The sequence below is a fragment of the Lepisosteus platostomus genome, chromosome 27 (assembly GCF_059453375.1).
Source record: "Lepisosteus platostomus isolate fLepPlt1 chromosome 27, fLepPlt1.hap1, whole genome shotgun sequence".
In the NCBI taxonomy this organism is placed as follows: Eukaryota; Metazoa; Chordata; class Actinopteri; order Semionotiformes; family Lepisosteidae; genus Lepisosteus; species Lepisosteus platostomus.
This window is the reverse complement of record NC_142637.1, coordinates 9,900,724-9,967,492: the sequence shown is the minus strand read 5'-3', so window position 1 is coordinate 9,967,492 and position 66,769 is coordinate 9,900,724. Positions and strand designations below refer to the sequence as shown.

At 50.5% G+C, this 66,769-nt stretch overlaps 5 protein-coding genes across 12 annotated transcripts in view; 3 read left to right on the top strand and 2 right to left on the bottom strand.

Moving 5' to 3' along the window:
- The window catches only part of ubxn6 (UBX domain protein 6), a 6,676-nt gene extending 1,471 nt beyond the window's left edge, over positions 1–5,205 (top strand). Inside the window, exons 4-11 of one of the 2 annotated variants that reach the window (XM_088622435.1) lie at positions 1–27; positions 158–255; positions 635–710; positions 806–890; positions 972–1,191; positions 1,299–1,429; positions 1,846–1,991; positions 2,260–5,205. The exon at positions 1–27 is cut by the window's left edge and continues 102 nt beyond it. In XM_088622435.1, the coding sequence (XP_088478561.1) occupies positions 1–27; positions 158–255; positions 635–710; positions 806–890; positions 972–1,191; positions 1,299–1,429; positions 1,846–1,991; positions 2,260–2,385 (909 nt within the window). In that variant the 3' untranslated portion in view covers positions 2,386–5,205. The remainder of the gene's footprint in view (positions 28–157; positions 256–634; positions 711–805; positions 891–971; positions 1,192–1,298; positions 1,430–1,845; positions 1,992–2,259) is intronic. The other variant, XM_088622436.1, reaches the window with a different exon arrangement.
- A 933-nt stretch (positions 5,206–6,138) lies between these two features.
- On the bottom strand, positions 6,139–16,385 carry chaf1a (chromatin assembly factor 1, subunit A (p150)). Of its 2 annotated transcripts, none has more exons than XM_088622429.1 (16): positions 16,044–16,385; positions 14,522–14,572; positions 13,635–14,353; positions 13,164–13,211; positions 12,698–12,918; positions 12,511–12,571; positions 12,250–12,318; positions 11,753–11,973; positions 11,459–11,627; positions 9,794–9,874; positions 8,931–9,029; positions 8,509–8,764; positions 8,275–8,419; positions 7,877–8,198; positions 7,494–7,581; positions 6,139–6,423 (listed from the first exon to the last, which is right to left on the bottom strand). In XM_088622429.1, exons 1-16 carry the CDS (start codon positions 16,102–16,104, stop codon positions 6,326–6,328), a joined length of 2,709 nt encoding a protein of 902 aa, XP_088478555.1. In that variant the 5' UTR covers positions 16,105–16,385; the 3' UTR covers positions 6,139–6,325. The 2 variants fall into 2 exon arrangements, with proteins under 2 accessions (XP_088478555.1, XP_088478554.1); XM_088622428.1 differs by having other exon boundaries at positions 13,164–13,220; positions 16,044–16,384.
- A 2,518-nt stretch (positions 16,386–18,903) lies between these two features.
- Positions 18,904–33,602, top strand: sh3gl1b (SH3-domain GRB2-like 1b). 2 transcript variants are annotated; one of them, XM_088621866.1, is made up of 10 exons: positions 18,904–19,136; positions 26,270–26,338; positions 26,496–26,568; positions 26,718–26,861; positions 26,980–27,113; positions 27,203–27,361; positions 27,773–27,876; positions 28,055–28,194; positions 28,546–28,593; positions 30,413–33,602. In XM_088621866.1, exons 1-10 carry the CDS (start codon positions 19,092–19,094, stop codon positions 30,604–30,606), a joined length of 1,110 nt encoding a protein of 369 aa, XP_088477992.1. In that variant the 5' UTR covers positions 18,904–19,091; the 3' UTR covers positions 30,607–33,602. The 2 variants fall into 2 exon arrangements, with proteins under 2 accessions (XP_088477992.1, XP_088477994.1); XM_088621868.1 differs by lacking the exon at positions 28,546–28,593 and having other exon boundaries at positions 18,907–19,136.
- Positions 33,603–33,776: 174 nt separating this feature from the next.
- Positions 33,777–39,756, bottom strand: mpnd (MPN domain containing). 2 transcript variants are annotated; one of them, XM_088621855.1, is made up of 13 exons: positions 39,046–39,734; positions 37,734–37,936; positions 37,249–37,470; positions 37,066–37,162; positions 36,903–36,984; positions 36,709–36,805; positions 36,302–36,374; positions 36,128–36,204; positions 35,852–36,020; positions 35,691–35,761; positions 35,505–35,594; positions 35,240–35,332; positions 33,777–34,612 (listed from the first exon to the last, which is right to left on the bottom strand). In XM_088621855.1, the coding sequence occupies exons 1-13, from the start codon at positions 39,047–39,049 to the stop codon at positions 34,526–34,528; spliced, it is 1,365 nt and encodes a 454-aa protein (XP_088477981.1). In that variant the 5' UTR covers positions 39,050–39,734; the 3' UTR covers positions 33,777–34,525. The 2 variants fall into 2 exon arrangements, 1 of the variants encoding a protein (XP_088477981.1); XR_015930784.1 differs by lacking the exon at positions 33,777–34,612 and having other exon boundaries at positions 35,505–35,616; positions 39,046–39,756.
- Positions 39,757–41,155: 1,399 nt separating this feature from the next.
- Positions 41,156–60,329, top strand: stap2a (signal transducing adaptor family member 2a). 4 transcript variants are annotated; one of them, XM_088621856.1, is made up of 14 exons: positions 41,159–41,613; positions 49,107–49,178; positions 49,765–49,884; positions 50,004–50,060; positions 51,435–51,574; positions 56,102–56,233; positions 56,356–56,428; positions 56,562–56,664; positions 57,571–57,666; positions 58,147–58,239; positions 58,837–58,914; positions 59,078–59,149; positions 59,319–59,447; positions 59,661–60,329. In XM_088621856.1, exons 1-14 carry the CDS (start codon positions 41,509–41,511, stop codon positions 59,714–59,716), a joined length of 1,326 nt encoding a protein of 441 aa, XP_088477982.1. In that variant the 5' UTR covers positions 41,159–41,508; the 3' UTR covers positions 59,717–60,329. The 4 variants fall into 4 exon arrangements, with proteins under 4 accessions (XP_088477986.1, XP_088477985.1, XP_088477984.1 ...); XM_088621858.1 differs by lacking the exon at positions 57,571–57,666 and having other exon boundaries at positions 41,158–41,613; XM_088621859.1 differs by lacking the exons at positions 58,837–58,914; positions 59,078–59,149 and having other exon boundaries at positions 41,157–41,613.
- The last annotated feature ends 6,440 nt before the right edge of the window (positions 60,330–66,769 follow it).

Here is a 66,769-nt window from a genome sequence, read left to right as displayed (position 1 = left end):
GCGCACATCAAAGAAGCTATACTGATGGTATGCCACCTTCCCATGCTGCTAATGCAATGACAGCCTGTCACAGTGATACACACCCAACAACTAAGTGATACAATAAACACAAAATAATTATTTTTCTCGTTGTTGCACCTCTCCTCTTGTCTCTCAGCGGTTTGCAGAGGACCCCCTGGAGGCCTCCGTCATGATGATCCACACGTTCAACAAGGACAGGGAGAGACTGAAGGCCGGGATCGACATCATCAGCAAGTGAGAGGGGGCGTGGCTGTAGTGGGCAGAACTCTGGGCTTCAGGTCCGAGGACTGCGGGTTCATACCCCAAGTGGGAGAACTGCTGTTGTGCCAGTAAGCAAGGCACTTACCTCAGATTGGTCCAGTAAATGCCCTGCTGTACGAGAGAGTCTCCAGGTTGTCAATGGCAATTTCTACTCAGCCAACTTAGTTGCCAAAATAAAGGATCAAAACACACCAGAGGTGAGAGGAAGGCTGTATATGAGCAAGAGGTTGAAGGAGGAAGAGAAGGGGGGCATGGGAAAGCGCAAGAAAGGACTATCTAGCAAGAACTGAGAGGAAGGCCTGGGAAGCATTGTACCTGTTGCTCCAGTTTTAACCAGGTCTCTCCTGTTCAGATACATTGACAACATCTGTAACAACCCCTCAGAGGAGAAATACCGCAAGATCAAACTGCAGAATAAGGTCTTCCAGGTGAGGTGGCAATCTGGGGTTCAGGGGTCACCTGTCTCACATACGTCTTGTCTGAGCTAATCGGTCCCCATCTCTTTCCCCCTCACTCTCTCCAGGAGAAGGTGAAGTGTATCGAGGGGTCCCGGGAGTTTCTCCAGGCTGTGGGGTTCAAGAGCCAGGTTTTGGCAGTCGATGGGCAAGGTGACCTGTGTGAGAGGAGTGGGGCTGAGTGCCTGTGCCGGCGTGCGGCGATGTACTCATCTCTTTCCCCTCCTCTCTCAGATAGCAGCGAGGAGTTCCTGGTGCTGCCAGAGGAGGCGCTTGCCCAGCTGGAGGAGCTGAGAGCAAGCCGGGCACGGCTGCAGGCGGGGGAACCAGTCAGAGCAAAGCTCGACCGCCAGCTCCAGGTCTACCGGCCCTCCCCCCATGCCACACGCTTCGAACTGCCCCCCGACTTCTACAACCTCACCGCGGAGGAGCTGAAGAGGGAACAGCAGCTCAGGTACATGGAGGGGGCGAGTAAACCCGCTCAGTCTGTCAGGAGAGGCACTGTCTCTCAGTGCAGCCATCTCTACCACTGTGTGCTGTGATGGCGCATCTATCCACCAGGAGCGAGACGGTGGAGAGGAACGCTCAGCTGCGCACCAAGGTGATGAGGGAGCGGGACGAGCAGCGTGAAAGGAAGAAGTACAACTACGCCCTGTTGAGAGTCAGGCTACCCGACGGTAACCTGCTGCAAGGTGGGGCTTCTATCACTGTCTTATTGGACCTGTTGCCTGTCATGTTTTTAACCCAGTAATACTAACTTTATTATTAACAAGTGCAGCCTTATAAGTAGATTCTGCATCTGTACTTGACATTTTTTTTTACCTCGGAGCTTGGTTAAAATTGGTAAGTCCTGCTATGGAGGTGTATGCTAGTCACATTCGCACAGGTGAAGCAACTCCCATCAGAAGTCATTCTTGTATTCTTATCAGTCTCGAGTTACTTGTGACATCCAATTAAATTCATTTTTCACAACAAGGTTGCCCCAAGGCGCTTAAAAATGCAAGTAACCATACACTTTGTGAATACAGAACGGAAGACCAGAAGACAACGGAATATTGTGAACATTAGCCATGTTCATTAAGTGCTGTTAACGTGTTGCGTCCCACAGGCACATTCTATGCACGGGACAAGGTGCCAGCACTGTACGAGTTTGTGCGAGGGGCGCTGGTCAATGACTGGCAGCCCTTTGAGCTGATTGCCCCAGGGGGGCAGAAACTGAAGGAAGAGGAGCTTGCCTTGAATGAGTGCAATCTGGTGAGACATTACACCTGCCCTTCCCCATACCGTCATTCCAATCTAGCACAATCCATCACGACAGGACAGCAAGTCCTCTAAAACACAACCTATGATGCACTCAGTTCTGTTTCCTCTGATCTCTCTGTAGTTTAGTGTTCAGTTAAAGTGCCCACACCTAGATGGTCTCTAAGTGTTATTTTCCCTTTTTTCCCTTATCTGCATATCCAATCTGTTGCTAATGCTTCCCATCTCTCATCCATCTTTTTCTTTCCACTGCTCTCTCTAGGCTCCAGCTGCACTGCTGACTTTCTCCTGGGATGCTGCTGTCCTGGCTGATATCCAGGCATCTGGCACACAGACTCACAGCATCCTGAAGCCAGAGCTGTTGGAAAACATCAAGACCCTCACTTGAGCTGGTTCTGCACTGCTACCTTCTCCCTCCATCTTCTCTCTCTCTCTTCCCAGCCCTTCTCCACCCTCGCCATCTTCCTGCCATTACCTGCCGTCCCCAGTCCTGCCCCTGCTCTCCCAGTTAAAGGCTGCAGAGTCTCACCAGACAATAAACGGGAAGGGTCAAGGAAAAAGAGCAAAAATACAAGTGTTTGTTTCCGAACAGCGTCTTGAATGTTACACACGCTGGATGCCAGCGATGGTTTTGAAGACACTAATTGTATGGAGGACCTCTCCCATGCCTGTGGAGGGTTGATACTCCTGTGAGAGACTCTAATTCCACTTCACCAGGACTGGAAGACAATGACTGACCCAGCCCAGAGACCCCTTGTGCTGGAGAGCCACCATCCACCAGGGAGGAAGAGTCCACCTGAAATCAAGTTTCTTTCACTCCCAGCCACTTCAGGTTGGGTACCAGTTTGAGGCGGGAGAAACCGATGGTAAATACTTTACAAGACTCTTGTTTGCATCTCAGCTAAGAATAAGTCTTACTCAAACTATAAATCTGTGTTTTAAGGATGTACAGTAGAACTTGTTGGAATGTGGCTCTCCAGAAACTGGTCTGCAGTCACAAGTTAGTCTCTTTAAAAATAAGTATTGCAGAGTATTTAGAGAATGAGAAAGATACAATTGAAGGTATATTTCTGTATTTGACATTTTTATTGTTCTGTTTTGTGCAGAGCTTGGCTATGCTGTATTCTTGTGCAACACTGACAGCCCCACTGCTGCTCCTTAGACAAGAGTTTTTCAGATTTGCACTGGCATGGGAAGGTGTTTTTGATAAAGATCAGTAGACCCTTCTAGTAAAAGTTTTCTAAGGATGCCTCCCAGACTGGGGCTGCACAGCTCTGCACGCAGGGAACAGTGGAGACCCACTTGGCTTTACTGCTCCAGGTAGCTACTGTCAGTGTGGGTGTGCTCGGTCGTGCTGTAAGGCACGGGAGGCCTCCGTTTGAACAGTCCCGGAACAGTGCTCTCGGGAGTGAAAAATAAGTAGGCAGTCTAGAAAGTGGAAAGCATAGATCTCATGACATTAGGAGCATTATAAACTTCATATGGACCAAGATAAGAGTTTAAGACATGAAAGTGTTGATTTTCTAAAACCAGATACCAGATGGAGAGACTTATTTCTTCTTCTAGATGCCCACTGAGGTGTAGCAGCTCCTCAGGCTGTTTTCCATTATTCTCCTTCTGAAACACTACTTGGCACTCTGCTTATCAAATGCACCCCAACACCAATGCTCCTTACCTGTTGAGAGCAGTCAGTGTCCCAAGAAGAGCAGACTGCCAAGGACAGGAGACTGTAACCAGACTGATTTACTGTGCTAAGTGTAGAAGCCTATGACGTAACAAAACTGAAGTGTCTTTTGAGTTCAGACTTTCCTTCTAAATAGCATTTCCCAACCCCTCTATTACTGTGATGAAACCTTCATTTGACAACTTCAAATGAGAAGATTTTATAAATGTAGCAGGAATTTTCATAGCTCTCAGACAGAGGAACATTTACTTCCTCCAAAAGTCCAGGGCTTTTTTTAGCCCAACATCAGACAACTTGAGCCTGGTGCTTGAATGTGTTGCTGAATCAGTAAAAAGAACTGCAAGAACAATATCTTTAATAACCAGAGAATAGAACATGTACTACACTGCCATTTCATAATACATAGCCCATTTCTTCTGTTCTAATTATTGATGTTTAGTAATTGTTCACTCTGAGAACGGCTGTACTCAGTTGTACTGTACACAGATAAACAATTTTATATCACTGAAAAGTCACAATACCAGATTTACACAAATATTCTTCTACACTTTTAAAACCCCATCATGTCTCAAAGTGATCTGTTGTTTACAAGTGGAAGGTGTGGTGCAGCTCTGCCGGTTCTCAGCCATGATTCTCCTAGTGACAAGTTCAGACATCGCAACTGCCCTGTCCAGAGCTGGACTGTAAACCACATCCAGAATCTCACCAGGAGAGAACTGTGCGCTTCAAACGCCAAACTTGGATGAAAAGACACCAGAGGGCTATAAACATGGATTCACAAAGTTTGTGTATTTTTAAGGTTTAGATAAAACAGTTTTAATATAAAATTTTGTTAGAAGGTAAACAACCAAATCACCTCATTTTTGTACTCTCGAGTTTGAAGACATTTCAGGAATTGAGCAGAGCTATAGTCAGTCCTGAGTGCAGGCAGGAGCAGCCTTCCTCCTCGCACACAGCGAGACGCCAGCTCTCCAGGCTCACAGACAGCCTGCACCGAATCGCCTCTCAATGCTTCTGCTGGCCGGCTCCCCAGCATCAAGCCAGTTTTCACCCTGGCTGAACTTAACACTGAACCAAAAACTGCTTAATCATTTTTTACTTTGTTTTCAGGAAATAATACAGCTGAAGAAGGTAGCTACTAAACTTCACAAATCTGAGATTTAAAAAGTACAAATGAGGCCAATTGGTACAGCTCCAAAAAAGAGTTCATACATAGAAATCCAGAGAAGAGGGTAACCCTGCACTAGATACTACTGTTGCAAAAGTTTATAGTTCCATAGGCTGGAGGAAGTTAACACCTTTAAACACCTTTTTGGGGGGTTAAAGGGATTATTAGGCATGTTTTCCTAACTGTGCAGGTTGCTTATTAAAGGAGAGATGTAAACATTTTAAATAACAGATTAATTAGATGTAAAACAGCTTTGTCTCAGTATACTATGTAAAGCTCGGCACGTGTCTGGTTAGAAACTTTTAAGTCCTTTTGCATTTTCTGAGCATCTTAAGTAATAAAGTGTGCAAATATCATTCCTGGTGTCTGCTCTCAAAACTCGAACTGATCCGTAGTCAAAATGGGCAGTCTAGAGATTTCCACTAATTCTCAGTATCACTATAATCCAGCCCACACTGTATAGATAACTGTGTTGTTCACGTTTATGGTTCAGGATTTTGAGTACAAGCCCCCTCAATAATACCACTAGAGACTGATCGCTTCCAGTCCACTGCACTGCAGTACTGTGTTACACCCAGTTACTTCATTCCACTGCTGGTGAGCAGGAAATATCTAGCTGTGGCAGTGCAGCCATATCTCAGCACAGCAGGAGTGTGAAGCCAATAGGTTTTGTATTGTGTCCAGCAGTCTTATTTTTAACCATGACAACTTTTTAATAGGATCCAGATAGAGGCTTTTGTTGCCATCCCCCGTCTCTGTGTGAGAAAGTGCTTTAGTCAGCTCCTTAATTACACAACTACCAGCAAAACCAGCTTAATGCACACTGTTTTGTAATAGTCAAACTATAACAAACAAGAGAGGTGTTCCATTTTCCTAGCCTCCTACAAACCTTAGGAGTACAGTTCTTCACCCTGACCTAAATCAAAATCAAAAACCACCCTTTCACAAACTGCAGAATCATGAATTACTGTCTGCAAACAGCATGGGCTGGTGTTTGTTTTTAAATAATGCTTTATTAAAGACTTTATCTACACTTGGAAATTGCCCAATCAACTGGGACCTCTGGTCAGGAGATTAAAAAAAATATATTTTTCCTGTTCACCTTCAAACATTAATAAAATCTAGGGGAAAAACAATTTTCACTGATGCCCCTTCTTCACTTAGCAGCCTGAAAAACAAATCAGTCTCTGGAGTAAGGGGACATCCTGCGTTGTGAATGAAGAGGCAGAAGGAGGGGTGGGACTGTAACTACAGGACCAGGGAGACAAGGTGTATGAAAGTGCGATACATTTCATTTCTTAGTTATTTTTTAATAAAGAAAACCAGTTCAAGTATTCTTGGGAAACAAATAGAACACATATATGTGTACATTGACGAAGACATTAAAAGAATCAATAAAAAAAGCCAACAATGTACTACACCAGTGATCATGGTGGAGTGTCAGCTTAGCAGTGACCTCCCCTGACAGAAGGTAGGTCAGGCACTGGAGGGGGTAGCAGCAGCTGCAGGGAGGTCAGAGGTCGTGACCTCCATGTGTTCCGTACTCTCCTGCTGAGCACCATCTCCTACTGAACCTGCAGGAGGTGACAAGGGCAGTTACCTTCCCGAACAATCCTACCAGACCCCCCCAGACAGGTTCTTCTGTGTCTCAGCAGAATATTGATCATTCTCATATTAAAAAAATTTAAGGCAGTTCATTTGGACTAAGTACTGATAAGGGGTTGAATGCTACAACTGGGGTGATGTGATCAATCATGTAATCCCAACTGGGGAGATGGAGTACCAGAGAGAACTGTACCAGGACCACTGCTCTTCCTTACTGATATCAGTGATTTACATTCTAGTACAGTTAAGAAACTAGTCAAGTTTGCAGATCATGCCAAAGAAAAGTCAGCAAAAATAGAAGCTGTAAAAAATTCAAAAAGACTTAGAATTCAAGACTGGGCAAACACCTGGCAGCTGTTTGATTTAGGCAAATACAGAATTTAATACAGGCAGCAAAATCTGTAAACACAAAATTATAAACACTGAGCCTGAATAGGCTGTTTTTCAAAAAGACCTAGATGCAGATTTATGTGAAGTAGGAAAATTGGTTTAAATAATTGACATGCTAGAAGAACTGAAGCTTTTTAGTTGTAAAAAGATGACTATGAGGGGGGATCTGATTCAAGTATTCAGAATCCTTCAAGGTATATTGCATGCAAAGTCAATCCAGTAGCCTTCTTGCGTTTTAAAAGTGAAACGCAAACCAGGTCACAGGTGAAAAACAGAGGGAACCATTTAAAACAGAACAGGAGCCACTTTGTTGTTACCCAAAGGGTTGTGAATGAGGAACAGGCTAACCTTAACACGATCAAGGAGCTATCCTGGCTCTTTTTAATAAAAACAGCTGGAAGAGATTGGCAGATCAATTGCTACTATATTAACTACAAAATGGAATAGACGGGACCTCATCACACTTGTAAATATTGCTATGTTTTCATTATTAAATTAACGCTGTAGATTAAATCATTTTAAAAAGTTCAAACTTCATCTGTACACGACTGATTCAACGAATGGGTTCATTTTTGACATCTCGCCTGGTAGGAGAAGGAAGTGCGTGAGTGCTCTGCCCAGCGCGCTGTGATCGATCACCCCTGCGCACCTGTGTGAGCCTCCACGATAACACAGTCCGCATCATCCTCGTCTTCCTCCGTGTCGGCCTGGAACCCATCCGTCTCCATCGCCTCCCCCTGAGGGAGAAGCAGGTGATCATGCAGGCTAGACCTTACTGAAACTGGCTTCAAGAGTGCAGACTAAACATCTGAACAGCAGCTACTCAGCACAACAAGATCAGCAGTATGTGGTGTGCATCTTGCAAGCTGTATAGTTTATAAATACTACAAAGAACTATAAAACTATATAGCCTATATATATTTACACACTATACATTACAAAGCCCAACAAGGAGGTTATTAGGAGTAAGTTATTAACTCCAGGCACTGCAGTAGGGGCCTGGATCAACAATGTCAAGACTACGAGACCCACCTGCTCTGCGTCTCCACACCTCTTCATGAACCTGGTGATGGACATGCTGCCGGCACTTTTCCGCTTGGCGGAGGAGGACATGAGCGGGGGTGCAGTGGGCATTGGGGTCGGGGGGGAGACGCTGGAATTGCTGGGGGTCCCATTGCTCTCCTCTCGGGCACTGTGTGGCCCCTGGGTGAGGTAGCTCCACTGACAGGGCACTGGCAGGCCCTCCTGACCGAAGCGCTGTAGCACTTCCTGATGGACGTACCAGCAGCAGCGGCGCCAGGCCGGTCGCTTCTCATATACTGCATTCTCTGAAATAATCCGCTTCAGACGGTACCTGGGGGGGAGAAGCGAGCTAAGCCAGGCAGAGAACAGGAACGATAAAAAAAACTCCCCATGGGTAGGGTGTCTACCTGGTGGGCACGCTGCCATCATCGCCCGGCTCCGGACTGGTGGCCTGCGGCGGGGGTCTGCGCCGGCAGCACTCCTGAAACTCCATGATGATGACTTTACTGCCGTGCGTGTTCCCGTGCAGCAGGGGCAGGAGCTGGGAGAGGACTGGAAAGAGGGAGAGGGCAGCGGTCAGCAGGGAGCAGGGCGAGGGCGCTCGGACTTATGGCTGCGACGCTGCACCAGAAGGCGCTCACTCTGCTCGTCCCGCCGCTCCCGAGCGCTGCTCTCGGGGCTGCCTGCCTCGTCGCCAGGCGGCACGTCCAGCAGGCAGACAGCATGCAGTCGCAGCATCCTGTTCTCCGGCCTGTCGGGCTCCCCCTGCGCCTCCCACACGCACCCCAGCACCACCGGCTCCAGCACGTGGAATTTCTTCCCCTTAGACATGAGCTCATCCCACTCCCGGGCCTTCAGCCGCTGCCGCACCTTCTGGTTCTCCGGATCCGCTTGCTCCTGGAGGACGGAAGTCAGGAAAGAGCAGCGGACATGAGGAAGGGAGAGTGGAGAATAAGAGGCAGAGGGGATAAGGAACAACCAACAGCCCTCAGATCTGGGCTTAACTATCTGGGCTGAGTGGCACCAGTTCAGTCTGCAGAACACTGGAATGAGCTGCCCGTACCTCCTCCTCAGATGCTCCCTCCCCCTCGGACAGGTAACCATGGGGGACGAAGAATCCATCGTCATCGTCGTCTTCGTCACCACCCTCCTCTTCCTCATCCTGCCAGAACAACAAACCATGAGTTTCACTCATCAGAGTCCCCGGACAAGTGCTGTGCTGGTCAGCATCCCTGTGACCCATTCATTAGGATAAGAGATTTACAAAGGTAATGGCTATAAAGGGGAACTGCAGTGCCCGTTTCTCAGACCACTTATTAAATTGCGTTAACAATCAATTCATTGATGGGGTAGAAAAATTAACATATTTCAAATTAAGCACAATATCGTGAACTTTGTGAAAGTACTGTAAGACACCATGTTGTCGCAACCCCTGGTCTTGCGTTATCATGAATTGCTATGTGATGCCGCCACTCCTGCTCACTACTGAATAAGTACAGGTTGTGCAGCAGAGGAAGTTTTGTCTGGTTCTGAATCGCAGAATATGGCACTGCGGACACCTGGAAATCTAGTTTATTTTGTGATGTAAATTGGAGGTTTTACTGTGCACATTTTACATTTATTGTGGTTTGAAATACAATGCCTCAATGCCAATTTTTTCTATCCCCAAAATATAAAAACAGCATTACAGTTTTCCTTCAAAGAAAATAGGAATAGGGGTTCATCAATAGGGGTTGAGATTGTGCAGTACAGGATAAAAGAACGAAATAAATGCACCACAGTAACAGAGCACCCCTGGCTGACAGCTGTACAGACTGCAGGCCAACAGCCAGGGGGTGCTGGAAGCATCCAGGGATGCCATTTTGCAGGTAATATTTTGAGCATAAAGAAAAGCAGTTAAACACTCTAGCCCCTCCCGATACTGACCCCCTCACTGTGGGACAGACTCTCGCCTGGCTCCTCCTCCTCCCACTCCTCATCACTGTCTACATCGTAGTCCAACAGCTCCTGGAGACCAAGACACAGAGGAAAACACCAGATTAAAATACATCACCGAAGTCATGACCACCTGAACCAGAGCTGTGGAACAAGAAGCACCAGAAGAAATATTTCTAACAGACATGCCAGGAGGCCACCAGTCCTGCAAGGCACTCCTCACCAGTCATGTGTTACACAGTCACTGGATCCTGCAGGGCTCTAGAAACTGAGGTCAAAGCTCTGAACACACTCACCAGCACTGCTGCTGGACCAAAGACAGGAGCTCATAAAACTGCAGAGAGCAACACTTTCTTATGCAATAAGGAAAACCAACACCATGCTGACAGGAAATTGTACAAGAAAGCTCTAGACCTGATCCGGTAAAAACACCAATTATGACTAACAAGCTCCTGTCACACTATTTGATATTTTAGTTATATTTCACTACATTACAATCTTTTTACAAGCCATTAAACAATATTAAACAAACATGGACTCCCAGAGTTTGTTTAAATAGAAGCCCATATACCCAACACTTTTACCATCAATGCAAATGCCTAAATATACACTTACTGTAAGAAGCAGCTTTTTTTAGTACACTCGTACCTCTTTTTACAAACGAACTTATGATATGATTCTACAAAGCACGTGAAATGTTACCCACGTTTGGAATAAATTCCGAAAAATACGAAGAAGCAATACAAAGCAAATTTGTGGTTTAGACTGTCACGGACCCTAAAGGTGTGAGGAAAGAAAATTCAAGTGTGTGTGTGATTACACAAAAACAAATGAAGTGGTTACTGTATAGTAAAGTACTTTGGTAGGATTAATTATTTCTAACTATGTAAGCAGTGTTTTTTCAATAGTAAAATAAAACAAAAATATAAATGTTATTACATTTTCTTTTCTCATCTTTGTCAAATTTTCACAATACAAAAGGGTTTTACGTTTGTAAAAAGGGGTATAGGTGCAGAGATGCCCCTTCTTAACCTGGAGTTACCTGACAACTTAACAACACAGCTTACAGTCACGATCTGACCCATTCAACACTTCAAAAATTAAACATTTCTGCCCTTTCACAAAAACTGAAAGTTGGCCCAGAATGCAGTATCACATGTGAAAGAACTTCTCCAACACATCATGCGCATCAGAACCTCTTACCCCGGTGTCAAAGCCTGGCAGATTCTGAGGTACGACATTCATCCTTTCCTGCCCAGGTGTTTTCCTACATGATGAGCTCTGCAGTGAGACGATCTGCTCGGCACACCCGCACCAAAGACCAGTACACCTGCACCACGTACCCACAATGCGTCAAGAGCTCCTTACAACCCCACACAGGCACTGCGACCTGAATGCACCCCAGTTCTCATTCCCTTCGGTTTACAAGAATCACAAAAATGACTGAGAGAGAATCTTCATCGCCGTTATAAACCACCACGCAGGGAAACAGATCAGACTCCCAGTACACTGCAGTCTGGTCCTCTCCCAGTTTCCCCAGCAGCAGCTCTGAGGAATTCACCTGGAGCAGTCTGCGATGTGGAGGGACTCTAACCCATTTCAGCACCACACAACACGAAGAATGGAATTGCCCGGCGGTGGCGAGGGCTGCCTGACCTTGTCCTGCTGCAGGGGGCAGCGAGGGGAAATGAGCCGGCTCCTCTTGCTCCAGGTGCCCCAGTATGCCGGCCGGTAGTTCTCGTGGAATTGCAGCAGCTTCATGCGGCTCCACTGCCGCCGGTCGGGCACGCCGTCCGGCTTGGGAACCTCCACCACCAGCACACAGCTGGCGCCGGGAAAGCAAACGGCACTGGTCAGTCCCTCCCCTGGCATTCACACGAGCGCAGGCCTCAGTCTCGATCTGCTTCAGCCCCACGTTCAACCCCACCCCGCCGCCCCTCCCTCTCCCACCTGTTCACATCCTCTGTGGGCCTGGGCCAGGTCGGGCCACTCCTGCGGTGCTTGCAGCTCAGCCAGTGCCTCCGGCAATCCAGACTGTGGTCCGGCTCAGCCAGGTACCGGTCCAGCTGCTCCAGAGCCTCCTCTTCACACTGAACCCGACTCAGTGGCGCCAGAACCATGTTCTCCTTGATCTCAAAGGGCGCAAACTTCCCACAAGCAGCAGCCAGAGTCTAGGGGAGAGGGACAGGACGGGCAGATCAGAGGCCTGAGCAGCTGCAGGGCTCTTGCATAGGAGGTGTAATGAACTGGAAAAGCAAACAGCTAATATTTTCACCTCCAAGCTATGGAAGTGCTTTATGAAACAGTGTAAAGATGAGCTACCTATGTGAAAAGCACCTTTCAGTACTCCAGCTTTTGCCATTTTTTATTACCCAAACTGAACAATGTCTTCAGATGCAGGTCCTGACAGGTGCTTTATGAATAAAAGCAATCATCTGCACTCCTACCTTTGGCACCTGCAGGGTCTTGGGTTTCTGTAGGAACCGGGTGATCTCCGCTTTCTCTGCTTTGATCCGCTGAAAAGGGGGGGGGAGAACAAAATGACTGCTTGGCCAAAGCAGTTGACTGGGGGGGACCAGCACCACCCCACCAATGAGGATAGGGGTAAATGAGCCCCTGCTCTCCCTGTGGGCCAGACAACAGCCAAACATGCAGAAAGATATAGGGAGAAACGTGCATGACGAGCGGGGGAGTGAAATAACACTCACATCCTTCTCTTCTTTCAACCGTTTCTCCTCCTCTTTTTTCCTTTTCTCTTCCAGTTTGGCTCTTGAAAAAAAAAAAAAGCCAGAAGAAGGTTAAGAGGCTCCCCGGCCCTGAGCAGACGACGGTACAGTCTTGGCATTCGGCGCCGAGACGGTTTGCCGAGCCGGACCGGGGCCGAGAGACACTCACTCCAGCTTCACCTTCCGCTGCTCCTCCTTCGCCCGCAGCTTCTCCGCCTTCTCCTTCTCTTCCTTCTCCTTCTTCTCCCGCTTGTCCCGCTCCTTCTCCTCCCTGCGCCTGCGCGCCTCCTCCTTGGCCCGCTCCCGCGCGGCCCGGGCCTCGCTGCGCTGCCGCTCCCTCTCGGCACGCTGCTCCTCGCGCTGGCGCCGCCGCTGCTCCTGCTCCTCGCCCTGCGGAGAGGCAGGCCGTCAGGGGGCAGGCCGTGCCAGGCAAGCGCACTGCTCCGGGGGCACCGACCTTTCAGCCCCGAGCTCACTCGTACTGGACCGATTCAAGTTGAAACATTCGTTCATGAGAAACGGAGCCCTTGTACCAACTCCCCTGTGTTCCTTCACCCCCAGAATGTCCCCGCTGGAAGGGAACCCTGAAGTGTGTAACACGTCTGGACCCTGTGTTCCCATTTCGAGCCCATTACCTTGAGGGAGCGCCTCTTCACCTTCTTGTCTTCTGTGGCCTGGGGGGTCTTTGGTCCCTTGGCAGAGAGATGGGAGAGGTGAAGGGAAACAGTTCTCACAGACAGTTCTAAACCTCCCGCCACACAATCTGAAGAACCCTTTTCACGTTCAAGAGCCAAAAACCAAAACCATTAGCCCATTTTCACACCAGGATCTGGCACAAATTCTCATACAAAGAACAATGTGACAGACCAGCTTTTGTGTTAAATATAAAAGAGTGGAACAGCCTGGTTTTGCAAGAATTAAATTTTCATCCAATTTTCTGTCAGGTCCTACATAATGCCCAAAGCTAAAATAATCCTCAGAGCTACAAGCGCATCTGTCACACGTCTGCGATGTCCTAATTAACTGGGCTGCCTTTCGAACTCCCACACTGGAGACCTGCTCCTATCCCCACGGGCCCTGCCAGTCCCCCCCTCTCGTGTACTCACAGTGCTGCCCGGGGCTTCTGCACGAAGCGGCGTGCCGCCCTTAGCCGGCTCGGGGGAGCTCTCCACGGCGGACAGCGAGCTGGAAGATGAGGGAGAGAGGAGCGACTCGTTCTCAGGGCCAGAAACGCTCTCCTCCTCCCCCTCCACCTCGGCCTCTGCCTCAAAGGCCTGAGGGTGCTCGCTGTGGTCAGGGTGCTGTGTGCAGGCTGGCTGGGAGCTGGGTGAGGCACCTTTATCAACACCAACCTCCTCTTCCTCCTCCTCAACCTTTTTCTCCACTTCTGCAACTGAGTCAATTGCCCCACCCCCTGTCTGACTGTCCAAGGGGCCTGTCTCCATAGAGGCAGTGGTGCTGTGGGGCTCAGGCATGCTAGTCGGGGTGATGGAGCCCCCCGCAGGGGCAGTGTCCTGGGCCAGGGCAGGGGAGGGGGCAGTGTCTGGGGCAGGAGCAGAGTTCGAGTCCTCTGTGAGGTCGATGGTGACGCAGGGCTCAGGGGGAGCAGTCACCCTCCTCGCCCGGCTCATGAAGCCATCCAGGGGCCCCCGGCCGTTGACCAGGGGGGCACTGCGGGGAGGAACAGGCAGCGGGCTGCGGTCCTGCTCATTCTCGGTGTCCGAGGCGCTGCCCTCTGGGCTGGGGGGGGCAGGGGGTCCTCGTGTCCGTTTGGGCTCTCCATTCTGCTTGGGCACAGGGTTTAGGCGTTTGAAGGGCAGACGAGCTGGACAGACAAGGAGAGCAGAGTCAGGCTTTCTCAGTGACAGAGAGCTCATCAAGCACCACCAGCCTGGGATAAAGAGAGGGGCTCTGATGATCCCTGCCCCCGAGACTTGACGCACTTGATAAACAGCCTGCCCCACCAGGGTGGGAGACAAGGAGACAGACTCACCCTGGACCAGCTTCTTCGCTGCAGAGCTCGACTTGGTCTTGCCCTCCATACCTGCAGACACACAGCACAGTCAGGAAAACGCCAAGAGAGTTCACTTCCTGTCTCTCCCAGCCTGCAGCGTTCGTTTCTGGGCACCCCAAGGACACCCCTGAGGGCCCCTAGGAGCACCTGTAAACCATTAAATCCCACTAGCCTGTCACAGTGCCTGGCTGGAGATGAGGGAGCAGGAGTACAAAGGGCAGCATGAAAAGAAACACTTGCAGACGGAGAGAGATAAATTACAGAGCTCTGGAATACCTCCCAGGCAGACCAAGAGACTCTAAGAAAGAGCAAGACCCTGAACAGCACCCTTCCCCACTGAACCCGGGAGGCAGACTGGATAGCTTTATCGGCTTTACATCTGCCCAGCCGGCTCTCTGCTAGATTAAAAGACGGGTGGAAAGAAATGGGACATCTACAATAGTTTCCGAACTGGCGTTTAATGAATGGGAAAGCCGGTCACACAGGTGAAGCGCACGACCAAGTCATCGACAGCACAATCCGCATCAAGAGATTCGGGCCCGTTTCCCGACCCGGGGGGACACGACAGAAAACATCCGGCTTCTGCAACGCTCTTCACTGCAGGTCTGCGGGCTTTTACTGCTCTGCAAGACCCACCGCCGCCCGCGATACACAACGGCCCCGCTGCCCCCGACAGCGTGCTGTTTGAGAAAGTGGGCGCAGGAAATCGTTCAGTTCAGAGAAAGCGTGTACTCTCCCGCCTTTCAGCAGAGCCGGAGCCCCCGGAGTGCCGAGCCGCTGGGCCTACACGCCTCCCGCAGTCGGGGAGCACGGAGATCGGGGGTGAATGAGCCCAAACAGTGCCGATTGACGGTCCTCCCCGCCGATCTGGCCGGCTCCGGGTATGATGCAGCCGGCCGGCCCGATCGCCTCCACACCTCGACTTCTCCTGTCGGGGCCGCAGCCCGCTCTTCGATATCCGGGTCCTGCTGGCGGGGTCTGTTACAGCACTTCCCCACCGCAAATACCCTTCTCTCCGGCGCCCTGCAACCCCACTGCCACTGGACAGCAATCACAGCTCCAGATAGATCACTTTTAAAAACAAAACAGCCCTCAAACGGATCTGACAACACAGCCTGTGTGGGTCTATATCTGCCAGGCAGGGCTTAAGAAGTGCTTTTAATGCTCGTTTCGGGCTTTATTTTCTTTGTTTCTTCACAGCGAGTCGAGCGGTCCGCACTCCCAGCGGAGACACGGACACCCCGGCTCCCGCTGCCACGCCGGCGACCCCCGTGACCAGCGCTGGGAAAGTCCGGCTGCAGCCCGACCGAGTCAGCCCCGAGTTACAGAACCGGCGCGGGAGCCCCCGACACACTCCGTGCTTTTTAAACCGGTACCGCGTTTCTGACGGCAGGGCCGCGAAAATCCCCTCATTCTAAACTGGACCCCGACAACCCCCAACCCAGCCAGCCAGAAGAACCCCCAGGGACTCTCACAGGCCCGCGGTCCGCCCCGGGCTCACCTCTCCTCCTCGGGGTTTGCGCTAACGGCCCCTCCGAGGACAGCTCTTCCGCCGCCAGCATCGCTCCGCGACACTCGCCCGGGAGCGCAACACAACACCCCGCCGGACCGAGTGGACCAGCTCGACAGATTCTGCCCGCTCCCCCTCACAGACTGAGGTTTCGTGCTTGCGGCTAAGAGTTCTTATTCAACTTCAAAATCTTCTTTCCAAAACTTTAAACTATTTTTAATTAAGCCGCTGCCCTCCCGAGCTCCCTCTCTGTCTCCCACTCTCAGAAGGCGCTAGGAGCTCGGAATTGGCGGGAGTCTCGCACTGACCCCAACAGCTTCAGCTGATTGGCCAGATGTCGGAAACTACCCAAGAGGGGGGCGGGGACTAGCCTATGATATCCTGAAGGCTATCCCCCCACGAATACGCCCCTTCAGGGAGCTCTCGATGCTCATTGGCAAGTACTCGGTTAGTCACGTCACTCTTAACTATAGTTCTGATATGTGATTGGTTCAAGGGACACTGGCACAGGTGCGTGACTGGCTCTGCGGAACTGTCGCTCAGAGAAGAGTAGTCGGCAGGAAAGGAGGTGATTTGCCAGGTGGTTAGAAAGCTACAGGAGGCTGGCCGCTGATTCGTGCGCGGACCTGTCAGGTTAAAATGAGGTGTTGCTAGGCAACCAGAGCGGGTGCAGAATCTAGAGACAACGTTCACAGCTGGTATTGCAATCCTAACGGATAACACAAGCACACAGACATATTCAAGAAATAAACATAGGATTGTTATAAAAAAAAAATCAGAATCCATGAAACTGAAGGTTGGCTCCGCTGAAGTCTTCTGTGCTTAGCGTGGCTCTGCGGTTCCGCAGCCTTCCAGGAGGGGGAGACACAGCACCACACAAAATAACACAAAACAACAACACAATCTGCTTCCCCAGGACAAAACGTTTTTCTCTTTAACCTCTCTCTCATACAAATAAAAGGAAATATAAACTTCCACTACATGACAATGTCTCTTTTTTGCGATATACACATATAATAATGACCAGGAATGTGTTTTTCTCTACTGGAATCTGAAAAAAAGACATCAGAAGATCAGAGAGATATATAGAAAATAATATTGCAATGGGGTCTAAACCAATATATATATTTTTTAAATACAACAGCAAAAGAACAATTAAGGAGATTACAACACGAGAAACGTTTGGAAAATGGCTGATGGGAGAAATAAATAATAATAATAATAATAATAATAATAATAATAATAATAATTGCTTACACTTATATAGCGCTTTTCTGGACACTCCACTCAAAGCGCTTTTCAGGTAATGGGGACTCCCCTCCACCATCACCAATGTGCAGCCCCACCTGGATATAAAAATAAAGATCATATCTTAGGATAGTACACAGAGAGTTCTCTGTACAGGGAGTACAGATAAGGGGTACATGTTCTGATTGGGGTGCTGGAATTAGCAAAGTACCCCTAATTTAACAGAATAAAAGGTTTTCTCAAGGTTAATGAATTTGAGGTTTCCGATATTCCAGTGAGTATTCCATGATTCTTCACAGTCTGAACTCTAGGTCCGGCCTGGAGCTCCTGGGCACAGAATCGGCCCACTGTAGTCGTCTCTAAGATGCTGGCTGGTGGCAGCCCAGATGCATTCTGGGATGAGAAGTACAATGGCTTCACTCAGCACAGATCAAAGGTCAATACTGTTGTACTGCCCAGAGCCAGCTGCTGCGGTCTGGAGACTCAGCGTCTCTGCAGTGGTGCTGTTGAACCTGCTGGTCTGCCAATCCTACATGCTGTGATGAGATGTTTCACCCCCATCTCAGTTACTGTGATATGGACATGTCCAGGTGATGTTGCAGATTATCACGGAGTGACGCGCTCAGTGCCGGCAATCCCATCCTCCTTCCCAATTCCTGATGGCACCTCAGTTCTCAACCTTACTAAACGAGCACTGGAGCTTCTGTTCACCATCCAGTGTTGATCATGGTGTCCAGTCTCACTGGTCCTGTCTGTGTCTGTGACAGTGTCCACTCTCACTGGTCCTGTCTGTGTCTCACCCAGTCCTGTCTGTGTCTGTGCTGGTGTCCAGTCTCACTGGTTCTGTCTGTGTCTCACCCAGTCCTGTCTGTGTCTATGCTGGTGTCCAGTCTCACTGGTCCTGTCTGTGTCTCACTGGTCCTGTCTGTGTCTGTGCTGTGTCCAGTTTTACTGGTCCTATCTGTGTCTGTGCTGTGTCCAGTTTCACTGGTCCTGTCTGTGTTTATGCTGGTGTCCAGTCTCACTGGTCCTGTTTGGATCTCACTGGTCCTGTCTGTGTCTCACCCAGTCCTGTCCATGTCTATGCTGGCGTCCAGTCTCACTGGTCCTCTCTTGTTGCCACTGTTTGTTTTCCTGTAAACTTAATATAATTTAATCTTCTATTTTTTTCCTGTTATTTTCCTTAACCTCAGGAAATACCTGGTAGTTCCCCAGAAAACAAGGTAAAGTTTTCATCTCCAATCTGGAAATACAGAGTGTGAAAACCTTTTTTACATTGAAAATCTGGGAAATGAATTTTTTTTACAGTTTTTAAATCTAAAGATTTATTTGTCTAGTCAGGCTTTTAATTAGTGTTTGCCTCTTCTCCTTTTTTCACTTTTTTATCACTGTCTTTATCTCTGTTCAATGTTACTTTGATGTTTTACGCTGCAAACAGCCCAAACACTGTGGGTGTACATGGGCACTAAAATTAACGCTTGTAAAATTCTCTCCCATACCGAAACTGCGCGTTCCTGCTGCCTGCCTGGACCTGACTTCCTGGGCAGCAGGTGGCGCTGTGCGAACACAGAGGAGGTCGCCCCCCCCCACCGCCCCTCGAGGCTGCCCTGGAATGTCCGTCGGTCTGCGGCTGAACAGGAAGTCTCCGCGGTTGCCATGTAACTTCCTGCAGGGTCCTGGGAGTCCAAGAGACTGCAGGGCCGGGTGGGTTCCGCGCAGAGAGCGAAGGCTGGGTTATAACCGAGAGAACCGGGGCTCCGCCTTGCAGAGAGGAGCGATTCCGAGTCCAAGATGTCTGTGGCGGGGCTGAAGAAGCAGTTTTATAAAGCCAGCCAGGTCAGTGCACAATTTGCTGTTTTCGTTTTATTGCTATCTTGGTTGCTTAGTCTTTCTGTTAGTTGGCTTCGAGTTGTTGTTTTACACGTCAGCGCGTGTCATGACGGTTTTGGGGTGACTCTTGTCGTGTCGTTACTGCCGGTTGTGTAACTCTTGTGTAGCGATAGTGTGTTGAAGCAGGTCCTTGGACGTCCAGAGAGTCGATTGACTCTGACTCGTCAACACGTTTCTGTCTGTGAGTATAACTGCGCCTCTGTCCGCACGCTTGCTTTTGGGATTTTGAGAGGCTAATTAAAATAGGAATAGTTATATAATATCTTAGGGAAATATGTGTAGTTTGAAGGACAGTTTGTAGCAACACGATTCTTAAAGTAATTGTTATTTTTTTTCCTGGGACTGTAGCCCCTAGTGTGTTCTACTGCACTGGGACTGTCCTACTGGACTGGGACTGTAGCTCCTATTGTGACATGGCTGTCCTACTGTACTAAGACTGTAGCCCCTAGTGTGTTCTACTGGACTGGGACTGTCCTACTGGACTGGGACTGTAGCTCCTATTGTGACATGGCTGTCCTACTGTACTGAGACTGTAGCCCCTAGTGTGTTCTACTGGACTGGGACTGTCCTACTGGACTGGGACTGTAGCTCCTATTGTGACATGGCTGTCCTACTGTACTGAGACTGTAGCCCCTAGTGTAACAGGATTGGTCAACTGCACTGGTATTGTAGCCCCTATTGTAGTGGGACTGTTCTACTGGACTGGGACTGTTGCCTGTATTACAACAGGACTGTCTTGCTGGACTGGGACTGTAGCCCCTAGTGTAATAGGATTGCTCTACTGGACTGGGACTAGCTTCTATTTGTAATAGGACTGTCCTATTGGACTGGGACTGTAGCCCCTAGTGTAACAGGATTGGTCTACTGCACTGGAACTGTAGCTCCTATTGTAACAGACTTCTGCTGGACTGGGACTGGTCTACTGCATTGGGACTGTAGCCCCTAGTGTAACAGGACTGTTGTGCTGGACTGGGACTGTATCCCCTATTGTGACAGGACTGTCCTGCTGCACTGGGACTGTAGTGCCTAAGGTGACAGGACTGTCCTGCTGCACTGGGACTGTAGCGCCTATTGTAACAGACTTCTGCTGGACTGGGACTGGTCTACTGCATTGGGACTGTAGCCCCTAGTGTAACAGGACTGTTGTGCTGGACTGGGACTGTATCCCCTATTGTGACAGGACTGTCCTGCTGCACTGGGACAGTAGCGCCTAAGGTGACAGGACTGTCCTGCTGCACTGGGACTGTAGCGCCTAAGGTGACAGGACTGTCCTGCTGCACTGGGACTGTAGCGCCTATTGTGACAGGACTGTCCTACTGCACTGGGACTGTATCCCCTATTTTGACAGGACTGTCCTACTGCACTGGAACTGTATCCCCTATTGTGACAGGACTGTCTAACTGGACTGGGACTGTCCTACTGCACTGGGACTGTAGCTCCTATTGTAACAGACTGTTCTACTGGACTGGGACTGTAGCCCCTAGTGTAACAGGACTGGTCTACTGCACTGGAACTGTAGCCTCTATTGTAACAGGACTGTCTTACTGGACTGGCACTGTCCCACTGCACTGAGACTGTAGCTCCTATTGTGACAAAACTGGTCTACTGGACTGGGACTAGCTCCTATTTGTAATAGGACTGTCCTATTGGACTGGGACTGTAGCTCCTATTGTAACAGGACTGGTCTACTGGACTGGTACTGTAGCGCCTAATTATACTGAATTTCATTCTCCCACAGTCCCACAGTCCTTGTCAGGTTATCGTTTTGTTCTGACCTACCTGGAGAACTGCTCTTAGCATTCATCTGAAAGTAGATCTCGTGAACAGTTTCTAGTAATTCTGTACCTGTGGTGTCATTTGCACAAGTGTTTAGAAAGGTTAATGATGCATGTTGTTATTTTGTCTAGTGTGTATGTGCTGTTGGGGCCTTGATGGTGTTAAGTTACCCTACGCTAGTGCATCATTGACATTTCTTATTATAAATATTATGCATTAAATATTCCCCATCAGAAGAAGCTGAACTTTGGTTATATATTTAATTTGAGTTACTGATGCGTGGAAGATTGTGATTCCTAGGAATTAATTGGCAGAGCACACTTGGGAATTCTTATTTACAGGGTAAGGTTAAGGTCTGATAATGTCCACATTCCTGCTTCAGACCTGTTATTCCGCAATACGGGCTTATAAAGAAGAGTGAACCACATCTTCCATAAGGAAGCTTTAAATTAATTGTACAGTCACATCGTACAGATGTTTTCAGTATATCCAAGTGTGTTCCAGGAGGCAGAGACTGTCAACAGAGAGAGAATCAGACTGTGGTTCAAATGGCTCAGATTCAGTCTGTTGTCTGACTGTGGTAGTCATTGTGATTGCCCATCTGATATTATGTGCTGTGTGACCCAATAAGAAATTAATAATTGTTTTTCCTCCCTTTTTTCATGGAAGCAATATTTTGTCTAAAGTAATTTAAGGTTGTTTTGAGTTCTAAATAAATGCAGAGAAGAGTCTTCTTGTTTAAAGCGAGTAATTTTAACAGGCTGCAGTCTTAATATGTAATTTATTTATTTTAGGGATCACTGTCATTTTAGTGATTTCTATTCTTGCAGTAAATGGAAGATGTAGCCCAGGCCCTCCCATGATGTGAATTGGCTGTGTTCCTCTGGGTGCATTTTGTTGAGCTTTTTGCACCAGTTTGTTGAGAAGAAAATGCCGAGACATGTCCTTTCCAGAAGAGAGGGAGGAGACTGGGGCTGTGGTAGCCGAGAGGGGAAAGTGATTGCTGTGTTCCTCTGTGTCTGTGGGTTCCTAATGTCAGATTCATGGCAATATGTCTTCATGTTGTCATGCCAGTAAATCATTTCAAATAAAACTTGTGTGGAGAGTAGAGTAGAGAAGCAGAGAGTGAGTGGACACTGCAAGCCCACTCTGCTTAACAGGGACAGCGTGCCCTCCTCTCTCTGTCCCCCTGTCATCCTGTTTCTCTTGCCTCTCTCCCCTCCTCTCTCCCAGTTTTGCTGATTTCAGCTCTCCTGACTTCCTGTCGGAGTAGCCAGTCAGGACGAGGCTAAGATTCCTCGTGAGCAGAGAGAGTGGGAGTGAGGAATCGTTTGAAGTGGCTTGTTGAAAATACAGGCAGTAGGACAAGTGAGAGAGGCAGAGAGCTTGTTGTTCTTCGTGACTCTTTCTGTGATCCGTCTTCTGGCTCCTCCTGTTCCTGTGATCAGCGGCAGCAGAGACCCACGGACAAGCAGGTTAACAGTTACTGCAGGAGCGTAGGCGGCTTTGGGGTGGCTGTGCAAGACAGGAAACTGACACGACCTCTTTCTGGAAGGGACCTGAGCCCATATCTCTGCTCTCTTTTCTCCCTCCCTGTCTCCTATCTTCCTCCTCCTTATCTGTGTGCTGATGCATTACAATACTGCCAAAGCACAACAAAGAGACGATCATCTGCAATGGCAACAGATTATTAATAACCGCAATGCAGAAAGCAGGAAAAAGGAACAAATATATAAAACAACAGGACACTGAGAAAAAACAGCTCTGTCTACTGATCTTCCACAATGAGAAAATCAGACTGCCAATAGTTGGCAAGTATCACATAACCAACACAATACAGCAAATATTTCCATATTAAAAATATTTTTTGAAAAATAGAACACACACAATGTAACATCACAATTCTTAGCATGGCAGTCAAGATCAGGGGACACTTAAAAGGTAATTAGAACAACATTGAATAATTAACTTAAGTTACTGCATGTTATGAATTATTATTTTTTCAAAGTGAACTCACAACTCACTGTCTAAAATCTGTATGCTTTATTTTTCTTAATGTACATTGCTCAGTAGAGGATTTGTTTTATTCTCGGTATACTTGTCTGCATCTCTCACTGGCCCTCACTCAGTACTCATCTCTCTCTGTCCCTTGGCCACTCACAGCATAACCCCTAACTCTTGTGCGCAGACAGACAGGGTCACTGTGAGCAGCCCCTCAGGCTGGACACGCAGATGGACAGACAGGGTCACTGTGAGCAGCCCCCAGGCTGGACACACAGATGGACAGACAGGGTCACTGTGAGCAGCCCCCAGGCTGGACACACAGATGGACAGACAGGGTCACTGTGAGCAGCCCCTCAGGCTGGACACACAGATGGACAGACAGGGTCACTGTGAGCAGCCCCTCAGGCTGGACACACAGATGGACAGACAGGGTCACTGTGAGCAGCCCCTCAGGCTGGACACGCAGATGGACAGACAGGGTCACTGTGAGCAGCCCCTCAGGCTGGACACGCAGATGGACAGACAGGGTCACTGTGAGCAGCCCCTCAGGCTGGACACGCAGATGGACAGACAGGGTCACTGTGAGCAGCCCCTCAGGCTGGACAGACAGACGGACAGACAGGGTCACTGTGCACAGCCCCTCAGGCTGGACAGACAGACAGATGGACAGAGAGGGTCACTGTGCGCAGCCCCTCTGGCTGGACAGACAGAAGGATGGACAGACAGGGTCACTGTGAGCAGCCCCCCTGGCTGGACAGACAGACAGACGGATGGACAGACAGGGTCACTGTGAGCAGCCCCTCTGGCTGGACAGACAGACGGATGGACAGACAGGGTCACTGTGAGGAGCCCCTTGGGCTGGACAGACAGACGGATGGACAGACAGGGTCACTGTGAGGAGCCCCTTGGGCTGGACAGACAGACAGACGGATGGACAGACAGGGTCACTGTGAGGAGCCCCTTGGGCTGGACAGACAGACGGATGGACAGACAGGGTCACTGTGAGGAGCCCGTCAGGCTGGACAGTGCAGTGTCCAGTGCTTACCGTTAGACAATGACACTGGGGCTGTGCCCCCCCCCCCCAGCACCCTCAGTCTCCCACCCTTTCTCTTTTATTAAGTCTCCCTCCCACAGGCTTATCACACACCTCCTCGCCCTTCACACCGAGCTCTTTCCTAATCAGCTGCTTTTTATTGGCAATACAAGTCATATAGGTCTTGCGCAACACATGCTTCGTTTATCTGTCTTTCTGACGTGCTTGCTCCCTCGTTTCTGTCGCTCTTGCTCTTCTTCCTCTGTCCGTCCACCGTGCAGCGCCAGCAGCAGGCTGGGAGACCCATGCCAGTGTGTGAGTGGGGTGGCACAGTGTGTGCCCCACACTGCCAGAGCCACCAGCCTGGGAGAGTCAGATACCGATAGCCGCACAGGGAAGGGACAGACTGACTCACAGATAGCTGGGTGTGAGATCATGTGTGCCTGCGTAGTTAGGAACTGAGTGACAAAAGGAGAAATAGAGAGGGTGGCACGCCTCTACTCAGAGACAAAGCCCTGGTGCAAGTGAGTGACGTCATTGGTGTTTTATAGAAGTGTGAGGGTAGAGTTCAATTAATTATACAGTATACCGCAGGGTGCTGTAGTTGTTTGTGTGTGTGAATTGGATTTCACTGAATACAAGAATCCAGGAACATAATAAGAATTAAAAACAGGGTGGCCTTTCGGCCTGTCTCGCTTGTCCAGCCTTTAGGGGCTGATTGATCCCAGAATCTCATCCAGCCAGTTGTTGAATAAAGCTCGTTCCATACTCCTGTGTCCCTTTTTCCAATGAAGCGCCTCCTGAGCTCGGTTCTAATGCGCCTCTCTGTACTTGGCTGATAATTTTGTCCAAGTGTTTAACATTTGTACCCACGTATCCAGCTGAGCATTTTACTGGAGCACCCTGAGGGTACCACAGCTGTGCTGAACAGCAACAAGTCCAGTGATCCTTGTGCAGAGAGACTGCGACAGGCAGTGAGGCGTCTGCAGTCTCTACAGCATGTATATCTGTGTAGGCAGATGGAGTGAGAGAGTGCCGAGAGGGTGGAGGGAAGGACAGAGTTAACTTGTTTGCCATGTGTGCAATGCAGGAGTTGACAGATCATAAAACATTTTTTCCACTGGAGCAGAACTGGCCAGCTGTGCATGCATGAGTGTGTCTGTGCGTGTGCCTTACTGCGCTCGGCCTGTTAGGTTCTGCGATTCTGTGATATTGGCTCTGTGGGACACACACACCCCTTGCGAGCGACGCCAGGCAGAGCAGCGAAGGAGTGTCTGATTTTCCACTCTTCGCCTGGCGTGCCGTGCTGGGTCAGGCCTGCAGTGGAAACTCAAGGAAACCAGCCAGATCTCATTGCTCAGCTGTGTGTCCCCTCCAGCTCTGAGCCCTCAGTAGGCTGGATTGGCTGCATCACACAGATGAAGTGGGAAAGCAGAATGTGCTGCACTACTATAGTGTAGAAAGTGACTTATAATCAGGGAAGAAAAGACCTGGAGTAGACAGGCTGCTCTGACATTCAAACACTTTGCTGTTTTCTGTTTCTGCCACTCAACCCATTACAGTGGAACTTCAGCCCCAATATCTCAGACCAGTTATTAAATCTCTGGATCAAAATAGATTCATTGACAGTATAGAAAAAATGTACAGATTTCAAATTAAGCACAAAAATCCTGAACTTTGTGAAAGTACTGTAAGTTGCCATGTCGTCGCAAACCTCTGATCTTGCGTTCCCACGAGTTGACGTGATGCAGCCCTTCCTGCTCACTAGTCACTGTAATAACTAATTTAACAGGTTGTGCAGCAGATATTTCACTGCAGAAAGTTTCCAACGTGATCTGCATGATGAGCTAACTAGTACTGTAGGTTCCATCGGCAAAATGGTCTCAAAATCAAGAGCAACATCTCTATTGAATTAAAAGAGATGGACTCACAAGCCTGCTTGTTTACAATGTGATAGAGCAGCTTCACGTCACTGGGAGAACATGGCACTGCACATACCTGGACATTTAGTCTATTTTGTGATGTACACAGTAACTTGTAAAACCCCCAGTTTACATTTACTATTATTGTAGTTTGAAATGCACTGATTCTTTCATAGCCTGAAATATAAAAATAGTGTAACTGTTTGCCTTTAAGTCACATGACAAAATTCACAGTATTAAATAGAAATAATGGTACATATCTTTCTGGATGATGTCCCTGAAACAATTTAAACCTGAAGGTCTCCTGTTGTGCTCTCACGCTGTAGTCCTCCCTCTCCCTGTAGATGGTGAGTGAGAAGGTGGGGGGCGCAGAGGGAACCAAGCTGGATGAAGACTTCAAGGATCTGGAGAGGGTAAGACCCGCATGTCCATGTGTGACCGTGTCTCTGTGCTGTGTGTAGTTTTGCCAGTGTACTTCTTAACAATTTATAGATAGGTGAGCGTTTGTGTGTCTATGTGGATCTCCTTTTCTTTTTGTGTGGTGACCTCTGCCCTGTATGTGTCCTTCAGAAAGTAGATGTGACCAGCAAGGCTGTGACGGAGGTCATTTCCAAAACCTCGGAGTACCTGCAGCCCAATCCGGGTGAGGGAGATGGGGAAGAAGGGCGGAGAGGGAGGGGAGGTTCACTGCCCGAGTCTTCTGGGTTGTTTACACCCAGCTAAAGATCTGCCTGGTTCGGCACCTTTGTGTCATTAACCCCCTCTCTCTGCCATCTGCCCCCCCTGCCTCAGCATCCCGCGCGAAGCTGTCGATGCTGAACACGGTGTCGAAGATCCGTGGCCAGGTGAAGAGCCCAGGATACCCACAGGCAGAGGGGCTGCTGGGAGAGTGCATGGTGAAGTATGGCCGCGAGCTGGGAGAGGACACAAACTTCGGTGAGGGGAGGGGAAAGGGGGGTGTGGGGGGGTGCCAACTCTTGTGGCAACGAGAAGCAACATGATAGAGAGGTGAAAGAGGTCTGACCTTGCCTGCTGTTCCCCATCCAAACTCCAGGTGGCGCTCTGCTGGACGCAGGAGAATCCATGAAGCGGTTGGCAGAGGTGAAAGACTCTTTGGACATCGATGTCAAGCAGAACTTCATCGACCCCCTGCAGGGGCTATGTGACAAAGACCTGCGAGAGATCCAGGTAACAGCACTCGGCAGGCGTTTCCTCAGCATGAGGGGCGCGTAGAATGGTCCTTGCTCTTACGCACCCTGTCCGGCTCCCACCCTCAGCACCACCTGAAGAAGCTGGAGGGCCGGCGGCTCGACTACGACTACAAGAAGAAGCGCCAGGGGAAGATCCCCGATGAGGAGGTGCGGCAGGCGCTCGACAAATTCCACGAGTCCAAGGAGGTGGCGGAGACCAGCATGTACAACCTGCTGGAGACCGACGTGAGTGGCTGGCAGGCTGTGGGAGTCTCGGGGTGCACGCTGGGAGTCTCGGGGGGTGGGTGCTGTGGGGGTGTGTGCCTGAGAGTGTGGGAGTCTCGGGGTGCACACTGTGAGTCTGAGAGTGTGGGAGTCTCAGGGGGGGCGCGCTGTGTGTGGGAGTCTCAGGGGGCGCATTGTGGGGGTGTGTGCCTGAGAGTGTGGGAGTCTCTGCCAGAAAGACAGGTATTCTTGGGGCGTCTTTGGCTGTTCTGGGGTTCCTTGGGTGGTCCTGGGTCATGGATGGTTTTGGGAAGTCTTGGGGAAATTGGTAGGCTTTTGGGGGAATATTGGAGAATCTAATTTTCACCCAATCCGAGTGCAAATGTTCTCTGAACGGTGTGTGTATTTATCTCCCTGCCTATGTCTGCACAGATCGAGCAGGTGAGCCAGCTGTCTGCGCTGGTGGAGGCACAGCTGCAGTATCACCGGCAGGCGGTGCAGATCCTGGAGGAGCTGTCCGAGAAGCTGAGGACCAGGTGAGCGAGCCCTGAGCACGAGCTCCTGCCGGCTCGAATCAGCACGGCAGCGTCTGTTTCAGCATGGCGTTGCTGTTCGCTGTTTCGGGTGTCACTGTAAACGGAGTTATTGAATCGTTGTATCACCGAGTTGGTGCTGCATGTGTGTTAACCCTGTGTTCTCCCGGGTGCTCTGCAGTATGAGCGAGGCATCCTCTCGCCCACGCAGGGAGTACACCCCCAAGCCCAAGCCCTCCCTGGATTATGGAGACGCCGATCAGTCCAACGGAGGCTTCTACACCCCCGCTGCAGCTGCAGCACCAGCGGCCCGCTCCTCGGGTGAGATACGGCCGGGCACGGGAACTAGCTTGCTGATGTTCGCCATTATTTTCAGACAGTTCATTTTTTTTATTCACTGGAAGACTGATTTAACCTGTACAGTTTTCATTGTTTTTACTTCTGTATATTTGGTTTTCCAGTCCCTGGGCAACTGCTAGTGTTGAAGAAGATCTGTAGTGAATTAGTATTAGCACTGCGCTTCAGGCGGAGAGAAGAGCTGGGTGTGTGTTAAGGAGCTGATCTGTTTACCAGTTTACACTGGCCAGTTGTTAATCGATTCACGAGGAAGCAGGGGTGAGGCCTTGAGCCCTTGTGACACTGTGCTGTGTTCTTTCCCTGTGATGTCATCAGCATCGTCGTTCCACCCGCGCAGAATGTCTTCCCGATCCTACAGCGCCTGTGAGTCTGAGAGAAGGGTGATCTGGGCGAGGTGTGTGTGTGGAAGTGTGTGCTGGCTTGCAGTATAAAGAGACCACTGAAGTACTGCTGTTGAACACAAAGCATAAAACAGAGCAGACACAAACTCGGCAGTCTCTGCTATCACGTTTCGATAACAGGCCCTGACGCAGACTGAAGCAGAAGGCGGCTCTTTATACCACAGAGCGTGGGAGTGTTCTGTGTGCTTGTGCCTTCCTCCCTCAATACCAAGCTGTTTGAGGTGATGCTAGCATATTTGTTCTTGCAAATATTCAGACTGTAAGAAAGATAGCCCCAATAAAATAAAAAACGATTAGATATTGGGTTTTTTAGATTTTTCTGAGAATATTTCAGAAACATTTTTTTTTTTTTTGCTGTCTTTGAAAGCTGCACAGAGCTGCACTTAAGGAACTAAACACCCCAAACAGTGGGAGCTGGCCTGGCCAAGCCCGCCTGCCTGTGTGTGTGTGTGCCCAGGGCTGTGTGAGGTGGGCCTGCTGTGTGGTGTCCTAACCCCATGCTCCAGCAGGCACCCAGACTGCAGTGGGTAGTGCAGTCCTGGGCAAACTGCTCCGGTCACTCCAGCTCTCTAACACCCTGGCTGCCCTGCGCTGTCGGGACTTTGGGGGACGGGCAGTTCCACAGCTCACAGCCTGGCACCAGGACTTCCCTGGCCCAGTTGTGCCCCTCTCTCTGCCCCCTTTCCCCCACAGTGTGATGGCAGTGTGCTCTACACTTGTACCCTGCTCCAGTCTGCAGCGCTGGGGTGACACTCAGCCTGAGTGGGCTTGCAGTGTGGCACCTGATCGTGCCTGACTGGGCCGTGCTGAAGGCAGCAGTACACACCACTAGCCTGCTGCAGACCGCAGGGGAGTACAGCAGGACACCTTATGCCCTTGACGACTGACTTCTGACCTTGCTGCTTTACTGGATTGTGGTGCATCACTAACACTGGGCCGGGTCTAACATCGCTCGGAAGCAGGCCAGACCAGGGTATCCCTGACATTTCCCTCTGCTCCTGGGGCTGGTGGAGGTCTAAACACAGCACACCCGCTGTGCAGTAATCACAGAGCAGGCATTGTGAGCGCCAGCACCAGTGGGCTTTCTCAGCCTGTCCTGATGTGCCCATTGGTGAGGGCGACAGCACAGGCAGTGCTGACCTGTCACATGGCCAGGAGTTTCTGGGGCTCTTGCTCATTGCCCCCTGCCTATTGGGGAGGCATAGGGGCCCCAGTGCTCCATTTGAGAAATCATGTGTTTAAGGGGAATCAGCAAACATTTGGCTTCTCACAAGATCTCCAGTTAAGTTTACTTTATTTTGGTTAATTTAAAGGACTTTTCAAAAACAATTCCAAGTGGAGGAAAGGTGCTGGCAAGTCTGCAGGCTGTGTAACACGCCTTTGCCTCTGACAGCAGCAGCAGCAGAAGAACAGGGAGACTGTGCCAGATCTCTCGTTTCACCTCAGTACCTATACTGGCTCTCTGGGCCTGCCTTCACACCCAGCAGGAGCTTCTGCTGCCTGCACTATAGCTGACTAGTGTTCAGAGAAAGAGGCGGATGGAAAAAAGAGATTTATAGACTGAGCTCGACTGTGCTGTTCCTGCTCTGTGGATAAACGGATATTCAGACAAACAGGTATATGCAGGGTATTCATATTCTGTGCTCGATGGCATTTGGAAGGCTAAAATTAAACGGTAAATGAGTAAGCAAGCCCTGGCCAGGAGTGCATGTAGAGTGTCGGCCTGTCTCCTGGTCTGGCTGTGAGTCTGTGAATCTGACCGAGCCCGTTTCTCCCCCCAGCCATGGACCAGCCCTGTTGCAAGGCGCTATATGACTTTGAGCCCGAGAACGATGGCGAGCTGGGATTCCGTGAGGGCGACATCATCACCCTGACCAATCAGATCGATGAGAACTGGTATGAGGGAATGCTGCACGGCCAGTCAGGATTCTTCCCCCTCAACTATGTGGAAGTGCTGGTGCCCCTGCCGCACTAGGGGGTGTGGTGGTGGATGGGGTGGGAAGGGGTATTTGGGAGGGACGGGGGGCAGAGAAGGGCATCTGTAATGGAGCTTATATAGTGTTACTGTTTCAGTGCCTCTCTCTTCATTAAAATTGTCATCCCTGCACTGAGGCACAGAGGGGGAGAGAGAGTGGTGCAGAAGGGGGGAAGTATTGAAACATTCCTGCAGTAAATAGAGTCAGTCATACAGCTGTCCTGCAGCAGGGGTGTGTGTTGGGGGGCTCTATACACTTTAACTCTCAGTGCTGTATCAGGTCCTGAGATCTGGGGAAAATGGCGTTCTCTGTAATGCTGTGAGTTTTTAGTCCCACCTGCTGGTTGTGTTGGTGCAGCTGTGACAGCCCTTATTTAGAGGTGTGGCAGAGCTGTGATGGAGAGGGACAGAAATAATCAATCTCATTGATATCACCACACAGCTTCAGGTCCCACTCAGCAGTGCAGTTAACACTGTTCCAACAGGTTTAACCTCCCTGAGTTGCATATCTTCTCTACAGTGCTGTGTTCAGGTGAGATGTTGCCAGTGTTCATATGTCAGTGTACAAAGTTGCACAGTGCCCCCTGGTGGCAGTAGAGAAGTGCAGCAGTATTCATGCAGTTGGACAGCAGGAGTAGCTGACAGTACAGTCTGCAGATCAGTACAATAAAGGGCAGATTCTTATTTATATCCATTTGCTCTATAGAAGACATTATATTGATCTGAAAATCACTACTTGTTCATAAAGAAGGGAGAATGAATTGGGAATGATAATAGGGTTGAGCTATAAGCAAAGACCGTCCCCTCCCATGAGGGTAAGATCGGGGCTGTTTCATCAGCTAGAAGGCAGGCAGCCTCTTGTCTCTGTACAACACTAAACACAAATACGACTGAAAGAAAAACACTACACTCTGAAAGACGGTCCACTCCGGTGTTCTAGGAGAAGGGGACGGCAGGAGAGGGCGGAGGTCGGAAGATTGTAAGGGAAGGGTAGAGCAGGCATCTGAAGGAGCCAGAGCATCTGCTGCATCTTATTATAGTTTTTCAGTAAAACACCTCTGTGCCTAATCAGTGCAGACTGGCTACCCCTTAGCCAGTGGCTGAAGGTGTACATGAAGCCTGAGGGAGGGAGGCTCCTGGGAGTCAGAGGGGAGACCCCCCACTGGCAGCTGGCTCATGCAAGGACCTACTGTCTTCACCTCACTCTGCCATTGAGTCTGCCTCTGCCGCCAGACTCCGCTCTGCCATTGAGCCTGCCTCTGGCGCCAGGCACCGCTCAACCAGAAACTGCTAGCCTGTTTGTGGTCTAATAGATAGTTCAGTGCACAATTAATTATGTAAGCAATGTCCCTGGAGGAGTTTAGTTCTGTCTGACTGATAGAAAAGGAAAAAGTACAAACCTAATCATAACTACATGAACATTAACTACATTTCCTGAGCTGACGACTTTAATGCCACAGCAAAGCGCTGTGTGTCCTGTCACTGGTGTCTGTCGCTGTCTCTCCCTGTCTGTCTCGTGTTGGGGACACTGCTGGCGGTGCCCAATGTCTCGAGGGGAGGGGACTCGACTCCACAAGGGAGCTGCAGAGGGTCCCAGCTGTAGGTGTCAGGTCACCCATCCAGGGGACAGCTGCCTCCCCCAGCAGCTCTCCAGGAACAGAGTCCAGCCCCTCTCTACTAACTGGACTTGATAGGACTGGGACAGACTGGACTTTTGTATTCGGTCACTTTGGACTGTACTTGACTAGACTGTTCAAATCCCAAGGAGAGGAGTAGTAAAATCATTTTGTAATTTTTTTATTAAAATTTTGTTAAAGCTCTGCTTGCATTTTGTGTTCATTGGTGGCATTGCAACAGAAACTCTTGAGTCTAGTGAACAAGGCAGAAGGTCAAGGTTTCAAAATCCTCAAAAGCTGTATCTTGGCCTGTCAAAGGAGTGTGTTAATAGCAGGCAGGGCAAGGGTGGAAGACTGTGATGTTCATCTGTGACCAGACTCCCACACGCTGGCCCTCTTCAGATCCATGTTGGTTTACTTTAGTTTTGAAGTCACTATCTGGAATGTGAGGGACTCTTGAATTCACGTGTTTTGGTAAATGAGAAGTATATAGGCTGTGTCCTTTAAAGCTGTCTGTGTTTGAGAGCAAGAATCTATCCTAGCCCACTGGGCTTTCATTGTCATAATGTTCTCACTTTTAAATGTATTAAACTTTTAAAATGATCTGGTTGTAGTATTCTAATATTGTTTACGTAATCTTTATGTATTAAAAGTACATAGTGTTCGGCAGTGATTTTATTTCCTAGTCAATGGCTTGTGGTGCTCAGTGGATATACGATGACAGGCTGAATGCATTCTTACTTCACTGAGTGCAGACTGGTGAGAGTACAGGGTCTGTCTATAAAAAGAACACTAAGAGACACAGGGGTGTTTGCAGCCTCGGCCTGCCTGACTCAGCTGTAGCCCACATTCCAGCATGCCACCTGACACGGTGCCAGTCCAGCGGTCCTGCTCGGCTGCAGTGCTCGGGAGTGCCCGGGGCTCTGTGGCAGCGAGAGTGGCTCAAGTGAGCTTAGTTAAACCTCCATTCAGCAACACAAGGCACAGAGGCCTGGCTGTGGCCCTGCTGGTCTCCGTGCAGAGACACTACGATTGTCACACTACATTGAAAAACAAAAAGGGGCCGTTTCTCTGTTTAATCCTATCTGAGAGTCTATCTTTTGATATTAAGAAATTAAAGCATTATTCTGTTATGTTATTAAGCAACCTTGTAGTAAAAACTATCTTTTTATACAAACTAATCTTGCATGTAGGTCCTCCATTATGGAATTACACCTTAGAGTGGAAAAACTGCTTAATTACTTTTTGGCTATGCTCTGAATTAATTTACAATTTAAACTAGTATTTTTCCTGTTCAGTATCATACTTTTGTACTAGTGTAAAGTTTAGTATATCTTTATTCTTTTTTTCAAACTTTCAATAAACGAGATATCTGCAGAACTGTGCTCAGTGTTTGTTTTCTTCCACTGTGATTCTCCATGGTGATGCTCCAGATTCCCGGAATCCAGGTCTGTGCCCTGAGAGCCATACGGAAGCTGTCAGGCTAGAGCTGGACACAGCAGCAATGGTGCCCCTGTTAACCCACAGGAAAAATACTTCTCGAAACAGCAGAGATTGAAATTCCAGTGTCTGTATTCATATATTCAGCAGGTAAATCACATTTGAACCACTCCATTACATCAAGAGACTCATCTAACAGAACAGAGAACTATCCTGGTGAACAAACTGTGCAAGCTTTTGGTATGTTGTGATTACATAACTCAGATGAGTTCATACCGCTGACACCAACTGGACCAGCGGCCCCCAGTCCAACTGGCTGCTGTGCAGTGGAACAAGGAGGGCATCCTTGACCAGGCCAGTTTACTTTTTTCATAACAGAGTGCTTGTCTGTCTTTCCTGTCCCCACAGAGTCTTAAATTATTAATATCCAAGTTTATTTTAATACAATTCATGGTGAAACAGCCTGTTTTGTTAGTGCAAGAAACTGATTTGGATGCTGTTGTGCAGTGAAAAGCCGACACCCACACACAGATAAAAGAAGGAAGCCCACTGTTCGTGAGAGCTCAGCAGATTTCACTGTGGGCTGCAGGCAGTTTAAGCTCAGCTCGTAATACAGCACTGTCACTCTGTGTACTAGTGCACTTGACTCAGTCTCTTGGGGGGCCGCAGTCCAAAATATTTTCTAGGTCATTCTAAATAATCAACAGCAGGCCTGGGAAAAATGTGGTTAGTCCCAGGTCTGTGTGTCCTGAGGGAGGTGCCGGAGGGACAGTGTGGGCGCTGCCTGACTGCAGAGGCCCCAGCAAAGAGGCTCCAGTAACTTCAGGATTCCAGTGCAGAGCAACACCCCTCTTCGCCCTGGCTCAGTGCGAGTTGCTCAGGTGGTTGTAGACATGCTCCAGGATCTGACTGTAGGCCTGGTCTTTGGGAGCGTGACCACTGAGCGAGCCCTGCAACACGGAGACACCACAGGAGAAAGACAGTTAGGAGACAGATGGGGTCATCCATGAGCTTGAACGTTTCCAGCACAACTGCAGGCAGTGAGTATAAACAGATGCTTGTGTCATTCAGCAAGTGAGAGAGTGTGTGAGCAATGTTCCTTCTAATTTTTCCTTCTAAAGTTGTGCACATTTTTTTCCCCAGTGACAAAAACCTGTGTGCACTAATTTGAGTGTATGTAAAATTGTAAACCTGCAATTATTTTTTGTTATTATTAATCATTCTCATAGAAGCATAGAGATCCAAAAGACCGGGACAGCGATTCAACAAACCCAGTCATAGAGACTGAGTGTCAAGCGAGCATGAGCAGGGAGGTACGAGACTATGAGAGCAGAGATATAGATTATCGAGTAGCAATAATAGTGCACACAGCCAAGTTGGGCCTCTTGCAACCAGTCTCGTGGTCAATTTAGCATTTTTCAATTGATGACCGTGTTAATTTTATTTTTTTGCGGGGGAATTTAAATTTTTGTGTGCAGTTCAATTTACTATGTGCGCTGATTTCATAACCTGTGTGCATGCACACACCTTAGAGAGAACATTGTGTGTGAGAGAAGAGACAGACTGTGTGTCCAGACCTTTATCTTGTCCAGGATGGTCGTCTCCGGACTCCACAGCTGAGTGAACTGCACCAGGTCAGGGGCCCCACGATAAAACTCCACCAGCAGCATCTGCAGCCAGTCAAGCACACGCAGAGTGAGAATCAAGACATGGGGAGAGAGCTGCACAGCCAGAGCAACACCAAACGGAGCGAACCGGAATGGACAATCACACCACTGATGAAAATCTCCAGACAAAAAGGCAGAGAGGGAGGGAGACTGGGACGTGCAGTGTTGCTAGTACCATCTCATTGAGGACATCACTGGTCAGGAAGTTGTCTTGGACATATGTCACCTCCACCGCCACTGGGATTCCATAGTCATTCGGGCGTTGCTAGGAGACAGAGGAGGACATGCTGGACTGTTGTTAGCAGACAAAGGGTAGGAGAGGCATTCCACTGAACTTACTCTTCAAGCAGAATGAGCTCACCTCTGGGGGAGGAACCACCCAGAACGGGGTAATGGTGGATGCCACACCCTGGTTGCCATGGTAATAGGGGCCTGTGAGAGAGAGAGAGAGTGACTGTGAAAAGACGGCTCCCCCCCCCCCCCCCAGTGTGAAACAATTGGAGCCCCCACCAGCCTGCTCACCGCAGATGATGCCCAGGCACGGCTGGAAGCCATTGCTGCTCCCCTGCAGCCGCAGCTGATGGTCCATCTGGGAGTCAATGTCCTGCAGGGAGGGAAGGGCGGGGCCCCGGGGGTGGCTGTGATACCAGCCCACCAATGACAGCCCACGCATGAACAAGTTCTGACAGATCTGTAACGGGACAGGTCAACCAGTGCTGTCAATCACCCACACCACTGGCACAGAGTCCCCTCCCTCCACATTCCCCAATGACAGCAGCAGCAGCTGGGCAGTCCTACCTCCTCCTCCACTGCGGGGGCAGAGTCGCGGTCAGCCAGTCGTGAGCGGCAGGGGAATGCCCTCAGCACTGTGAGAACTGGGAATGGGAGAGAACCGTTGCACAGGGAGATTAAGACAGGAGCAACAAGCTGGCAGTAATCGCCCCTCCATATGGTGCTGCCCCCTGTACTCACGCTGTGTGCTGGTGTCCCAGCGGCCACCCAGGTATCCCACTACCTCACTGGTCGTCAGGTGACAGTGGAAATCCTGACAGAGAGATGGAGGAGTGACACACAGGAACTGTGGGTGGCCTGTCTGCTGTCTCTCCCTCCATCTTTCTACCCTACTGCAGTGCGCATCCTGCAGGACCTCAGACTCCATGCACGTCTGCACTCTGCACTTTTTGCATGGTCTGCCATTTCGTGTTCAAGGTCCAGTGTCATATCCCACAACACATTTATTGTTCCCGTTATTATTCATTATGTTTGTTATGTACTGTTGTACTGTGTCCTGAGAGATCGGCCCAAATAAGAAGCCCAAGGTCCATGAACATATGGCAATAAACTCCTCTACTTCCTCTCTACTTCTACTGCCCCCTCACCATCAGCAGCAGGACGTTGCTGGACACGGCCACATTGAAAGGCTGGAACCTGTTAATGGCGGAGAAAGCCGACAGCTCTACTAAGGTGTGTGGGTCCCTAGAAAACAAACACAGAGACGCACGTGTCTCAGAGAGGAACGTGAGCAGTAACGCAGTGGCGCAGACACCCAGCACCGTCACAGCAAGGTACTGACCGGCCAGAGTCTCGGCTGCCAAGGGCGCAGTATCTCACTGGGACTCTGTCTCTGTCTGTCCGTCTCTGCAGTGGGCTGCCTTCTGCAACACACAGACATTCATGGCTAGCTCTCTCTCGCGACTCGCTCTGGGAGCGTCTGTCCACAGCGCTCGCCCTCTTACCTTGCTTCCGACTCCTGTCCTCCGAGGGCAGGGCTGTCTTCCCTTCCTCCTCCTCGTCCTCCCCCATCTCCTCGTCCTCCCCCTCGCTGGCCAGGCTCTGAGGACACAGCGAGCTCAGTATAGTGGCAGTACGATAAGAAAGCACTTCTCTCCCAGCCCCATCGGCCTCCCCTCCTCTCTCACCATCTCTGCACTGGGCTGGTACTTGTGCAGCCAGCTAGTCTTGTACTGGACCAGTTTCTGCCCGCGGTACCGGACAGAGGCCCAGCCACAGCCGGACTTCTTGGCTGGGTTGACAAGCCGCTTGCAGTGTGTGGCCCAGGCGCTGGGCGAGTTAAAGACCTGGCCCGTCTCCACCCAGCGGATCTTCCCATCTGACAGCAGGTCCCCAACAAACTTCTTACCCTGAGAAGGGGAGGGACGGGGGGGGCGGAGTGAGAGAGAGACAGATAGAGGGACAGGGGGTGGGGAGAGAGAGAGGGACACAAAGAGGAGTAGGGAGGAAGTGAAAGAGAGGGACAGGGAGGAGTTTTTTTTTTTTTAATTGTCAACTTTTGAAACACAAAATGGCTGAAAGTGCAATGTGGGTGGCCTCACTCTACCACGGTGATGGCTGGGGAGAGGGAGGACGGGGGGAGGGGAGAGGATAGGGTCAGCAGCTCTGTTACCAGGTAGTGGATGGACAGCACCCCGTCCCCAGGCTCCACCAGCCCGTCCTTCAGCAGGACCCGGAGGGTGATCCCACGCCGCGTCAGCACAGAGCCACGGCCAGGGGGCGCCCTGGAGTCCACCTCCTCCCCTGCACTCAGCTCCTCCTCCTCCTCCTCCCCTCCCTCCTCCAGCACCGGGGGAGGCGAGGGGGGCTCTGAGCCTGGGACAGACAGACGACAGACACCTTCAGCAGTGCTTGAGGTCAGTCCGTCTTCCACACTGCAACTGTCTACATAACCAAACACAAGCTGTGTAACGGCAAGAGGACAGCTGGTCCAGTGGTCAAGGTCCAGTCCCGTTACACCAAGAGGACAGCTGGTCCAGTGGTTCAGGTCCAGTCCTGTTACACCAGGAGGCTTCTGGGCCAGTGGTTCAGGTCCAGTCCCATTACACCAGGAGGACAACTGGGCCAGTGGTTCAGGTCCAATCCTGTTACACCTGTCTCTGTCGCTGGTGTGAGAGAGTGTTTGTGCTGAATGAGATTGTTGTCAGGAAAACCCCTGTTCATGCCCAGTGTTTGATCCATCAGAGTATGTCTGATCAATTATCAACTGAAGACTTCACAGCAGGTGGACCCTGGAGTGGATTAAACCGCTGAGCACCGGGACTCTGACTGACAGCACTGTAAAACCTGGAGTGGATCAGACCGCTGCGCACTGGGAATCTGGCCTATTTGTAAGTGGACACTCAATTCCATTCAATTTATTTGTATATAGCACCTTTCACAACAAGGTTGCCACAAGGCACTTAAAGCAAGTGACCGTACATGTTGTGAATACAGAATAACTCCAGTTATTCTATGTTCTGTTTGATTTTGAAATTTTATAAACTTTGGGAAAGTTTTGGCTATGAGGTGGAGAAGGAGACTGCCTTCATATGAAAGGAATTTTCGGTTTTTCAAAAAATCAGAGCCGTTAGGAACCTGGCCCCCACCCCAACACCCAAACAGACCCCCCGGCTGGAAACAAAACCTTTAAAATAATTCACAGTGGGAGCTGCGACCAGATACTACTATTCCTCAGAATCACAGACCATAATGTTCATAATCATCACTACATAACAGAATACTTCTATTCCTCCTAAAATTATATTACAATGAAGTTTTATTTAAAAGGAAAAATGTAAAAACCTAGTTAAACCACGTGATAATAATACAGTCCGTGTCCCCGGGTAGTCGCAGCCCGCACACAGAGGCCTTCCCGGGATTAATGGCACTCCGTGCTGAAGTGGATTGCACATGACTAATGTTTTTATTAATAATTTTCTCACCCATATTTTGCAGGAGCTTCGATTTGGAGTCCCGTACCGCGGCTTCCTGTCTTAAATTACCCTTCCTTACCGCCAGCTGAGCGGAGGGGCCGTCAGGCTTCGGGGTGGCTTTCTAAAAACACGCAGGTCAGAGCCGGCGGGCGGCTCTTGCTCAGACCCAGAAAATGAAGGCGCCTGTCTCATCCGCTCCGTCCGCGCCGCCGAGCAGGGCTGCTGTGGAAACCACGACAACAGCAAGTGCCGAGCGTGTGGCGAATGTGTCCGTGTGTCGTCTGCGTGTGCGGCTCCCCGTCCTTCCGTGGGGTCTGGCGTTGTTGTTCGCGCAGTGTTTCCGGAAGGCGACACGCTCCGCTCAGCGGGTAGGAAGTCAGCGCTGCGCGGCGATGCTCCGCTTACATTTAAATCACCCTGCCGCTAACAGGAGCCTCGGAAATGCGCCGAGCGACACGTCAGCCCGGCTTCCCTGGATAACTGCACTGAACATTTAGCAGCACCCCAGTGTCCTGTCTCCTGATCCTTCTTTCTGTCCGCGTCCGGGCGCCGTGACGGCGAGCTGGTACCAGAGAGAAAGGAGACACGGTCCCCTTCCTCTCCGCTCTCTCTGTTTCTGTCTTCTCCTTCATCGGTGGCTCCACACGTGATTCAGGCTCCCAGGACCACGTGTGACGTCACCCAGCGAGGTCAGCTTCTTCAGAGCAGCCCGGCTCTCCCTCCGTGCCCCCTGTGGAGGGGCCATCCCATCCCCACCCACCACCCACAGCCTGCAGCCCCCTTCTTCTCCCAGGCTGGATCTGTCTTCTTCTGAGTCTTTGGAATCTTGTCCTGGGGGGTCCAGTCCTGGTCCTGGTGCTGAAGGGACCAGCCCTCTCCTGGAGGGTCCAGTGCTGGCACAGTCCTGCAGGGTCCAGTCCTGTTCCTGGTGCTGGAGGGTCCACCCCTGTTCTGCAGGGTTTCCAGCTCCCTGTAGCAGCAGCACCTGTAGAGCTGCGAGGAGAAACCTGCAGACGCACACCGCACCCCAGGACCCTGTCCAACAGCCACCTGCACTGATGACACAGCCGTTATCCGTGCCAGAGGTACACAGGGCTCTGCAGGCAAAGGGCGGTTCCAGTGGGGTTCTGGGGGAGTTCTTGTGGTGATCTGGTGAGGGTTCTGATGGGGTTCTGGTAGGGATCTAGTGAGAGTTCTGATGGGGTTCTGGTAGGGATCTAGTAGGGGTTCTGAAGGGGTTCCTGTGGGGTTCTGGTGAGGTGGAGCGGATAAGTCACTCAGACGGTGTTACTGGATCCTGGACCCCTGCCCTGGTGCTCCACAGTGCCCACTGCAGGGGCTCCTGAGACCCCGCGGCATCATGCAACTACCGTTTCACTAGCAAAGCTGAAGCCCTGTCTGCTCTCCAGGAGCTGGAGATTCAAGTGACTTATAAACCTGCTGCACAGCGCCCCCTGCGGAGCGGAGTAGGGCAGCCCCATCTACAGAGTTGAAAACGGCGACAATTAGAGCTAGTAAAGTCAGGAACTATTCACCGGAGCTGCGGGAGTGAGGAGCGCTGGTACTGTAATTCAGGCCGAAACTGGAGAAGCAGCACCAGACGATTAACCGTGTTTTAGACGCTTAAATAGCAGATACACTCTTGCAAGAGTGTATCTTCCTATCCTTTTCACAAAAGTACTGCTTCAGTCCCGCAAATAACTATTATTAGCTGCTTCAGAACTGTTAACAGGACTGCTAATTACAGCGATGGACATTTTCTACATGAGACGCTGCGCGTCTTGCGCTGCTGGGTTTTTCCCCGGTGTTTCTGTTTCGTCACGGCTCGAAGAGTCTGCCGCACTGCCGGGCTGGAGAGAAAGTCCCTCCCCAAACCAGCAGGCCCGCCTGGCCTCCCGGCAGCGTCCGCAACACTCCAGAGAGCTCGGAAAATAACCTGCTCGCTGAGCCTCGGCACAGCGACGCTTATTCTTCAGCAACACCTACAGAATGTACCCTGTCTCATTTCTGTTTTGTTGCGTCCCCACCGCACACGCTGCTCCGGCAGGTGATCCCTGGGTACCTGTCCGCAGGTGAGCCGGGCTGTCCCGGCCAGGGGCGGGGCGGGGCGGGGCGGGGCGGACGGCGCGGGGGGCGGGGCCTCAGTGTCCCACCTGGAGTGACTGACAGCGAGGCAGAGCTGTGCGAGCTGCCCCGAGTCCCTGGTCAGAAGGACTGACGGACAGACAGAGCTGTGGCGGGAGGCGGGTTAGATTTTCTTTCTGTGGATTAATACCAACATTTCCCGTTGGTGATACCACCGTCAGTGGCTGCTCCAGCTGTACATTCGTGCCAATCGTCGTGAGTGACCTTAGGTCCAGTCCTCAGAGAGCGGGTTGTCCAGTAACGGGACGACTGAGCTCGCAGAGGAAGGAAGAGGAAAGGAGAGACCCAGCGACCCGAAACACACACCGGGACCGGCAGCCGGGTCGCATGGCGTCTAGCAAGCCGAGCCCGAGGCAGCGCGGCCAGAGGGCAAGGGAGCAGCTGCCCTGTTACTACGAGGGTTTCGTGGAGAAGAGAGCGCAGGGCGACAAGGTGGGAGCCGCCGGGACATAACATTCTGTTATCATATTGTATACTCTTTCCTTTCTTCTTAAGGGGCTGTTTTTATCATTTCAGCTTTTCAGCGTGGAAATGTTTTTAAAGCTCGTACGCCGCCGTATCTCCCCTCTCGATCCTCATTTTCTTATTCTGCATCAGCAACGAAAATAAAATGTGGATTCCTCTCGATGATCGCAGGTTAATGATTTAACTTTACTGAGAAGTCGATTTTTTTATTAGCTCATGAGAGATCGCCTCTAGTGTTTTATATAGGCTGTGCTCTGGTTCTGTAGGACTGCTGCCAGTGTGTGCGCGAGTCTTTTGTAATTGGTTATAATCCGAACTAGTGTAGATGTGGAAATGTGTTATTATTTCATGTTGAAAATATCTGGCACTTAATCATGCTTTTGGATAGTTAGTTTTTTGTCTTGGGGAGAGAACTAGCCAGTGAAAGCAGAGTCAGATTCAGGAATGCAGCAGATCTGCTCTGAAGGTCCTGTGCTGTAGTGTGTGCCCAGGGCTGCTGGCCAGGAGCAGGGGGACACAGGAGACTCAAGGGTCTGGCCGGACTGGTGACCCTGTGGACCTTGAGCGAGGACAGCACTTACCATCTTTTCCTGAACCGTAAATATGAGCTCAGAGCTGTCTGAGAGCCTGGTTAGATAACGATTCTCAGATATCCAGCATTCTGTGACTCAGGAGTTGTCTGCTATGATATAACAAGGAAGGGGGCAGAAGGGGCAGTCTCTGTCTGCTGTGCTCTTTGACTGTGTGGAGGTGTAAGTCAGGCATGGAGGCTTCTATATCTGACGTGTGGAGGTGCATAGTGTATGTTTATGTGCATGTATTTATATACAGTACGTGTGTCTGCTGTAGGAAGCGTATGTGTCTATATATTGCTCATTGCTTTCTGTCCTGTTCTAGTTGGGGAATATTAATGGCCCATCCTGTGTCTGTGGTCGGAGCAGTGAGATGCTGCGTGCTTTTCTCTGTCACAGCACTGTTGTTCTAAATAGTCTGGGGAGTTGAGGTAGGGCTCGTCTGAAGTTCGAAATAGTGGAGTTCGGATGCAGAGAGCTAGGTCAGTGTGTGTCTGCAGCTGGGGGGGGTTCACACAGACCAGCACAGCTCTGTCTCGGGTCTTTACCCCCATCGTAAGAACTCAAGAAAAGTCACATGTGACATGAGGCTGTGCTGTCCATATGTCTCATTGGTGTGTGTGTGACTATGACTTAGGATGAGAGAAGAGTAGCCTCACCCTTATGCGCAAGTATGTAGCAGAGGTACATTGTAGAAAATCCCTAAGATCAAAACCCACTGACAGCACGACTGTAGACCCTAAACAGAGCCGAGCTGGTGGGGAAAGGCAGGTATGCGTCTGGCAGGGCTCCCTGTCCAGCTCAGCCAAGAGAAAGGGCTGGTGTTCAGGGTGGGAGGCCCCTGCCCATGAGTTCATGAGTTGAGCACAGGTGTACGTGGCACACTGCTACAAGATCAAATCTGAATTATTCACAGGGCATCGAGACGGCTGTCGGATCTAAACTCTCTGATTTGAATCCTAATGGACTGGCCTGTTCTTAAAGGAGGAAACCCGGCTCCTGTGCACTGCCTGTCCAAGGAGGGGTGCATAATTGAGGTCTGTGCTGCTGGGGGGGCAATCTGGATATAAAAGACCAGCTGCTGCCACAGGGCTGGGGGGCCCCCAGGGTTCTCAGGGAGGAAATAACAAAAAGATCAGAACAAAGAGACCGAGGAGAGAGGGGGGAAGGGGGGGTGCCGGGGAGACAGACCTCATATGCAGATTTACAACAGCTGAGCTCCAGCTCCTAATGATCCTGGAGGGGAGCATCCGTGTGTGTGATCAGAGCGCCTGTCCCTTCTTGCTGTTTCACTGACCCAGTCACCGGGGGCAATAAACACATTCAGCCAGCAGCCCTTGCACTGCTATTTAATTCTATAGTTTCCACTTGACCCTCTCTGCCTCAATGTCTGCCACAAACAGCAGTGTGGCAGTGGGAGTGGCAGATGCAGGGAGTTTGATGGACAACAGTCCATACTGGTAATGACTACAATTAAACAGGCTTCCTAGAGCAGCTGGGAGATGGAATGGAGATCTGGAAAGCCAGAGAGAGGATTAGGGCTGTGGTTGGGGTCTGAAAGTAAAGAAGGGGTGGTAGAGAGAACAAGCCGAACAAGAGAAGGCAGGAAGAGAGAGACTGAGAGGGGAGAATAAGATGGGGAGCAGTGATGATTTGTCTGTGTGTGTGTGGTGGTGGGGGGGTGTTCACAAAACACCTCAAGAATCTGAGGAATGCAAGCTACTTGCTCACCTGCACAGCCCTGGCAAAATCTGAACTGGAATTTCCTTTGCGGACAGCCTGTCTCACAGCCTGCCTCTCTCTTCTGGAGAGGAGGCAGGGTTGTTATTGTCTCCATCAGAGCTGTCAGTGCACATTCCAGAGCTCCGACACTGACAATCCCTTGTCAGTCATAAGAAATAACTTGAAAGGGAGAGAGATTGGGCAGCAGACCCTGTCAGACATGGAGAACTCTGCATCTGGCCTCAGCAACAGGAGAAATGTGTATTTTAATCGTTTTTCTTCTCCGTCTAAGCCTATGTTTTGAATCATTCTGCACCCAATTTACAATCCATTCCCAGATATTCTTCCAGCTGGAAAGAAAGTCAACAAGAAGGTCTCAAACTCAGTTCCTGGAGGGTCAGGTGCCTTCTGGTCTCTGTTCTGACCTTGGTTATAAATTAAACAATTATCCAATTATTGCCTTAGCCAATTAAAGGATCCTTCTTAAGGTCTTTAATTGTTAATTACTCAAAACATTTCAGTTCAGTACGGATACAGTTAGCTATGAAAAAACCTCACAGCCTGGTTAAAAGTCTCACATTTATGGAGGTAATTCAGTAATTCGCATCCTTTATAACTAGGAACTTAGATGGAACAAGCTCCAGAAGACACGTGACTCTTCAGGAACGCCGTTAAAGATTTGCCTGCTGCGTCTGTGTATGTATCAGAAAGACAAGTCAAATTCTTAATTCCCCGCTGCTGTACCTGCTGCAGGCTGCAAGCCCTTGACCAGGTAGTACTGTGAATTATAATCTGGTATTGGCTCGTACCCAAGAGCCCTGCAGCTGGTGACACCTGAAGTGGATCAGAGTGCTGAGTACAGGATTGTTTCCTGCTTAATCAGAGGGCTGGAACTGGAGTGACAGGTTAATGTTTAGATTCTTCTACAGCATCTGAGCCTGGAACATGTGACTGTGTTTTGGACTGCAGCAGGAATGACCATCATAATAATGGGTCTCAAAGAAATGCACCTACTCTACATCTAGAGAGGCAGTGTTGTACTATATGCTTTGTAGTTAACGTTTGTCTGAACAGTTACTGCTGCTGCACAACTTCACACAGCAGGTCCTCACGCTCTCACGCGCTCACACAGCAGGTCCTCACGCTCTCACGCGCTCACACAGCAGGTCCTCACGCTCTCACGCGCTCACACAGCAGGTCCTCACGCTCACACAGCAGGTCCTCACGCTCTCACGCGCTCACACAGCAGGTCCTCACGCTCTCACGCGCTCACACAGCAGGTCCTCACATGCTCACACAGCGGGTCCTCACGGTCTCATGCGCTCACACAGCAGGTCCTCACGCTCTCACGCGCTCACACAGCAGGTCCTCACGCTCTCACGCGCTCACACAGCAGGTCCTCACGCTCTCACGCGCTCACACAGCAGGTCCTCACGCTCTCACGCGCTCACACAGCAGGTCCTCACGCTCTCACGCGCTCACACAGCAGGTCCTCACGCTCTCACGCGCTCACACAGCAGGTCCTCACGCTCTCACGCGCTCACACAGCAGGTCCCCACGCTCTCACGCGCTCACACAGCAGGTCCCCACGCTCTCACGCGCTCACACAGCAGGTCCTCACGCTCTCACGCGCTCACACAGCAGGTCCTCACGCTCTCACGCGCTCACACAGCAGGTCCTCACGCTCTCACGCGCTCACACAGCAGGTCCTCACGCTCTCACGCGCTCACACAGCAGGTCCTCACGCTCTCACGCGCTCACACAGCAGGTCCCCACAGTCTCACGCGCTCACACAGCAGGTCCCCACGCTCTCACGCGCTCACACAGCAGGTCCCCACGCTCTCACGCGCTCACACAGCAGGTCCCCACGCTCTCACGCGCTCACACAGCAGGTCCCCACGCTCTCACGCGCTCACACAGCAGGTCCTCACGCTCTCACGCGCTCACACAGCAGGTCCTCACGCTCTCACGCGCTCACACAGCAGGTCCTCACGCTCTCACGCGCTCACACAGCAGGTCCTCACGTTCTCACGCGCTCACACAGCAGGTCCTCACGCTCTCACGCGCTCACACAGCAGGTCCTCACGCTCTCACGCGCTCACACAGCAGGTCCTCACGCTCTCACGCGCTCACACAGCAGGTCCTCACGCTCTCACGCGCTCACACAGCAGGTCCTCACGCTCTCACGCGCTCACACAGCAGGTCCTCACGCTCTCACGCGCTCACACAGCAGGTCCTCACGCTCTCACGCGCTCACACAGCAGGTCCTCACGCTCTCACGCGCTCACACAGCAGGTCCTCATGCGCTCACACAGCAGGTCCTCACGCTCTCACGCGCTCACACAGCAGGTTCTCACGCTCTCACGCGCTCACACAGCAGGTCCTCACGCTCTCACGCGCTCACACAGCAGGTCCTCACGCTCTCACGCGCTCACACAGCAGGTCCTCACGCTCTCACGCGCTCACACAGCAGGTCCTCACGCTCTCACGCGCTCACACAGCAGGTCCTCACGCTCTCACGCGCTCACACAGCAGGTCCTCACGCTCTCATGTGTCACAGAGCAGGTCCTCACGCTCTCACGCGCTCACACAGCAGGTCCCCACGCTCTCACGCGCTCACACAGCAGGTCCCCACGCTCTCACGCGCTCACACAGCAGGTCCCCACGCTCTCACGCGCTCACACAGCAGGTCCCCACGCTCTCACGCGCTCACACAGCAGGTCCTCACGCTCTCACGCGCTCACACAGCAGGTCCTCACGCTCTCACGCGCTCACACAGCAGGTCCCCACGCTCTCACGCGCTCACACAGCAGGTCCTCACGCTCTCACGCGCTCACACAGCAGGTCCTCACGCTCTCACGCGCTCACACAGCAGGTCCCCACGCTCTCACGCGCTCACACAGCAGGTCCTCACGCTCTCACGCGCTCACACAGCAGGTCCTCACGCTCTCACGCGCTCACACAGCAGGTCCTCACGCTCTCACGCGCTCGCACACCAGGTCCTCACGCTCTCACGCGCTCACACAGCAGGTCCTCACGCTCTCACGCGCTCGCACACCAGGTCCTCACGCTCTCACGGGCTCACACAGCAGGTCCTCACATGCTCACACAGCGGGTCCTCACGCTCTCACGCGCTCACACAGCAGGTCCTCACGCTCTCACGCGCTCACACAGCGGGTCCTCACGCTCTCACGCGCTCACACAGCAGGTCCTCACGCTCTCACGCACTCACACAGCAGGTCCTCACGCTCTCACGCGCTCACACAGCAGGTCCTCACGCTCTCACACGCTCACACAGCAGGTCCTCACGCTCTCACACGCTCACACAGCAGGTCCTCATGCTCTCACACGCTCACACAGCAGGTCCTCACACACACATGTAGTTGGTCCTCAGTTTTGGGTGAACAATGAAGCATAAGTTGAAGTAAGTAACTTGACAGTGGGACACATTAAGGCAAAGCCTGAAAGCCTCCAGGCAAAACGTTCTTGACTTTGTACCCACTGTTCTGGCCATTCTCGTGTACAGCAACAGGCAGAGTGAGTCAATAGTTAACTAGGTCATATACGAACACTGGTCTGATTTACCGCAAACAGATAAGAATGAGGAAATGTACAAAGAGGGAGAGGCAGTGTGTGATACAACAGGTTTCTCCTAAGGGCAGCAATCTTGAACTGCATTTTATTGTGAAGGTAAAAAAGCATAATTTCCAAGAACCTGCACTCTTTACTTCTCTGTTAAACTGTTCTGAAATCCCAGCCTTTCAGCCACTGACAGGAGTCCGAGGTGTTGGAGGCGCAGTGGGGGGAATGACATACTGCTTTCCCACAGTGCCAGGGGGCAAGGATCACAGGGAGGAGGAGGCCATGCAGCTCATCCGGCTTGCATAAAATCATCCTGGTTTCTCAGTTTTCAGTTGAACCAGAATGTCCAGTTTTGTATCCTGATAGCTTCCTGTTGAACCCATAGCTAGTGTTATAGACACAAAAACAAGATATAGAGTTACATACCAGTGTACTGACCTCTTAATCTTTAAATTAGTTACTAGAGCATCTGGGATGAGTGAGTGCTCACTGACATTAGATGGGGCATCACCTGTCTGAACTATTATCACCCTACTCCCCACCTCGCAACCTTCGCTCTCCTAATTCTGGTCTTACTGTCCCCCAGGCCCATTTACACTTTAGGGGTGACAGGGCCTTCTCCTGCTATTCCCCCAAGCTCTGGAACTCTTTGCCCAAGGATATAAGAGACTCAGCTTCTCTAAACTCCTTCAAATCTAGACTCAAAACCAGTTCTCTACTGAACTGGTTCCATTCTTCACCCCTCTGCTTTTCCTAGTACCACCTTCCACAGTCTCCTCTGTTTATTGTTGTTGTAATTCTGTAAAGTGCTTTGAGGAGCCACCTTTAAAGGCGCTATATAAAATAATGTTTATTATTATTATCACTGTATTGTATCAAGAAAGGGCTTAGAACATGAGAAAGGTCACAAACAAGAGGGGCCCATTTGGCCCATCGCCCATCGGCTGTTACTTTGGAGTTTGGAATTGATTCCAGGATCTCATGCCGGTGTTTCTTGAAAGAAGACAGCAGTCACCTTCCACATCATGGCTGGGCAGCTTGTTCAAGACTTTGCTAACTTGTAAAGAAGTGCCCCCTGTTCCCAGGTTTACAAGCACTTTCAGGTAGTTTTCACTACTGTGCCCTCTGATTTGTGTCTCACTGCTTGTCCAGAAGAGGTCCACTGGGCTGATTTTGTCAATGCCTTTGAGGAATTTAATACTTGTATCAGGACCCAGAGTTATCTTCAGGGTCTGTTTAGTCTTGTAAGCTTTGGTCCTACTGGTAGAGAGACAGTTTAAATCAGACAGTCTGGCTTTCAGGCGTCTCAGAGGTGTAGACAAACTCAAGCAACAGGGAAAAATCCATGTGCACGAGGAAGAGTTCTCAAGGAGGGTTGCACAAGGAAGGGAACGTGAGTAAGGATGTACAAGGAGGGTTACACGAGGTTAGGGAAAATGAGTAAAGGTGCACAAGGAGGGTTAAACGAGGAAGGTGCACAAGGAGGGGTGCTCAAGGTGAGTGCACAAGGAGGGGAGCCACCGTGCAGCCCTTGCGCTCTGCTCCTCTGTCCCTCTCTCTAATGGCCCCTGTTTGTTTCTGCAGACAAATCGGCGGTTCTGGACATGCCTGTGTGGAGACACACTCTTTTTCTACAACAACTCCAAGGACAGCACAGTGAGTACCCAACTGCAGAGAGCTTTGGAATACTACTGCTGCTACTACTACTAATAATAAAATAAAATAGTAGACCAACTGAAAGATAACAAACTAGAGCATTTAGCCTCTCTGGCTTGGTTGGTTTCAATAAGCTAAGAGCTTCACAAAACTGAAATGGATAATTAACCAAAAATGAAATACAAAAGAATAAGAAATCATAAAGGCAGACCAGACTGTGAAAACCTGGCTGTAAATGGAGGTTTTTATGTGGATTTTATACTGCTTACTTTTTGGGGGCCTCTGAATTCTCAGCATACTGCATACTTAAGGATTTTCTTTGCAACACCTGTGATCACCAATAACCAGCCAGGATTGTGTCAGGGTGTTTGTGATTCTGCTTCATCCAGCAAAGTCACTAGTTCAGCTCATTTTGTGTATCATCTGACCTGGTGGCAGCAAAATACTAAACAAATCTGCAATTTCCCTCACGGGATCAATAAAGTATCTATCTATCTAACTCTGTGAAAAGGGTCAGGAGGAAAGACAAGGGGTCTGTGGCAGAGTCTTCCTCATGTTCCACATGTCTGCCCCTGTTTGTCCGCAGTACGTGGAGAAGCTGGAGCTCAGCGGCTTCGTCTCTCTGACAGACGACAGCAGCCGAGACAAGAACCTGGAGGCTGGGCGGCTCAGCCTGCGCATGAGAGATGGGGAGATTAAACTGACGGTGAGGCGAGACTGCTGCACCGTGGGGGCAGGAGTGGACCACATTATCAGGAACACAGCTCACCCAGTATGGCTTCACAAGCATGTTAATCTGCTCTCCCTCCCCACTCTGTCCCTCAGGTGCCCAGTCTGGAGGCTCGTGAGCTGTGGAAGGGATTCATCCACTCAGTTGTGAAGGTCAGTGAAAAACCTCTTTGTCTCTTCAGTCCCTCTCTTTTTCAATTCAATTCAAAATACTCTAGTCTTCCCCAGAGTGGCAATTTAAGAGTTCCCATCGCATCTGTAATCATCCTGTTTCTTTAACCTCTCTGATTCCCCATTTTCTCAGTTCAGTTCAAGGTGCTTTATTAGCATGACTGTTGGGTACAATCAGTGTTGCCAAAGCAGGAAAAAAAAATAAAATTAACACGAAACAAAACAAAAGTAAAATAAAATCTACAGACATTTACAACAAAGATATATCATAAAATATTTATGTATACTGTAAACATATTGAGCATTATTGGGAGACAGACTCACTGTTCCCCAGGCTGTAACAGGAGATCACATACTGGGCTGCCAGTTCAACTGAGTTCCCTCCTCCCTCTCCCAGTAGGATTGGGACCCATTGTGATTCTGGCAGGTGTGGGAACTCTGGGATTAGATTTCTGAATTTAGGGAAGAATGTTTCTCTAATCCCAGAGTATCTGTCACAGTGCAGTAGGAAGTGCACCTCTGTCTCTGTTTCTCCCCGCTGGCAGTGGGAGGACAGCCTGTCCTCTCTGGACAGGCAGGTCTGCCTGTGTCACCCAGTTTCTATGGCCAGGCTGTGGTCACTGAGCCTGTACTTAGTCAGGGTCTGTTTGTTTTTGCTGCTTCTTATCTTGGTTAAATATTTGGCTAGTGTGTATTTGTCTGTTTAGGGTTCTGTAGCATTCCAGTTTATGTTGTGTTTGTGTGTGTGTGTCCCAGTGTGTGAGATATTGCTGTTTGATCTGTGCTGTGATGTGGTTGAGTCTGAGTTGTGGTGCTGTCCTGATGCTGGTTAATGTCTGTGTGGCTTGGGTCAGTGAGCCTCAGGACCAGCTGGCTCAGGGGGCTCTGTTTTGGGCTCAGCTCTTGACTCAGCAGGGCTTTGTGGTGGTAGGAATTTTGGTAGCTGTTTTTTAGGTGTAGCCAATACTTTAATACTCTTTTCAATAGTGGGTACTGGACTAATTCGGCCTTGCACCCGTTGTTAGGTGTTTTTCTCTGCACATGGAGGATGTTTCTCTCTCTCCTTGTCTCACTCATCATAACATACACTTTGAAAAAGGTTATACATGAGAGTAGGCCATGTGGCCCTTTTAGGCCCATTTAGATTCAGATGGGTCCAGCCATTTCCTGAAAGATGCCAGGGGTCAGCACCGCAGCTGGTAAGCTTCTCCCAGACTTCCACAACCCTTTACATGAAGAAGTGCCTCCTGTTCTAGGTTTTAACAGTTCTGCCCCTTAGTTTCCACTTCTGTCCTCTGGTTGTGTTTCACTTGGATGGGTTGTGTTTGCAATATCTGAGTGACCTGCCCTCTCCAGCTCTCTGTTCCCAGCTCCCTCATCCTGCTCCCTGGCCAGCTGCACATGCTGCACGAGGTGGTGGAGAAGGAGACGGCACGACGCCAAGTCAAACCACTGTCGCCCTCACTCTACATTGATGTGCTGGGAGACATGCCAGCGTGAGTACACCTCGTCTCCCCCCAGGACGAGAGCCCCTCGTCTCCCCCCAGCGTGAGAGCCCCTCGTCTCCCCCCAGCGTGAGAGCCCCTCGTCTCCCCCCAGCGTGAGAGCCCCTCGTCTCCCCCCAGCGTGAGAGCCCCTCGTCTCCCCCCAGCGTGAGAGCCACCACAGTGACAGCTGTGCTGTGCTGTGTTCAGGAGTGTGTGAGTGTGTGAGTGTGTGAGTGTGTGAGTGTGTGAGTGTGTGAGTGTGTGAGTGTGTGAGTGTGTGAGTGTGTGAGTGTGTGTGACAGCTGTGCTGTGTTCAGGAGTGTGGGTGTGTGTGACGGGTGTGCTGTGCTGTGTTCAGGAGTGTGGGTGTGTGGGTGTGTGGGTGTGTGTGACAGCTGTGCTGTGTTCAGGAGTGTGGGTGTGTGTGACGGGTGTGCTGTGCCGTGTTCAGGAGTGTGGGTGTGTGTGAGGGCTGTGCTGTGCTGTGTTCAGGAGTGTGGGTGTGTGTGAGGGCTGTGCTGTGCTGTGTTCAGGAGTGTGGGTGTGTGTGAGGGCTGTGCTGTGCTGTGTTCAGGAGTGTGGGTGTGTGTGAGGGCTGTGCTGTGCTGTGTTCAGGAGTGTGGGTGTGTGTGACGGCTGTGCTGTGCTGTGTTCAGGAGTGTGGGTGTGTGTGACGGCTGTGCTGTGCTGTGTTCAGGAGTGTGGGTGTGTGTGACGGCTGTGCTGTGCTGTGTTCAGGAGTGTGGGTGTGTGTGACGGGTGTGCTGTGCTGTGTTCAGGAGTGTGGGTGTGTGTGACGGGTGTGCTGTGCTGTGTTCAGGAGTGTGGGTGTGTGTGAGGGCTGTGCTGTGCTGTGTTCAGGAGTGTGGGTGTGTGTGAGGGCTGTGCTGTGCTGTGTTCAGGAGTGTGGGTGTGTGTGAGGGCTGTGCTGTGCTGTGTTCAGGAGTGTGGGTGTGTGTGAGGGCTGTGCTGTGCTGTGTTCAGGAGTGTGGGTGTGTGTGAGGGCTGTGCTGTGCTGTGTTCAGGAGTGTGGGTGTGTGTGAGGGCTGTGCTGTGCTGTGTTCAGGAGTGTGGGTGTGTGTGAGGGCTGTGCTGTGCTGTGTTCAGGAGTGTGGGTGTGTGTGAGGGCTGTGCTGTGCTGTGTTCAGGAGTGTGGGTGTGTGTGACGGCTGTGCTGTGCTGTGTTCAGGAGTGTGGGTGTGTGTGACGGCTGTGCTGTGCTGTGTTCAGGAGTGTGGGTATGTGTGAGGGCTGTGCTGTGCTGTGTTCAGGAGTGTGGGTGTGTGTGAGGGCTGTGCTGTGCTGTGTTCAGGAGTGTGGGTGTGGGTGTGTGTGACGGCTGTGCTGTGCTGTGTTCAGGAGTGTGGGTGTGTGTGACGGCTGTGCTGTGCTGTGTTCAGGAGTGTGGGTGTGTGTGACGGCTGTGCTGTGCTGTGTTCAGGAGTGTGGGTATGTGTGAGGGCTGTGCTGTGCTGTGTTCAGGAGTGTGGGTGTGTGTGAGGGCTGTGCTGTGCTGTGTTCAGGAGTGTGGGTGTGTGTGAGGGCTGTGCTGTGCTGTGTTCAGGAGTGTGGGTGTGGGTGTGTGTGACGGCTGTGCTGTGCTGTGTTCAGGAGTGTGGGTGTGTGTGACAGCTGTGCTGTGCTGTGTTCAGGAGTGTGGGTGTGTGTGAGGGCTGTGCTGTGCTGTGTTCAGGAGTGTGGGTGTGTGTGAGGGCTGTGCTGTGCTGTGTTCAGGAGTGTGGGTGTGTGTGAGGGCTGTGCTGTGCTGTGTTCAGGAGTGTGGGTGTGTGTGACGGCTGTGCTGTGCTGTGTTCAGGAGTGTGGGTGTGTGTGAGGGCTGTGCTGTGCTGTGTTCAGGAGTGTGGGTGTGTGTGACGGCTGTGCTGTGCTGTGTTCAGGAGTGTGGGTGTGTGTGAGGGCTGTGCTGTGCTGTGTTCAGGAGTGTGGGTATGTGTGAGGGCTGTGCTGTGCTGTGTTCAGGAGTGTGGGTGTGTGTGAGGGCTGTGCTGTGCTGTGTTCAGGAGTGTGGGTGTGTGTGAGGGCTGTGCTGTGCTGTGTTCAGGAGTGTGGGTGTGGGTGTGTGTGACGGCTGTGCTGTGCTGTGTTCAGGAGTGTGGGTGTGTGTGACAGCTGTGCTGTGCTGTGTTCAGGAGTGTGGGTGTGTGTGAGGGCTGTGCTGTGCTGTGTTCAGGAGTGTGGGTGTGTGTGAGGGCTGTGCTGTGCTGTGTTCAGGAGTGTGGGTGTGTGTGAGGGCTGTGCTGTGCTGTGTTCAGGAGTGTGGGTGTGTGTGACGGCTGTGCTGTGCTGTGTTCAGGAGTGTGGGTGTGTGTGAGGGCTGTGCTGTGCTGTGTTCAGGAGTGTGGGTGTGTGTGACGGCTGTGCTGTGCTGTGTTCAGGAGTGTGGGTGTGTGTGAGGGCTGTGCTGTGCTGTGTTCAGGAGTGTGGGTATGTGTGAGGGCTGTGCTGTGCTGTGTTCAGGAGTGTGGGTGTGTGTGAGGGCTGTGCTGTGCTGTGTTCAGGAGTGTGGGTGTGTGTGAGGGCTGTGCTGTGCTGTGTTCAGGAGTGTGGGTGTGTGTGAGGGCTGTGCTGTGCTGTGTTCAGGAGTGTGGGTGTGTGTGACGGCTGTGCTGTGCTGTGTTCAGGAGTGTGGGTGTGTGTGACGGGTGTGCTGTGCTGTGTTCAGGAGTGTGGGTGTGTGTGAGGGCTGTGCTGTGCTGTGTTCAGGAGTGTGGGTGTGTGTGAGGGCTGTGCTGTGCTGTGTTCAGGAGTGTGGGTGTGTGTGAGGGCTGTGCTGTGCTGTGTTCAGGAGTGTGGGTGTGTGTGAGGGCTGTGCTGTGCTGTGTTCAGGAGTGTGGGTGTGTGTGAGGGCTGTGCTGTGCTGTGTTCAGGAGTGTGGGTGTGTGTGACGGCTGTGCTGTGCTGTGTTCAGGAGTGTGGGTGTGTGTGAGGGCTGTGCTGTGCTGTGTTCAGGAGTGTGGGTGTGTGTGAGGGCTGTGCTGTGCTGTGTTCAGGAGTGTGGGTGTGTGTGAGGGCTGTGCTGTGCTGTGTTCAGGAGTGTGGGTGTGTGTGACGGCTGTGCTGTGCTGTGTTCAGGAGTGTGGGTGTGTGTGAGGGCTGTGCTGTGCTGTGTTCAGGAGTGTGGGTGTGTGTGAGGGCTGTGCTGTGCTGTGTTCAGGAGTGTGGGTGTGTGTGACGGCTGTGCTGTGCTGTGTTCAGGAGTGTGGGTGTGTGTGAGGGCTGTGCTGTGCTGTGTTCAGGAGTGTGGGTGTGTGTGAGGGCTGTGCTGTGCTGTGTTCAGGAGTGTGGGTGTGTGTGAGGGCTGTGCTTTGCTGTGTTCAGGAGTGTGGGTGTGTGTGAGGGCTGTGCTGTGCTGTGTTCAGGAGTGTGGGTGTGTGTGAGGGCTGTGCTGTGCTGTGTTCAGGAGTGTGGGTGTGTGTGAGGGCTGTGCTGTGCTGTGTTCAGGAGTGTGGGTGTGTGTGAGGGCTGTGCTGTGCTGTGTTCAGGAGTGTGGGTATGTGTGAGGGCTGTGCTGTGCTGTGTTCAGGAGTGTGGGTGTGTGTGACGGCTGTGCTGTGCTGTGTTCAGGAGTGTGGGTGTGTGTGAGGGCTGTGCTGTGCTGTGTTCAGGAGTGTGGGTGTGTGTGAGGGCTGTGCTGTGCTGTGTTCAGGAGTGTGGGTATGTGTGAGGGCTGTGCTGTGCTGTGTTCAGGAGTGTGGGTGTGTGTGAGGGCTGTGCTGTGCTGTGTTCAGGAGTGTGGGTGTGTGTGAGGGCTGTGCTGTGCTGTGTTCAGGAGTGTGGGTGTGTGTGAGGGCTGTGCTGTGCTGTGTTCAGGAGTGTGGGTGTGTGTGAGGGCTGTGCTGTGCTGTGTTCAGGAGTGTGGGTGTGTGTGAGGGCTGGGCTGTGCTGTGTTCAGGAGTGTGGGTGTGTGTGACGGCTGTGCTGTGCTGTGTTCAGGAGTGTGGGTGTGTGTGAGGGCTGTGCTGTGCTGTGTTCAGGAGTGTGGGTGTGTGTGAGGGCTGTGCCGTGCTGTGTTCAGGAGTGTGGGTGTGTGTGAGGGCTGTGCTGTGCTGTGCTCAGGAGTGTGGGTGTGTGTGACGGCTGTGCTGTGCTGTGTTCAGGAGTGTGGGTGTGTGTGAGGGCTGTGCTGTGCTGTGTTCAGGAGTGTGGGTGTGTGTGACGGCTGTGCTGTGCTGTGTTCAGGAGTGTGGGTGTGTGTGACGGCTGTGCTGTGCTGTGTTCAGGAGTGTGGGTGTGGGTGTGTGTGACGGCTGTGCTGTGCTGTGTTCAGGAGTGTGGGTGTGTGTGACGGCTGTGCTGTGCTGTGTTCAGGAGTGTGGGTGTGTGTGACGGCTGTGCTGTGCTGTGTTCAGGAGTGTGGGTGTGTGTGAGGGCTGTGCTGTGCTGTGTTCAGGAGTGTGGGTGTGTGTGAGGGCTGTGCTGTGCTGTGTTCAGGAGTGTGGGTGTGTGTGACGGCTGTGCTGTGCTGTGTTCAGGAGTGTGGGTGTGGGTGTGTGTGACGGCTGTGCTGTTCCCCAGGTGCTTCCTGCAGGTGTCCCGGACGGAGGCCGAGGTGCTCCTGGAGAGACACCCGAGCTGCGGGAGCCTGCTGCTGCGGCCCAGGAGAAGTGGCACCTCCTTCGCTGCCACCACGCGCCAGGAGCTCGACGGGTAGGTGTCTCCCCATTTCCCTCCCTCGCCCAGACAGGCTTCTCCCACAGCACTGGAGCTGCAGACTCCCAGTCTCCCTTCGTGTTTCCAGTAGCCTCTCTCTGCTTCACCTCTCTCCCCAGCTCTGCGGTGATCAAGCACTATCGGGTGACCAAGAGGGAGCAGGGCGGATTCCTCATCGATGTCGAGAACCCGGTGAGTTTCCACTCCCCCTCTCCCCACGGCTTGCCCGAGCTCAGCCACTGCCCCAGGCACAGCCAGCAGAGCCTCAGCAGCTCCAGCCCCTCTCTCGTCCTTCTCCTGACTCTTGCCCGGCTCTCTGTTGCAGATCCAGTGCGCGACTCTCCATGATGTGGTCGGCACCCTGATACAGAAGACAGCGGGGACCTTGCGGCCCTTTGTGCCGGAGGAGGCGTATGAGGAGAGCATCAGTAAGACACTGAGTCCACTAGCACAGCACTGCGGCACCCAACACTGCCCTACACAGCAGCACACAGACACTGCAGCTCCACATCCCTCAGTGGTGCATGGTAGGGCTGTGCGTGACGCCGTGGGAAGAGTGGTCAGATCCGTGTCACTCAGTGGACTGTATGAGCGTAGCAGCAACCTGCCTGACTACATCCACTGCCTACTGCTCAGGGCTGGGGTCACCTGGGGTCACCTGGCACCCAGTCAGCCCTAATACAGAACTTCACTCCTTTCCTTTTCATCATGTCAAACCCGTGGTTCGGTGGGTACAGTTATTAATCAAACCATGAGCTCCACATAGACGCATTCTGTGAACTGGGAGAACGCAGTCCTGAAATGGGGTTAAAAGTGGTGTGTAGGCCTCTGTTGTACTACAGCAGCACAGTTATACAGACAATAGTGCAACACTGATTCTGGAGGTTTCCGAACCAGTCTTTCTCTGCTCTCTGACACATCAACAGTTTTCTGAGAAGTTTCCCTCTACCCCCTCTTTCTCAGTCCCCCCTTCCCTTCATCTCTGTCTCTCACCCCATCTTTCTGTGCCTCTTACCCATGTTAATTTAATATTTTAATATTAAAATAATATTTAATATGATAATTGCCAGCAGCTCTATCACCCTGCAGCTCCCAGCTGGCAGCCCACTGGAGCCCAGCAGGTGTGAGCCTGGCCAGTACCTGGAGGGGAGACTCCTGGGAAAGCCAAGGCTGCTGCTGGAAGAGGTGTTAGTGGGGCCAGCAGGGGGCGCTCACCCTGGGGTCTGGGGAATGGCAGCAAGAGGCTGGAGATTCTTGCACACAGATGCTTGCACACACGTTACCACTTACAACCCTGACCCTCAGCTCCATGATGCCTCCTCTCTCCCTCCCAGGTTTCATCCAGCAAGACTGTGAGAATGGAGAGAGGACCCTACAGCGTGCACTACAGACCCCTTCCCCCAACCCCCCTTCCCTGCCCCCAAAACCAGGTAACACCTCAGAGGGCTCCCAGACTTTCAATCACCTCCTTTTCTCTCTGCCCTCACTCCCCCCTCACTGTCTCTCTGAACTCAACCCCCCTTCACTGTCACTCTCTGCCCTCTGTCCCCCCCACTCTCTGCCCTCGGTCTCACTGCCCCCCCCACTCTCTGCCCTTGGTCTCACTGTCTCTCTGCCCTCACTCTCCAAATTCTCCAGTCCCCTCCCTCTCAAATTCACTAATTCAAGGAGCTCCATTGGCATGATCTATGACCATCAGTCCAGTTCATCACTGGACCTGTGTCAGTAGTACACATTGTGGAAGGGTCTCTCTCCAGCTCTCGGTTTCCTTTCTCCTGAGCGCTATTGCTTGATTTTGTCTCTCCGAAGCAGGTGTGTAGAAAGCAGGGGCACGACTGTTCCTGCTTGCTGGTGGTCCTGCACTTTACTGTTGATGCTGGTGTGATTTTTGTCTTTGTTGTTGTGTTCAGGTCACTGCCCTTTTTTCACTGTGCCCTGGGCACGGACTCCCAGCCCTGACCCTGAGTCGGACTCCGATGAAAGCCTCTACCTCAATGACCCCAGTGAGTGGACAACACCCTGTCTGTGCACCTCCCCGAATCTGTTCAATCAGTTCATTGTGTGTCTGCGGTTTTCACTTCTTGTCTCTCACTCTCTGTCTCATCCTCTTTTGTCTTTCCCTATATCCGTTATCACTCCACCTCCCTGATACTGCCCCTGTCTGCCTCCCTGTGCCTCACCCTGCCCCTGTCTGCCTCTCTGGGCCTCACCCTGCCTCACCCTGCCTCTGTCTGCCTCTGTGTGCCTCACCCTGCCTCCTTGTACCTCATCCTACCTCTGTCTGCCTCCCTGTGCCTCACCCTGTCTCCTTGTACCTCATCCTACCTCTGTCTGCCTCCCTGTGCCTCACCCTGCCTCCTTGTACCTCATCCTACCGCTGTCTGCCTCCTTGTGCCTCACCCTGCCTCCTTGTACCTCATCCTACCTCTGTCTGCCTCCCTGTGCCTCCCTGTGCCTCCCTGTGCCTCCCTGTGCCTCCCTGTGCCTCCCTGAGCCTCACCCTGCCTCCGTGTGCCTCACCCTGCCTCCCTGGGCCTTACCCTGCCTCTGTCTGCATCCGTGTGCCTCACCCTGCCTCTGTCTGCCTGCTGCTGTTTCAGAGGGTTTCAGTGACATTGGGGAGACTACAGAGAAGGACAACGTACTGAGCCGCGCCCCCCAGCCACCCCCCAAACCAGGTACCCACAACACCCAGTACGTCACTGTAGTGGGAACAGGACCTCGTATGCTTAGAGTTTCACCTTCTGTAAAGAGTTCATAAAACCTGTCCAGTCTGCTTGCCTCTCATGTTTAAAATAAGAGCACATTTCACATCGTGACTCACACGTGTCTGTGTTACAGTGAGGAATCCCCAGCTTGGTCCCCAGAGTGCCCTGTCCAAAAGCCCACCACCCAGCGCATCTTCCAGCAGCTGTAAGAACCATTAACACCCTCTGCCTGTGTCTGTGTGCTTGCCTGGATATCTGTCTATGTGCAGTTTGTCCCTGTCCTACACCTGCCCTGTCAGTCCGAGCGAGGAGTGTGGCGTCCTGTCTAGCAACGTGCTGCTGTGTATCTTAAAGACTCTGCTCTGCTCTGCCAGGCCCTCCCGCTGCTGGCAGGCAGGCCCTGAAGCCACCCCTCCCCCGCGCCTCCAGTGCCGCAGACACAAAGACGGAGAACATCCTGAGGCCTCGGCACTCACTGGTGTCCGCTGACCCCCTGCCTCAGAGTGAGTGACTCCCACACCGGCACCGCAGAAAACACAGCTGCGCTGCAGGCGCTCTGACAATCCGACTGGCTAGCTGATTTCATATAGGACCACCGTACTTCTCATAGGACACCTGATTACATTTCAATTTGAAGTGTGTTGTTTCCTTTTTAAGCAGTAGGCAGTGGCTCGGGGAGGAAACTAACTTGCTTGTCTTTGTTTCTGCCCGGACAGTGATAACGGAGGAGCTGAGACTCAAGTTGGAGAAGAGACGACTCCATCAGGACTGAGCTCTGGCCAGTCCTCTCCTGCTCTCACTGCCCCTTCCCCACACTGCCCCGGTCCTCCTCCCCGAGTCAGGCTGTGGTCCAGGTTCTGGTTGCTACCCTGAACACAACACCTTAGGCTCACATTTGACAACCTCACTCTTTTGTTTTCATGGACTTTTCAGTGCCTTAAAAGAGGGCAGCAGCCTTCCAGTACAGTGGCTATTTAACTTTCTGTTCTGATGATCAGCAATGGGAGCAGTCCAGAGAATAAGGGGCTGAGAGTGGAAGATGGACCAGAATGCCCCTGACTCCAGACTGAGGGAGCAGCCCGAAGTGAGGAGCAGGCTGGGAAGCAGACAGCGTGCTGCAGGATTCTCTCTCCTCTCGGGTTCCAACGGGCTGAATGTAGATGTATAGTGGGCTCAGTACAGAGGCGAAACTGAATCGTGTCACAGGCAGAAAAATAACTTTTTTAATTTTTCAGTGTTATTCTTATTCTTCAGTGTTATTTACTCTCTTTTTCTAGTGTGTACTTTCCTGTGTGCTAAGTAGAATGATCCAACAGTGTTATCTGATTATTTAATTGCACTTTGCTGAAGGAAATAAATGTATCTCTATTTCCTGATTTCCTTAACAGATATCCAGTGTGTCACTGTGAGTGTCTGTACAGCGAGGACTGAGATATCCAGTGTGTCATTGTCAGTGTGCGTACAACGAGGACTGAGATATCCAGCGCGTCACTGTGAGTGTCTGTACAGTGAGGACTGAGATATCCAGCGTGTCACTGTCGGTGTCTGTACAGCGAGGACTGAGATATCCAGCGTGTCACTGTCAGTGTGTGTACAGCGAGGACTGAGATATCCAGCGCGTCACTGTGAGTGTCTGTACAGCGAGGACTGAGATATCCAGCGTGTCACTGTCAGTGTGTGTACAGCGAGGACTGAGATATCCAGGGTGTCACTGTCAGTGTCTGTACAGCGAGGACTCAGATATCCAGCGCGTCACTGTCAGTATGTGTACAGTGAGGACTGAGATATCCAGCGTGTCACTGTCAGTGTGTGTACAGTGAGGACTGAGATATCCAGTGTGTCACTGTCAGTTTGTGTACAGTGAGGACTGAGATATCCAGCGTGTCACTGTCAGTGTGTGTACAGCGAGGACTGAGATATCCAGTGTGTCGCTGTCGGTGTCTGTACAGCGAGGACTGAGATATCCAACGTGTCGCGGTGTCTGTACAGCGAGGACTGAGATATCCAGCGCATCACTGTGAGTGTGTGTACAGCGAGGACTGAGATATCCAGCGGGTCACTGTCAGTGTGTGTACAGTGAGGACTGAGATATCCAGTGTGTCATTGGCAGTGTCTGTACAGTGAGGACTGAGATATCCAGCGTGTCACTGTCAGTGTGTGTACAGCGAGGACTGAGATATCCAGTGTGTCGCTTTCGGTGTCTGTACAGCGAGGACTGAGATATCCAGCGTGTCACTGTCAGTGTGTTGTCATGGAAATATAACTATCAAGGAAGCCACAAGAGAGAGTTCTCACCTGAGTAAGGTCTTTATTTCAATATTGCAATATTGGGAGCCCTGCTGCCACTTCGCCAAGTGCAACCAGAGACTCAATTTGTTACAAGCAGTACAGGGTTTTTATAAGACGTTGCGCTGTAAAAAAGTTCGGCACTTGGTCCCTTCTAAAACTTCCCCTTTCTCTAAGAGAAAACAGATTACATCATAGAGCGAGAGAAGAAAAACTAGATTTGTTATTCAAAGCTTATCAGTTACTTTCAGCTAATTCTAATGACCCAGACAGCATATATTGTTTTGGTACATTGTCTTCTAAACTAACCTAAACAGTGTACTTTGTTGACGAACTGTTTTCTAAAATTCTGCACGTACTGTAGCATAGCAGTTATATCCTTGAAATATTATCTAAAAGCACCAATATATTTTTTTGTAAAGCTCTCTACATTTTTAAGAATCAATTAACTCATTAGATTTCCACTACAATTCCCTCCTTTTTATTCTTGAAAATGATTAAAAGTTAGATTCTTCATATGGACTCCCAGGAGGCTCCCATACTTCGGATTCTTGCGTTCTTACCAGAACATACTGATGCGCAAACATATTCATAACCATATTTCAAAGCATTGGAATAATATATTTTGTACAGCAACACAAAAACAGAAAGACAAGTATCACAGCTACTATAATCGGTGTTAGTAACTTAAAGAAAAACATTCCCCCTGGCCCAAACAGTGATTCTAACCAGGAGAGAAATGGGTGAGGCTGTAGAATGAGGCATTAAAGCACATACATAACAAGATGCATTACATTTCTTTAACTTTACAGTATGATTTATAAATTTGTACCACAAATTACTCATATCCCCCTCATTATCAGTTTCATTCAGCCAGTTTGTATACAAAGAGGCTTCGCGTTTAGATTCTTCCTCTTTCTGGGTGGTGACAGGCTTCCACATAAAAAGGAAAAAGGCTGTGCACATCAGTCCCAAGCATTTGATCCCCATCTATCCCTGTGGAGACATCACTCCTGCTCTTTGTTCAGTTCGTTTGTGACCTTTTTACAGTGGGAAGCATGAATCCAGGGCACCTGGCACGGCCCCCTCCACCTGAGCGAACACCACCTCTTTTTCCTGTCTTTCACCAGAATCCAGTCTCCTTATTCACGCATTAGTTCTTACAGCACAGGTAAATCCCTGTGGGCTGGAGCCCAGCATTTTTCTTAGGGTTTTTTTTACAAGATTGGTCAACAGCTGGGTAATAACTCTTAGAAAAATCTACACATTGTTCCACTGCCTCAGCTGTGCCGTTTTGCAGAACAATTCTAGCTGAAGTTGTAAAATTTCTCTTTGGTCCGTTCCTGCAAAACATCTTATTATAAACAAACAAACCATAATAATAATGTGCATCTATGGGAATCACTCCCAAGGGTAACCCCCCTTAAAACTATATTGTTCTACCCATCAGGTTCTGCCACTAGATAGGAGAACCTTTCCCATGAAATCATTTTTTGACCTTCATGATCCCTTCAGGGTGTACAATTAGCACAGAAGCAGCAGCTTTAGTCCACATGTTTTTCAAGCAGGATATTAACAGTATGATCATAACGAATAATACCAGACACACAAATATGTATTGAACCAGAGACCCTCTCCAGGTTCCTAGCACAGACTGTAGCCATGCACCAATGCCCCAATCATCTGGATTATAATTATGATATATATTTTTCTTCATCATAGATGTGCTTTGCTAAGTCATTCATTTGCTAATAATTGTCTAGAATACAAGTACTGTTTAGTCTTTGCTCACCTAAACAGCTGTCTATCACCCTAATAGAGAATGGCCTAAAACTGTGATTATAGCGAGGAGCATACAATTATTTCCATTTTAATATATCTGACTTACACTCAGACTAAAAGCAGGGCTATTTACCCATGCCAATAAACTTAAATAATCACCTCTATCAAAGGGGATTACTCCCATGAGCATCTTTTATAGCAATACAATCCCAACATGAGCTCTGATTATTATTTGTGGCTGACTGATAAAGTATTGATTCCATATCCCCATTTTATCAAAGTAAAACTCATTACACTTAACAGGTACACTGTCGCCCCCCCTCAGGAAGCTCAACAAACACAGAAACAGTTACAATATAATAATTAATGTTCACTCAGTCTCTGGTGCAGTGGTTCGGTGTCGGCGCAATGCGTAGATCCAGCGATCTCGTCCTGTCACTCAGATGGCAGAGTCGGTAGTCAGTTGCACTTGATATGGTCCTTCCCAGCAGGGTTGCAACATCTGGCAGGGTATATCTTCCTCACCATACCCACTCGCCAGGTATCAGGTCGTGTCTTCCCTCTACTGGAGGTCTCCAAGTGTCCAGCACCTGTTCACCAGCCCCATGCACCACTTCAATTAACAACCTACAATACTACAATAGAGAATTAGCAAATTCAACAATCCATTAGCCAAATTCATCCCTCCAGGAAGTTTTGTTGATTGGCTTGTGATGATATCAAACAGGCTCTATTACACAGTTCTGTTTGATCCAGCCCGCATTCCATGGCGTTCCTTCAGTCTGATGTCTAGTCGATCTTTTAGAGTTCTGTTCCTTCATTCCACTGTTCCAGCAGACTGAGGGTGATCTCAGTCCATCTCACCCCGAATAATCCAGCCACAGCCTGTCCCTTGATCATAATACAAGCGGTAGGTCAGTGCCCACCGAGGGCTTATCTCCATCATCAAGTGTTTGGTAGACACAGAGGCAGTGACAGCAACCCACTGGGAAAACAGATTATAAGAGCCAAGGTTTCCCTTTACAAATGTAAATTGTAAACATTTGCTACTGCATGAAAGGTTTCTCAGGAGCAGGCCTTTTGAGCTGTAGCACCTGCACCTGAACTGTAGTTGAGTTCCTTTGATAAGCATCACATTGAGATACCACATAAGTGGCTACTGCTTCAAACACGGTCCCCACCCAGGTGTCCGACAGAGTGCATTTGTCGAGCTACAAAGGGCAGTAGGCTGTGAGGGCATGCAGAGCGTCCAGTGTGCTGGCAGCACCACACTCTTTTCTAACCATGTCCTTTTCTCTGCTTTAGAGGCCTCAGCCTGAATATCCTGTAGCTGTCCCCTTTTCACCAACAGAGGTCTCACAGGGGTCTCAGACTCCTGTTCTACAAGTACTGCTCACCTGACAGCTACATCTGCAAAGTTGTTCCCTCGAGTTACTGGAAACATTTCCTTATTATGTGATTTACACTTTACCACAGCTACTTCAGTCAGCAGCTGCAAAGCTTCTAACAGTTCAGAGACAAACCCAGCATTCTTAACTGGAGTCCCTGCCATGTTGGGGAAATCCCTATTCCTTCACTGCCATCCAAAATTGTGGCATACACCAAATGTATATATACAGTCTATATAAATTGCTACAATTTTCCATTTAGCATATTTACAAGTTTCAATTAAATCTTTTCATTCGGTCTGCTAGTTCTACACCAGATTATTCACAGTTTATACAGCCAGGCAGGTAGCCTGCACAACACATAAACACGGCCCCTTGGCCACCGCATCAAGGGGTCCTGAATAATAATAGCCCACCAGACGATGCCTATCTCCATGCCTCCTGCACCAGCACAACAGCTCACGACCCATTTCTTTCACTTACATACAGATTACATACAGATGATCCGTCTGAGGGAATCCAGTCCAGGGCCAGTGCCTGCAAGAAAGCTTGTTTCAAAACATCAAAAACGGTTTCTGCTGCAGGGGTCAAGGCAATTTTGTCTTTAGACTGCACTACCCCCCTTAAACCAATATGTCACTAGACAAGCTCGTTCTGAGAAGGCATTCACCCTGGCTTTATCATGTAATTGGTTTTATACTCCTTTTTTTTCCTCTCAAGATCCAATACTTGGAGTAGCCCGGCCTTATGGATTCCCTCATTAGGTAAAACAATCACAATATCACATAACTCTATTGAGTTAGTTTACATAAATGCTATTTCATGCAGTAATTCCTTATAAAATGCTGCAGTCTGGGCCTAAAATAGGTCTGGGGTGTCCCCCACCCACATCAGTAGTTGAAACTGTACATCTTTACCCAAGCAGACTGTGACAGCTTATATTTGCTTTAAACACAACCCTTGCACTCCTTCTCCTGTAGCCTCCTGTTACCTGTTAGAAAACTTCATATCACATTTTTATGCTGTTTTAGTCTAAAAACAGGACAGCTGTGCTCCTGTGCCCCACAGTTACTGCACACTGTAAGATTATTTCACTTTTATTTAAATCCTGAGATAAATTTAGGAAGGCTACAGAGGGGTTTACTAGATTAAAACTGTTAGTTCACACACGGCTCTCGTTTCAGCTTCTGACAAGTTCTTTAATTGTGAAATCAAGCCTCTTTCTTACAATTTCTCCAAAAAACAATTTTTTTTAGTAACTGCACACCAGCTTATTAGTAGTTTTGTCTTTGAGGTTTTATATCTCGGTATAACATGAAAGTCGCACAATAATTTCGACAAACTGGCGGCTCCCTTTTCTCCTCCTTGGGAGTCTTTTTACCTCCCATTTGCAGCGCTCGCACTTCTGCATGCATGCTTCGCGAGTTATTAAATCACATCTGTCTCTGTTCGTAATATCAGGAAAGCATAGTTGCACATTCTTGGCAACATCAGGTTTTAACCCACTCAAGTAAATTTGTTTTATTACTGTGGAAGTATCTTCATTCACTTCCTTTTCATCGGCTAACCCCGAGTATACTATCCATAAAGCTATAAACCTTTCTGTAAAATCTGAAACATCCTCACTTCCTTCTGCTGACATGCTGTTACTTTTCTCTAACCAGTTTTCGGTGGGTAATGCTCTTTCAAAAATCTCCACACTAATTCCCACCCTTCTCCCAGATTCTCTCTTAAGGCGTTCTATTTCTTCTTTTGCTTTTTCTTTTTCTACATATACAACTTCGTTTCGTTCAGCCATTGCTTTAAGCTTTTCCATCAGGGATTTTTCCGTCTCATCTATGATATTCTGTTGAATTCTCAAATATTCCTCTAAATATTTTTATCCAAAGGTTCATACACTTTTCTACATTCCTGTTCAGCCTAAATTCCGTCTGACAGTCAATATTTCTTTTAAGTTTCACTTTGGATTAATCAAACTTTTTTTCCCTTCACACCAAACCATTTTCACGTTCCAAATCCTGGCTTTAAACACACAGTTGAATCGAGTTACCATTTTCGGCTCTTCTGCGAGTACAGTTCTAGTTACTACCTTCAGCCGTACTGCAGTCGTGTACCAGGATGCAACACCTGGATTGTTTCGCACGGGCAGGGCGAGATGCTATTCCTTCAGCAATCCCTCCTTTTCTACCCCACCTTCACAAAACAGGCATCTAAAACACATACACCATTAACTCATTTTTCTGTTGTACTCGCTTCAGCTTCAGGAAAACCCTGAACCCACCACAGCAACATGGAGAGGACAAGGGACTTTTTAGAAAAGAGGAGTCCTTACCTCTTTTTAGAAGCGGCCGCCTAACTTTTCCTCTCCA

Excerpts from the sequence above, each read along its gene's own strand:
- chaf1a (XM_088622428.1), bottom strand. The coding sequence starts at position 16,104 with ATGCTGGCGGCGGAAGAGCTGTCCTCGGAGGGGCCGTTAGCGCAAACC. Across the intron at positions 12,572-12,697 it reads CAGCGGAAGGTGAAGCTGGA|AGCCAAACTGGAAGAGAAAA; the intron begins GTGAGTGTCTCT and ends TTTTTTTTCAAG. Across the intron at positions 8,765-8,930 it reads AGGGAGCATCTGAGGAGGAG|GAGCAAGCGGATCCGGAGAA; the intron begins GTACGGGCAGCT and ends TCCGTCCTCCAG.
- sh3gl1b (XM_088621866.1), top strand. The coding sequence starts at position 19,092 with ATGTCTGTGGCGGGGCTGAAGAAGCAGTTTTATAAAGCCAGCCAG. Across the intron at positions 27,362-27,772 it reads ACAACCTGCTGGAGACCGAC|ATCGAGCAGGTGAGCCAGCT; the intron begins GTGAGTGGCTGG and ends ATGTCTGCACAG. Across the intron at positions 28,594-30,412 it reads TTCCCGATCCTACAGCGCCT|CCATGGACCAGCCCTGTTGC; the intron begins GTGAGTCTGAGA and ends TTCTCCCCCCAG.
- mpnd (XM_088621855.1), bottom strand. Across the intron at positions 37,163-37,248 it reads ACCAGCCCAGTGCAGAGATG|AGCCTGGCCAGCGAGGGGGA; the intron begins GTGAGAGAGGAG and ends CTGTGTCCTCAG. Across the intron at positions 35,595-35,690 it reads GGGTGGTTCCTCCCCCAGAG|CAACGCCCGAATGACTATGG; the intron begins GTGAGCTCATTC and ends TCTGTCTCCTAG.
- stap2a (XM_088621856.1), top strand. The coding sequence starts at position 41,509 with ATGGCGTCTAGCAAGCCGAGCCCGAGGCAGCGCGGCCAGAGGGCAAGG. Across the intron at positions 56,234-56,355 it reads ACGCGCCAGGAGCTCGACGG|CTCTGCGGTGATCAAGCACT; the intron begins GTAGGTGTCTCC and ends CTCTCTCCCCAG. Across the intron at positions 58,915-59,077 it reads CCAGCCACCCCCCAAACCAG|TGAGGAATCCCCAGCTTGGT; the intron begins GTACCCACAACA and ends TCTGTGTTACAG.